The following is a 63,384-nucleotide window of genomic DNA, read 5'->3' as shown; positions in this document are numbered from 1 at the left end:
TTATAATTAAAATATTGAGGATAATTTGCATGTCCTGAGTCATTCCTAATAATACTATTTAATATATTCCATGTTATCTAATAGTTTACTATAATAATCTTTTTTGCATTTCCTCATTATATTTGTTAGCTTGTTTTTTTATTCTTTATATTTGATTCCTGCTTCTTTAGTTTTCCATTTAATGAACTCTCTATACAAGGTATTTTTATTTTTGCGTGCGTTATGTAGACCTTTAGTGATCCACGGTTTATCTCTGTAATTATGTCTTATGGTATATCGTTTTAGTGGACAGTTCTTGTCGTATAATATTTTAAATATTCTTAAAAATGTATCATAAGCAGAATCCATAACGTTTTCTATATATAAAGACCCCCAGTCCTGAGTTAGTAGATCTAACTTAAGCGCATAAAGGGTTAAAATGACTCAACATCTCTGTCATCAATGAAATCAAAAAGTAATTATATATCGAGATAAAAGAGATAAAAGCTATTGAATGAAATGGCTAAACAAGCACAAAATAACTTGTTTGTAATACAGAGAAACGTATTTAACACAAAGATGTCGATGATTCATGTTTAATGTTTGTCTTTCATTTATTTTTATAAAATGTTCATATTGAATGTCACCTTTATTTATTTCTCTGTAAACTATGTGAAACATGTAGGGAACCGTGCTCTGATATGTTGGAGTAATTATTCCACTGAGTGATATTAGGGGATGATATTTTCATACTGTAATGGGGGAAAACAGATGTAAATACATGACTGATTTACAAACATGATTCTCTTCTAGGATCTGCTACTAAGAAGATTGTCCTGCTTGGAAAAACTGGATCTGGGAAAAGCGGCTTGGCCAACACAATATTTGAAGAAACGCTCTTTAAAGTAAATCATAGTCTTAACTCAGAAACTAAGAAATGTGAAACCAAAACCAAACTTGTTCATGGTCATGACATCTCTTTGATTGACACTCCTGGTTTCTTTGACACAGACATGTCTGAGGATGATCTGAAGTCTGCGATAGTTAAGTGTATCGTAGAGTGCGCTTCTGGGGTTCATGCTTTTCTCATTGTGCTTAAATGGGAAAGATACACAGAGCAGGAGCAGGCTGTTATTAATAAAATACACAGTTACTTCTCTGATGAAGCACTGAAATATGCTGTAGTGGTCTTCACTCATGGTGACCAGCTCCCTGAAGAGAAGAAAATAGAGGATTTTATCAGTCAGAATAAGAGTGTAAGTGATCTGGTGGAGAAATGTGGCGGCCGCTGCCACATCATCGATAATAAGTACTGGAACAAAGAATCAGCAGATGAATACAGGACCAACCAGTTCCAGGTGAAAGCGATTCTTCGCACCATAAACAGCATGGTGATTGGAAATGGTGGAAAAGGTTACACCAATGAGATGCTGAAGGAAGTGGAGAGAAGAATACAACAAGTAGAAAATACCATACGACAGTCATCACCATCTTTGCCAGAGGAAGAGATCAAATATAAGGCAAAGAATATGTTTTCTGATTGGTTTCTGATGATTAGAGAGTTTGCCAGGGATATGTTGCTGAAAGCTTGGCTTGGTGTCACAGCAGCAGTTGATGCAATTTTAGAGCAACTCACTAAACTAACAGATGCAGGAGTTTGTGCACCTTGTTTCGGATTAGGAGCAATAGCTGCAGACTAGCAAGGATATATCCAGGGCTGAAAAAGTAGACTCGGTCGAAGTGGTCTAATGAACACGGCTATACTTGTTACACAGCCCTGAGTAAAAAAAAAAACCACAAGCATGGTGGTCTGCTTTGATTTTAGACCCTCCTCCTACTGGCACCTGCAAGAAGATTGACATTTAGAACAACCAGCAAAAGCTAAATAACTTACAGGAAGGGAAATTTAAGTTTAGACAGATTTAGATATTGGTCAGGAAAATAACTACTTTATGCCCCTTTTTTCTTCTTATTTCTTTGATCCCTCAAAAGAATCTCAGTCACTCTATGAAAACTATGGAGTTTTCCAAAAACTTTATTCAATCTCTTTTTTGCAATTTTGTTGTAACATTTTATTTTGACATATTTATTGGTAATCTTTCAGTTATCATGTATGACATTATATTAATTGGGGTCAAGTTAAGTTGATAGAAATCCTAAGAACAATATTTCTGTAACACCTAAGTCTTTGTATAAATTTGTGGATTATTTTATTCTCATAATTTACTCTTTTTCTCCATACATTTATTCAGGTGTAGGTTTACTGTCATTTCTTTAATCCACAAAGGTCACTACACCAAAACATAAATGGTCAAATGTTTTCAATGAACAAATACAGAACATCTCGTAGGCTCTTATTTTTTTTTGACTCTACAAACTCACATTAACTGACCAGAAAAACAGTGGAGCAAAAGGAGCAAATACAACAGTTTTAACCTTGGAGAAGTAAGAGAAAAATTATATTTCCAAACTGTCAGGAATCCATCATTCTGTGGTGACTAAGAATATTTAAATGCGGATAATATTGAAGACAGTTGCCAGTCTTCCTGGCAAGAGAGTGGACATCACACTAAATTCACTTCAGATTGTGCAAAGTTCAGAGACACACTTTGGTGAAAACACCACATGTACAGTACATGACTACGTCATACCAGATATCAAACACAAGTGATTTATTTCCCTGGATGTAAAGAAATAAGGAAACACTTTGAATACTTTAATTACATTGGGATAGTAGTTTTGTACATTAACTTAGGTAGATAGTATTACAATATATATGTAGTATGTATTATAAAATCCTAATTTCCAATATGTTCTTTTGCTTAAATAAATCATCTGAGTACTCCCTCAATCAATGTCAATGTCATCAATCAATGTCAATGTGTTTGGTTGCTAAGTGCTGCGCAGATACGTATATGTCATAAGTATAATATTAAAGGAGCTTGAGGCTCCTTTTAAGAAATGAGACTCTCTAGCGCCACCCTTCACCACGACGGCCGTTGGGGGTACTGCAGCCAACAGTGAAGCCGGCACGGGAGAACGGGGAGAACGTGCATGCAGCGTCATGTGACGTCACATCCGCAGCCCAGCGCGGGAAATTCGGGACCGGATTGCAGCACATTTTGCAGCACACAGCCTGTTCAAGGCAACGGAGAGATACCCTAGAGGGCTCATTCTTTTTGGTTTGGAACGCTTCATCTGACATTATTACTAGAAAACTTAAAATGTATACAGATTTTTTTCATAAATCCTGCCACAATCCGGCCTCAAGCTCCTTTAAGTATAATAATATTATTATATAGTATTAATATTATAATATTCATATATAATAATATTATATAATGTCATCTTGTTTGGGCCAGGATAAAGGGGAAAAAGCAGAGCGGTGCGGCTACTGCTGCTGTGACTGGAGTTGTTACCATGGTAACAACTCCCCCTCCCAACGGCAGGAAGTGCCGTGTGGCTCTGAGTAGTACGTCCCAATTAATGCATACTATTGATATTTACTCAAAAGTTTGCCGAACTAAAGTATACTTTTTGAGAATATATTGTTTAGTATGGCATTTCGGACCGTATGTAAATAAAATACACATTCTCTTGCTCTTGCATACTCTTGCTAGAAACATTATTAAAATGCATTTAATGCCGAAACTATCTTAAAATATTGCATTTTCCAAGAAAAATAAAATGTATGTCAACTTCTTACACCATGTTACGTTACTATAAGCTTAACTATCTTAAAATAACAAGATAGAGTAAATAAAATACACATTTCTCGCTAGAAACATTATTACATTATTAAAATGCATATTACATTATTAAAATGCATTTTCTGCCTAAATTATCTTAAAATATTGCATTTTCCAACAAAAATAAAATGTATGGCAACTTCTGACCTGTTACGTTAACTATAAGCTTAACTATCTTAAATATTAACCGTTTACTTCCACGTCCATAGCAACAGTAACCAATGACCAGACATCCGGGTCCCTACATACTAACAACCGATCGGGGCACTCGTCACGTGTTCAGGGTCCCCGCTCGTCACTATGACGTAGAGGGGACGCCCAGAGGGAATTCCCCGTGTCAAACGTTCCCCATATAAATAATATTAATGTAATAATCTTAGCTGCTCCCGGTTGTCAGGCCAGGGCCGTTGTGGGGCAGCTCCGCCGACAACCGGTGTGTGAATGTGTGCGTGTGTGGGTGAATGTCTACAGTGTAAAGCGCTCTGGGGCTGTAGGAGTACAGCTGGAAAGCGCTATATAAGTGTAAGCCATTTACCATAATAATGTAATAACACGTGTATATATCACGACAACGGATCCCAATTGACTACGCATAGGTACAATATCTGTGGTGCTCACACAGAATTTACCACTTTCCGTGCTGGTGCCACGGAAAATAGTGGTGAGAGGTCGTGGGCATTTCACGGATTTTTGTGAGATCAGGTTGGTACAGGGGCGTCACTAGACTTAAGACTGTACTGGGGCACAGCTGGGGCACAGAGAATTCATGCGAGTGCGCGGAGCGCACGAGCAAAAATTTTTTTAGCACTTATTTATAATAAAAAAGCTGAAATGGTGCTTTAAATCAGTGTTTCCCAACCCTGGTCCTCGAGGCAACCCTGTCCTGCATGTTTTAGATGTTTCCCTGCTTCAGCACACCGTGATACAAGTAACTGTATCATCAACAGAAGTGTCAAGACCTTGATGACGAGCTAATTAGGACCATTAATTAGAATCAGGTGTGATGATGCAGGAAACATGTAGAACATGCAGGACAGGGTTGGAGACCCTGCTGAATACAATCATGTATTGTCCTAGTGGCGTTTCAACTTTATTCAGAGGCTGTAAATCTCCAACATTGTAGTGCATTATCAATTTGTCTACCTGTTACTGGGAAATCAGACCTCTTGGTCTTTCTGGGAACTTTTTTGATTGTCAAGGACTAGCAGATATTTTCTCCACTGGACTGATGCTTTAATTCCACATGACGTTTCAAATGTGAAGTTGACGAGGCAGACGTTCAGACTTGTTTTCTCAGACATAATCTTCACAGAAAGGTTAGTTTCCTACCGTCAGACTCTTTGGGAGACGATGTGTAAAATTCCCGCAGATTATCAGTACTCGAGTTGTAAAAAAAAATCAGGGGGGATGGTGGATTTTATCATATGGGGACAGATAATTTTTGCTCATTACAAATAATATAATATATTACAAATAATAGCACTGACCAAAACACCTGCAGGAATGACATAGCAGCAGTTAAATGCAGCCTTCTGTAAGCTTTAAATATCCACTGGGCTTACATCAAATACATCAAAACACAACAATAAAAAACACTTTTCTGAACTTATCAATATGACTCTGTCCTTCACAGGATAAGTAATAATGGAGCACTGCAAAAACTCAAAATAAGAATATGATTTGTTCTATTTCTAGTTAAAATTTCTCATTTCAGTAAAAAATCTTATTACACTTAAAACAGGACTCATCACTGGAAAAAAACAACAATTTTCACCTGTTTCAAGTAGATTTTCATTTGAAATAAGTAGAAAAATCTGCCAGGGGAACAATATTTTTTTTGCTTGTAATAAGAAGATAAATCTTGTCCCACTGGCAGATTTTTCTACTTATTTCAAGTGAAAATTTACTTGAAACAGGTGAAAATTGTCAAATAAGTTATTTTTATGGTGTTATTTTTCTGGTGATGACTCTGAATGTTGAAATAGCAGTAAAACCACATTCATTGATGAAATGACATAAGGGATGGAAAGGGGGGATGGCAGTTTTACAGGGGGGATGATTTTTACTGTTTTTATTTCAGGGGGGATGCCATCCCCCCTCATCCCCCTTCAACTCGAGTACTGCAGATAATGACAAGCAGATCATCATCTGACGGCTCGCTGACGCTGCGTCTGCAACGTCTCTCTCTTCACTGGTCAAGGCTGATTTATGGTTCCGCGTTAAATCGACGGCGCGGACTACAGCGTAAGGTACGCGGCGACGCGAACCATACGGTCCGCACGCCGCGTATCCTACGCCGTAGGCTCCGCGTTGGTCTAACGCGGAACCATAAATCAGCCTTCATTCGTAAAGACTGCACCGGGCTCGTCGAGCATTTTAAATATGCGCGCCGCCCGCTGGTGAAATGAGAAGGATTATTCGTTCATTTGAATGCGTTCATGCACAACACTGGTGTATTCTATGTGGAGTTAAAACTCCGAAATTCATTTTTTACTGGTGAAATTTTTACTGGGGCACTGCAGATCAATACTGGGGCACGTGCCCCAGTAAAATCTGTCTGGCGACGCCGATGCTTCTGACACCATGTTACGTTACTATAGGCTTGCCACCCGTCCCTTGAAATACGGAATTGTTACGTAATTGGGAATTAAAAGTTGCGTTCCGTATTGGTTCAATACGGAACGCAGTTTATTCCGTATTTCACAATTATCCCATGCACGTCTGTCACTCACACACTCGCACACACAGGAACAAAGAACTAACAATAATGAACAAAATAAAGGACAGGATATATTAAAGACAGCAACATGTGTTGGTGCGCTCTCTACCTGCCCTGCAGACGGCCCGCCCCTTTGCGCTCCGTTGCCTAGTTAAGCCTAAATTATGGTTCTGCGTTAAATCGACGCAGAGCCTACGCCGTAGGGCAGTCTTTCTTAACCATAGGGCCGCAGCCCAAACGTGGGCTGCGAGCGCCCCCTAGAGGGCCGCAAGAAAATTCAGTTTTTTACGTGTGGGCCGCAAGGGCCGCGGGACTGCATATCAACTCCCGACCATGTGGTGGCGCTAATGCATTAGTCAGTTGTTACTGACTGCCAGCCGGTGGAGGAGGGGGCCAAGAGGAAGGAGCTCCATAAAAGAGGAGAATAAGACACTCAGCTAGCTGCACGTGTAATAGTAAGGTGTGTATTTATGGAGAAGATCCTTTATTTTGCACAAAGTAGGTTTAAATCCTCCAGGATAAGGGATCGATTACTTGGTCTGCGCTCAGAGTCGGCTTGGATCCGCCAGTATCAAGGATTGATTACTTGGTGTGCGCCCACCAACGGGGGAGAGCGAGCGCGGCGTGATCATTTATCATTTATTTTCCAGGTATGTGTTAAGTTTAACCCTAGAACGGTACTCAATAATTTCTTAATATGTTTTAGCTTTGAGGAGAATATTTTTGTGATGTTTTATTAAGTTAAAAAGTATGTTTTTCTTTGTGTTCAAGAGTAAGCATGTGCGTGTGCCACCATCTTGTGGAATTACTCAATACTGACATGCGTTGTGCATGAGTGAACGTATTTTATTATATTTCGTTAAGGCAAAGACCATATTTGTTCATGTTAATTATTTAGTTAGTATGTATGTAGCAGTTTTTGTATTAAAAAGGTAAATTTCCCTGGACCCTTGTTCTTTCTTTTACAGGAATGTGATATTCTCCTCTCATTGCTTTAACAATGACATCATATGTCTCATCATCCATCACTCGATTTCCATGGCCTTGAACGTTACTAACCCAAAGGGCCAGTATGAACAGGACCAAAATTGTTATGCCCAGTCTCATTGTTCCTTTTCTGTGAATGAAACAAAATTCATTGATTCCTTTTTTTAAATTTTCAGGATCACTAAATTATTAATGTAAATGTTGATTTATTTTCAACAAATAGGATATCTGCTTATATTTTAGCATGTTATGCACCTATACAGTATGATACAGGTCCTTGATGAACCTCTACCTGTTGCTGGTTGATAGAGCCATATGACCTATTAAAAACGTGGAGCAGAGGAAACTTGCTTGATGATAAGGTGTTTGCTCAGTAGAAAACACTATAAAGAATTAAATCAACATTAATTTTTTGTGTGGTTTACTGGGGACTGTGGTAGATTAGCTACTTTTCTTTTTTTCTCCACAGGGCTTGTACATGAGAATTCAGCTGCCAGCTAAAACATAAGGTGGATGGCTTGGTTTAACGAAGATATTAATTGAACTTTGGAATTCACAAATAGCACTGTTTACCTGCAAACAATCAGACAGTGGAAGTTAGCATGGCATTCGCAAAGGGCCACAAATAACTAACATGGGTCCCACCTAATGACTCAACTTTATAAATCTTAGATAATAAAATGTGAGAATGCAATTACTATTAAATAATACTTGGTTTCACTAATTTATTTTACTAATGCACTGAAACCCATGCTGTTTGCATTATTACATTATGAGCTGTTATTACATTATGAGCGGTGCCAGTAAAGCTCATAATGTAATAAGTTATTACGTTATTACATTATGCGCAAAGCCGTTATTACGTTATGCGCTCATGATTTTATTACATTATGAGCCGATTATTACATCATGAACTTTTATTACATTTAAGTTATTACATTATGAGCTGTTATTACATTATGAGCCGTTATTACATTATGAGTTGCTACAACCCCTGCCGTAGGGTACGCAACGTACGGCGTAGGCTCTGCGTTGGTCTAACGCGAAACCATAAATCAGCCTTTACCTCTCACTGCTGCTCACTGCACCGACACGTGCGGCTTTAAATTTAAAAAAAAGTCAAGTCAAGATGTCTACAGAGGCTCCAGACACCCCACCTCGTCCTAAAAGAGGAAACAGACACCCCACCTCGTCCTAAAAGAGGAAACAGACACCAAACCTCGTCCTAAAAGAGGAAACAGACACCAAACCTCGTCCTAAAAGAGGAAACAGACACCAAACCTCGTCCTAAAAGAGGAAACAGACACCAGACCTCGTCCTAAAAGAGGAAACAGGGGTCTCCCGGAGGTGTCAGACAGCATGCTGCAGGGAACCTACACAATAACCTCCCAGAGGAGCCAGGCATATGTTGCACAGTTCCTCATACCTGAAACATCCCATGAGCTTGATATGGTATGATATGGGACATATATTATGCTCTTATTTATTGGTCATAATATACAGGTGAAGGTCGGAAAATTAGAATATATTGCTAAACTTAATTCGTTTCAGTAAATTCAACTAAAGGTGAAACAAATGTATTATTTCCAACTACATGCAAAGTGAGATATTTCAAGCCTTTATATATTATAATATATATAATATTATAATTTTGATGATTATGGCCCACAGCTGATGAAAACCCCAAATAAAAAATCTCAAAAAATTTGAATATTTAATGAAATCAATAAAGAATTAAATAATCAAAATTATAACAAATAGTTCAGTGGAGCCCACGAAGTGAGCTCCTCATCACTGAACTTTGAGCAGACCAGGGGCCTTATGTACTAAGAGTGCGGCGCACAAAAAACGTGCGTACGCCACTTTCAACGCTCACGGTCGGATGTACAAAGAATGACGTAAACGTAGAAAGCTGCGGTCCTTCACTCACACATTAGGGCTGGTTCACGCACTTTTCTGAGGTTTTGGACGTTGGCGACACTCACTGGTGATGCAGTGAAGTGCAGAATATGAAGAAACTTAACGTCAACAATAAGTTCACGACCACATGAAGGACACGACAGCCCCACATCACCAGATAAGTTACACAAGAGTGGAGCTGCAACAATCTCACAACCAACCACATGATCTGAACAAACAACTAGAGGGAGGAGCTCAACGATGGAACCTGTAAATCCTGATGGAGCTTTGGCTCCGTTAGAGGAACCTGCTGATGGCAGGATCAGGAGCGAGTCTTCAGGGACCACACTGATCTGCTGGTCCAGGACTAACACTGGACCATCAGCCGGTTCAGATACCAAGAGGATCCTCCTGGAGCTGTCCTGAACTGGACCAGCTGCTCCGGTTCAGACCAATGTTGTTGGCCTGTTCTTCACCAATTTAAGAGAGGTGGTGGTGAGATACGGGTTTCAGCCCCAGTCCATCTGGAATATGGATGAGACTGGAGTGACGACAGTACACCGGCCCAACAAGGTGGTAGCAAGGCGAGGGTTCAAACAGGTTGGATCATTGACCTCGGCAGAGAGAGGGACCCTGGTCACTCTCTCCTGTGCAGTGTCAGCTACCGGCAACACCATCCCTCCCTTTTTCATCTTTCCACGGGTGAATTTCAATGTGAATTTCATGCCCCCACCGGGAGTGCAGGTGGGGCGAATCCGAGTGGATGGATGAAGGAACACCACTTCGTTGACTTCCTCAAACACTTTGTGATGCACACGAAGTGCACCAAGGAGAGGCCATGCCTGCTCCTCCTGGACAATCACAGCTCCCACCTCTCTGTAGAGGGACTGACATACGCCAAGGAGAATGGGATCGTCATGCTGTCCTTCCCACCACATTGCTCCCATCGCCTCCAACCCCTGGATGTGTCCGTCTACGGCCCGCTGAAGGCATACGTCAACACTGCCTCCACTGCCTGGATGCAGTTCAACCCTGGGAAAACGATGGTGATCTATGACATCCCCCAAATTGTGTACACAGCCTTCCCGCTCGCGATGACCCAGAGCAACATACAGGCAGGGTTCAGGAAGAGCGGGATTTTTCCGTTCAACCCAGACGTATTCCCAGAGAGCGCATTTAGGCCAGCCTCAACAACAGACCGCCCATGTCCATTGGATTCCGGCCCAGCTACCGATCAGAATTCACCCCGGCCCAGCAGTCCATGTGCACCTCCTGCCAGCCCAGCTGACCAGCCCAGTGCACCCCAGCCCAGCTGTTCAGGTCATAAGTCTTAATATTATTGCTTACGCTGCACCCCTCCAAAATAAAACCACCACATACACTAAACGATCTGGCGACCTGTCAAGCCAGAGATAATTCATTACCAAAAAAAAGGTTTACATTGTCCAGTGTCCAATATATTCTAAGGAACGTATGGATAATTATTTATAGGTTGCATTTACGCAGCATAAAATTTATTAATTTAGTGATTGCCTTGTCAAATAAAAGGTATAATAAAAAAACAACATGCTTTTTGCGAGCAATAATTTCCGGGTTGTCTCACAAAAACACGGGGTGCTGAAATTCAAAGAAGAAATGTGTGACCCTGGGGACACTAAAAGCCGTTTTATGTTGTTCTATGTTGAAATAATATCATCTAAAGTTATACAGAATATAATATCTTAACAGTTCACACAACTACCTAATATTAAAAGTAATTAAAATAGCATATAAGCCACTTGGTTTCTGTATGGATTACTGTGTAGGAACTCCATTACCCAGCATGCCCTAGGTGCTTAGCACATGCGCAGTAGCTTCAGCAGAGCGCCAGCTGGAAGTGTCAGTTGTTGTTGTTGCCATGGCAGCCACAGGCGTTGATTATAGCGGTCTGGGAATAAACGTCTTGATGAGACCAGCTACACGCCTCGTCTGCTATATACAGTACATATATATTAAGACAGACAACACATGGTGTCAGAATGGGCCGCGCGTAATTATAAGAAGAAGTTTTTACCGCGAGAGAGCCACGGAAGTAAGTAAGTTTAAAAAAAAAAAAAAAAAAAAAGGTGCAGGTCTTGACGTGAGGTAAACAGACACACAAATATTGTGAAATTTCAATATTTCTTGCTATGAATATAATATTATATTATATAAAATCTGCTTTTAATGGCGAAACTATCTTAAAATATTGCAATTTAGACCGAGAATCAAAGAAATGGCAGCAATTTTATTTTTCCTCCACAGCTGAAAACTTGAAAGTCACGTGACAGAAACGAAACCTAAAGGCTGAATTATGCTTCTGCGTCAAAACGACGCCGTGTCTACGGCGTGTGGTTTTTGTACACGCAGAGGACACGCCGTCACATGCGCCGTCAGTGACGTGCACCTCCCGAAAATTGTAACTACGCGTCGAGGAGACGCCGTCCACACGCAGACCGAGAGGGCTGTGATTGGTTCGTTTGAAAGCGAAGCATTTCCGGTTTCCGGTTTGAAGCAGTAGTGAACTTCCAGGGCTTTTTTCTTCGTTTATGTGTGATTTTTTTTGTTTTTGTTTTTTGCACAATAGTTGTCCTTATTTCTTTGATTTACTGTGACCGGAAAAAGTCGGATAAACCATTCAGAAAAAGATCGCTAACTAGTGGCCGCGGGGGGTACTGCACCGTGACCAAATGGAGAGACGGAGAAGTCTGAACAGTTCGTGACGGTGTCACGGGTGCGCCGTGTGCTCTGCGTGTGTGTGACGCAGAACCATACTCAGCCCTTAAGAAACCATTAAAATGAATGGGCCACGGAAAACGTTCTCATCTCACGTTTTAGGAGGGCAAATCGTAAACATTGCTACGTTTTGCAATGTGGACCAACGTAGCCTGTACCACGTTTTTCTGTGAGACTGGGTTGTTATTTCACAGTAAGACAATTATCATTCTAGTTTTCAAAATGAAAATATAGATCTCACAACTAGGGTTGCCACCCGTCCCGTAAAATACGGAATTGTCCTTTATTTGAGAAAAAAATGTTAAATACGCGATTTGTCCCGTATTTTCATTAATTTTTACACCATATTCTAGTTGAATTATTGAAATAAGTTAACTTTTACACCATATTCTAGTTGAATTATTGAAATAAGTTAACTTTTACACCATATTCTAGTTGAATTATTGAAATAAATTCACTTTTACACCATATTCTAGTTGAATTATTGAAATAAATTCACTTTTACACCATATTCTACTTGAATTATTGAAATCAATTCACTTTTACACCATATTCTAGTTGAATTATTGAAATAAATTAACGTTTACACCATATTCTAGTTGAATTATTGAAGTAAATTAACTTTTACACCATATTCTAGTTGAATTATTGAAATAAGTTAACTTTTACACCATATTCTAGTTGAATTATTGAAATAAGTTAACTTTTACACCATATTCTAGTTGAATTATTGAAATAACTTAACTTTTACACCATATTCTAGTTGAATTATTGAAATAAATTAACTTTTACACCATATTCTAGTTGAATTATTGAAATAAATTAACTTTTACACCATATTCTTCACCTGTAGCTATATTATACATCTAGGCTGATGTGGACATACATAGCATAGGAGGCTATTTCAGCTGCTAGTATGGTTGGCTGTCTGTACAGTCATGCAAGTTCAATGCTATTAAAGCATTTTAAACTTTAAATCAAAGCATTTTGTTTTTCATATAAAATAAACACATTTTTATTCAGTTTAGAAGTTTTTTTTTTTGGGCTCCTGCGCTGCTGAAATCAGGGCGTCCCTTATTTCTATTTCTGAAAGGTGGCAACCCTACTCACAACATCTAAGATGATATTAGTTTAAAGTTAGAGACTGGGGGGTTTCCTCCCGCCCTCTTCTGGTCCTCCATGTGGCTGCAGGTGGCCTGGGTCCCGGGTTCTTCCTTGTCGGCTTCTGGTCTCTCGAGTGGCGGGATTGCGCCCTCCTTCCTTCACTGTAGTTACAGTTCAGGCAGAGCATCGCTTTGACTTCACACTAAACACAGGCACACAGAAAAGGACTGAAGTGTGTCCTGACTTCATGTTTTCATTCAATTGACTCAAAATCAGTGTTGGATCATAGTACCACTCTGGCTGCATGAGATACGCCTCTTGATTTTATATTTAAAATCGTTTCATACTTTTTTATACATTTTGATATTTAATATATATATATAGCTTGTTAGCTCCTAATCAACTTTAAACACAGTATCTATGCTTATATCTCACATTTCATTTTGAAAACATGAAGTCAGGAAAACACAAGTCAGGACAGCTTCAGCCCTTTTCTGTGTGCCTGTGTTTACTGTAAAGTCTGTAATACGTGTGCATTTGAAATGTTGGAGCAGCTCACTCAGTGCCGCGGAGACGCTCGCTCTGAGCCGCCCTGGACCCTGAGGGAATGAGAGGTTTACCCAGACCGTCTGTCGAATATCCCACTGAAAACTAACTTCACTGCGGTCCCCAACAGTTTCTGTAAGTAAAATCTAATGACTGAAAGAAACACTATCTTTTTTGCAACATGATGTGTTTTTATACTAAAGTGGGTGTTGAGAATGTTTCCACCTCTCAAGACCTGATTTAACAAATGCATATCTGCGAGAAACAGGAACTGGATATCTGACATCTTTGAAGCAGGGTGCAGACCTCATGGAACCAGAAGTCAGAGCTCAAGTTAATGACCTTTTTTTGTCCTTGTTATTGTATCTTGATGCAGTGATTTGATCAGACGAGTTACAACCGGAGAAGAGCAGGAGAAGACTCAGTTTCAGGGCGTTTTTACTCTGACTTCTAAAATCATGGACGGTGAGTTAAAATGACTCAACATCTCTGTCATCAATGAAATCAAAAAGTACTTATATATCGAGATAAAAGAGATAAAAGCTATTGAATGAAATGGCTAAACAAGCACAAAATAACTTGTTTGTAATACAGAGAAACGTATTTAACACAAAGATGTTGATGATTCATGTTTAATGTTTATCTTTCATTTATTTTTATAAAATGTTCATATTGAATGTCATCTTTATTTATTTCTCTGTAAATTATGTGAAACATGTAGGGAACCGTGCTCTGATATGTTTGAGTAATTATTCCACTGATTGATATTAGGGGATGATATTTTCATACTGTAATGGGGGAAAACAGATGCAAATACATGACTGATTTACAAACATGATTCTCTTCTAGGATCTGCTACTAAGAAGATTGTCCTGCTTGGAAAAACTGGATCTGGGAAAAGCAGCTTGGCCAACACAATATTTGGAGAGACGCTATTTCCAGTAAATAATGGTTTTAACTCAGAAACTAAGAAATGTGAAACCAAAACCAAACTTGTTCATGGTTATAACTTCTCTTTGATTGACACTCCTGGTTTCTTTGACACAGACATGTCTGAGAATGATCTGAAGTCTGAGATAGTTAAGTGTATCGTAGAGTGCGCTCCTGGGGTTCATGCTTTTCCCATTGTGCTTAAATGGGAAAGATACACAGAGCAGGAGCAGCATGTTATTAATAAAATACACAGTTACTTCTCTGCTGAAGCACTGAAATATGCTGTAGTGGTCTTCACTCATGGTGACCAGCTCCCTGAAGGGAAGAAAATAGAGGAGTTTATCAGTCAGAATAAGAGTGTAAGTGATCTGGTGAAGAAATGTGGCGGCCGCTGCCACGTCATCGATAATAAATACTGGAACAAAGAATCAGGAGAAGAATACAGGACAAACCAGTTCCAGGTGAAAGCGATTCTTGACACCATAAACAGGATGCTGACCGAAAATGGTGGCAAAGGTTACACCAATGAGATGCTGAAGGAAGTGGAGAGAAGAATACAACAAGCCAATCGGGAGTCATCAGAATCTTTGTCAAGGGAAGAGATCAGAAATGAGGAAAAAGAAAAAGTTTTTGAAATTCTCAAGTATGCTGCAGCTGTCCCCACAGGAATTTTGCTGGGAGCTCTGCTCGGTGTGCAGGAAATGATTGTTGAAGTTCTCAAAGTACTGAGAGAAAGAAAACCCATAGAAATAGTATCTGGAGTTGCTGCAGCAGGTGCCACTGGTATAAGAGTTGCAGCAGGTGCCACTGGTGTAGGACTTGCAGGAGGTGCCACTGGTGTAGGAGTTGCAGGAGGTGCCACTGGTGTAGGAGTTGCAGGAGGTGCCACTGGTGTAGGAGTTGCAGGAGGTGCCACTGGTGTAGGAGTTGCAGGAGGTGCCACTGGTGTAGGAGTTGCAGGAGGTGCCACTGGTGTAGGAGTTGCAGGAGGTGCCACTGGTATAGGAGTTGCAGCAGGTCCTGCCGCTGGTATAGGAGTTGCAGCGGTTACAGGATTGTTTGCTCTCAAAGGAGCAATAGATGGAGCTAAAGTTGGATATAATGAAGCTGAGAATGCAAAGACAGTGGCAGAGGCAGTAAAGAACACAGTTGACGGATGTGTTAAAAAGTTCTGTGAAAAAACGAATGAATGAACTAAAGCAAAAGGAAAGCAAAGAGGACCAGATGCCTCTGGTAAAAAAAATAGACTGAAGATCTGCTTTCACTTTTGCCAGATGTATGATGTAAGTAAATTGTAAGAGATATTGAATCATTTAAATCCTATAATTGCTTAATTTCTTTAGTGCATATATTCAGGTGTAGGCCTACTCTCTTTTCTTAATCCATAGGGGTCACTAAACCAACACAAACTGTCTGAAAAATGCTGTAATTGAACGGGTGAAACCCAGAGATGTCACAGTTTGTATTTAGATTCCTGTTTTATTTTTAAAACCCATGTCATTGTGTTTTCGTTTTGTCTTGACTTCCCTTGTTTCCATCTGCCCATCTGTAAATCTTTGTTTACAGGTTTGTTATTACATTGTAATTGTCAGCAGTAAATATTGGTTTACAACTGTGGGGTGTTCGGTGTACTTACCTGAGTACGTGGTATGTTCCAGTTGGGTGAGGAAGAGCAGGTAAAATGCTATTCAGTGGTCAATAAGTGAGAGACTAGGTGGCTGCTGGCGGTGAGGCTGCAGGTTTTATTTGTTTGATGTTATGATTCGTTTTTTGCCTTTGTTTCATTAATATTTTTGTTAATAAACATCACTTTTTGAGCACATACTCCAGCCTGCTGACCTGCTTTTTGGCCACAACCCTGTAAAGGTTTCCAGTGCCGACTATCAGCTTTAGCCCTGTGTATGGTACACAGGTATAAAAGGAGGATAGAGATATGAGTAAATGTGGCATCCATAGGTTTATAGTATATTAATCAAACCATATGTATGCGCAAATCAGTGTTTCACAATCTTCATTAAAATAAAATAATAATAAAGAAGAAAAAACAATTCCTTTAGAACTCACCAGGTCGTGGGGTCTGACATAGGGTGAACTCAAGTAGCACAGTGACTTTCAAGTTTCTTCTAAACACAAGATTTTCTACAAATGAAGGGTCAGAACAAGGCTCATCAAATACACTGATTTTACCCAGTTTTATACTTCTATGTGTGTGTCATCTATTTTAAACTACCGTATTTTCGCGACCATAAGGCGCACATTTTTTTTTTTTTTTTTTTTTTAATGTGCCGGGCGCCTTAAGAAACGGTGCGCCGTGTCTATTACCTGAATTACGGTAATGTAAGGCCGGCCACCATGAGAACGGTAAAGGGAGAAGGGGGCGGGTGAAGCCTCCGTGAGTTGCGACGTGAATGAGACTCCACTGAGCTGTTTAATGCGTAAACAGATGATAAAGACTTTTAAGGATTTGCTTGATGTGTAAAGTGAAATAAAATACAATCAAACTAAGTTTTGCTCCGCTCTATTTAAATAAGCACACGTTAAAGGTTAAAGCCTCGTGATGCGCGCTGCTGCAGTCGACTTCCTGGTTCCCAAAGCGGTCCAATGACCTGGTTCCCGGCAGCTTTGCGAGCAGAGATTTCTGGGGTCTGTCTCAGGTCAGATCAGCTTCACACTCCGAGATTTGCAGCCAAATCTGTCGGTTACAAACCCGGTACCGGATCCCGACATGCGCGGGTGTGTATTCGCGGCGCGACACACACAGATTCTCATGTATGTGGTGCTGGACTGGCGCAGCTGATGGACAGAAACCTATGGGGATTTTTAAAAGAAAAACTTTGCATAAGACGTTTCCAGCCGGAGTCATTATAAGGACGAATGAAAAGGGGGGGCTGGATGAAGGGATGATGATCAAGAAGCTGATTCCAGGTCTGGAAATTCGGACTGGCGCAGCTGAATCAGCGGAGCTCGTGTCGGATACAAACCCCGGTACCGGCTCCCCGACAGCGCGTGTGTGAGCGGGTCCAGCGCGGCGGAGCGGAGGAGGACCAGTGCGGCGGTCCCGGGACGCGGGACCCGGGACCGCCGCGGGACCAGCGCGGGGCGGGGGGGGCGGACCGGGACCGGGACCGGGACCCGGTCCAGCGCGAGGGAGCAGACGGGGAGCGGACCCGGTCCAGCGCGGGGGGGGACGGAGCGGAGCGGAGCGGAGCGGGACCGGGGACCCGGGACCCCGGTCGGGGATCCGCAGCACAACGGGGTATGAAAAGTTTATTTAGTCTTGTGCTTGGCTGCCACGCTGATGGACAGAAACTGCCGGCTATGGTGATTTTTAAAAGAAAGGCGTTGCCTAAACAGACTTTTCCAGCCAGAGTGAAATGAAAAGGGCTGGATGGATGAGGAGATGATCGGGTGGCTGAGACAGGTTTATGTACAGCCAGCGCCCCGGTGGTTTTTTTTAATTCTTTAATGCAGAAACAGAATATGAACCTTTGAAGGGTTTGATTGATGTGAAAAGTGAAATAAAATATCAAACTAAGTTTTGCTTCCGCTCTGTTTTTAGCGCGTGTGTGTTCTGCAGCGCGCGTGTGTGCAGCTCCGTCTACAGAGACGGCGCCTTTTGGGTCGGTGCGCCGTATGTGTGTTTTAAAACCAAAAATGACACACAAAACTGAGGGTGCGCCTTTCCACACAGTGCGCCATATGGTCGCGAAAATACGGTAACCTTTTTCAGTCAAAATTTGTACATAACCGAGGCCAAATGAAAAACACTTCTGAATAACACAAAAAAAGTTGGTTTCACTTTTGAATATATAGAGCCCCAGAGAATGACTATGAAGTGGGCTCAAAGTATTATTTTGTGATTTCAAATGATGTCATGGCCAGTTGTTCATGCACCACAATGTAAAGGAGACATGCCGGCTGTAGGGCGACGGTCAGCCGTATTAGAGGTTCCTGTCTGGCAGATTTTCCCTTAACTCCTGTTAGTGGGAATGCGCCTCAGTAAAACCAGACAGCAGGGACCAATAAGATAGAAGAGACAAACCTTGTGCCACAACATTTGAGAACTGTTTGAATGATTTCAGTATGGTGATTATTAATTATTAATCAATGAATAAGAGTAAATATATTTTCCCTAATACCACTGAACAACATGATATTTTGGCATGCATTTACAAAAATCTGACCTGAGGTTTATGTTCTTTTTTCTGCGATGTATTTTGATGCTGTGATTTGAATCCCTCCTTGAACCGCCACCTAACTGTGGTGGAGGGGTTTGTGTGCCCGAGTGATCCTAGGAGCTATGTTGTCGGAGGCATTACGCCCCTGGTAGGGTCTCCCATGGCAAACAGGTCCTGGGTGACGGGCCAGACTAAGAGCGGTTCACAAGCTCATCATGGTGAAGAAAAATCAAAGGACCGCTACGTCGCCCGGATCGGCGTCACAGGGGCCCCTCCCTGTAGCCAGGCCTGGGGTTGGGGCTTGTAGGCGAGCGCCTGGTGGCCGGGTCTTTGCCCGTGGGACCCGGCCGGGCTCAGCCCGAAACGGCGACGTGGGCCCGCCTTCCTGTAGGCCCACCACCCGCAGGAAGGACCATGGCAGGCCGGTGCCATGTGGGCTGGGTAGCAGTCGTGGCGGGGTGCCTCGACGACCCAATCCCTGGACCAAAACCCTCACAGTGGGGACATGGAATGTCACCTCGCTGGGGGGGAAGGAGCCGAAGCTTGTGCGTGAGGTTGAGAGATACCGGCCAAAAGTCATATCTCGATATTTTCTAGCTGAATGGCGATACTCGATATATATCTCGATATTTTTTCTGTGCCATAATTTGGGTTTCCCCCAAAGCATTATAGCATAGCATCTCTGTTAGCTTCATTTTTTTCTGAGGCAAACCCTTAAATAAAAAAATAATTTTTTTTTTTTTTTTTTTTTTTTTAAATCGATATAAACGATATTGTCTGTCTCGTACCATATCGCGTTTGAAAATATATCGATATATATTAAAATCTCGATATATCGCCCAGCCCAACCGGCTAGGGATAGTCGCGCATAGCTTGGGCTCTGGAACCCAGCTCCTTGAAAGGGGCTGGACCCTACACTACTCTGGGGTTGCCCAGGGTGAGAGGCTAGTGTGGGCTTGTTTATAGCTCCCCAGCTCAGCCGCCATGTGTTGGAGTTGGAGAATGTAGCCCAGTCAAAACACGGAGAGTTGCACTCAGTAAACATACCTTGTGTGCCACAGACTGCTCCCAAATACGAGGGGGCAAATAATACCTCTAAAACACTTACGGTAAGTTGGCTTTATTAAATGTTAGGTCTTTAGCTGAGAAAACATTTGTAATTAATGCTTACAACTACAGTGGCCAAACAAAAAGGTTAAAACTCCAAAATGTTGTTGTAAACCAATTTTTATGTCCAGTGTTAAAAAACAAAAACCAAAACAATGTTGATGTAATGCATCATCACATTAGACTTGAAAGACGTGAGTTATTTTATTATTTTTGTCGCTTTATGACGTTTTAATTGCTCTGCAGGTTCCTGTAGAGCAGGAGTTTCCAAAGTCGGTCCTCAAGAGCCGGTGTCCTGCATGTTTTAGATGTTTTCCTGCTTCATCACAACCCTGACCGACGTGGCTGAGTCAATAACAGAGCTGTTGAGACCTGGATGATGAGCTGCTGATAACCATTAGTCAGGTGTGTGGGAGAGGGAGGCATCGGAAACATGCAGGGCAGCGTTTCCTGCAGACGGACTTTGGACGTCCCCCAGAGTCTAGATTCAGGCAGTTCAACAACGACAGCAGTGTTACTGAACCAACCAAGACTGATGTCCAGTTGCTGTTTTCACATAGCAAAACAAGCATCAAAATTTGAAAATATGAGCTTTATAAAGTGTTCCAGTCAACCTTAGTTTTTTCAGCTGTTCGTGTATTCAACTACAGACACTGAGATTGTCCACATTGCTGATTATACAGTGATTTTACAGTGGACAAATGTTTTAGAAAGTCTCCGTAAGATCAGAGGAAGGAGTTATTGGATATAGGAGTATTTGTTGGAGTTAATGGGCCTTACCCACGTGCAAAAAGCTGTAGGAAGTGAGTGGTCGCTGTGAGCACGTTGAAAAATGTGTGGTTAGATTGGGCGACAGCGCCCTCTGCTGGTTGAAAAAGCTTACAGCACCTGGTATTCCCAGGGGGTCTCCTGTCCAAGTACTGACCAGATCAGACGAGATCGGGTGTATTTTATTTTTTTTTTATCTTTTATTATGAAAATTTACATTAAAAAAATATATTCTTGATTACATTTCCAAAGCAGAGTCAGTTAATTAATCTGTTACGTATTGAGTCAGTCTTCTCTCCCCAACAAATCATAATCTGCAACATTTGCCCAAAAAAGGATTCCCATTTACACACAATCATATTCAGAATTAAACATTCATTTAGCCATGTTAAAAAACACAAAACCAAAGAAAAAAAAAAAATTCCGGCTGTGAACACTCATCAGCCTATTAACCCTCAATCACTGTATCCCTTTACAAAAAGGTTGATTCAATCTCCAACAAAACAACACAACCACCCCCAAAAAAGCAAAAAAAACCCTTTGCCATTTCCACACAATCCTCCCCATCCAGTGACATAAGATTGCCATCCTTCACAAAAAGTCTACCAAAGGGGGGGGCGCTGTTCTGGTGGAAGGATGTAGACGTGTTTTGAGCAAGCTCCGTGGGTGATTTCTCAATTTCGAGTTAAACAGACCACTTCAGACTCAAACACACACTGGGTGCTACCTGTGTGTTCTTAAACGACCAAATTTCTATCTGGCAGATTTTGAGAACAAACCATGAAGCCTCCGACCAGCAAATCTACTATCTCAAAGTCGTCCTGCAGTGCTGCTCCTAATGCTACCGCTGCGGCCACTGCCCCCACTTCAGGTGATGAGACGGAGCCGGGGGAAGACATACTGACGTCCAGCGCATTCACCAGTGCCCTGGCTTCCCTGAAGAGCGATATTTGCTCCAAAATAGAAGTGGCTGTTAGTGGTATACAGGCAGATATTGCTGCTGTCAGAAAGGACTTAACTTCTTCGGTGGCGGCCCTGCAGAGATCCGTGGACGCACAAGATGACCGCTTAAAGGAGGTGGAAAGATCCGCGACGACAACGAGCGACTCGTTAACAACTCTGGAAACAGCTGTGACTTACCTCCAGTCGGATGTCAGAGACCTCCAATCTAAATGTGAGGATCTTGAGAGGAGATCTCGGAGGAAAAACATCAGGCTCGTGGGCATCCCAGAGGAGTTTGAGGGCGCATTGCCGACTGAATTTATCTCCAGCCTCCTGCAAAAAGTGCTCCGCTTGGAGGAGAAGCCTCTACTTGACAGAGCCCACAGGACACTGCAAGCTAAACCGAGGTCCGATCAACCGTCCAGGCCGTTTGTCATCAGGGTTCACTACTTCCACATCCGTGAGCTCATCCTCCGCCAAGCCCGACAGGTGAAAGCTCTCTCCCACAATGGGTGGCCGATTCACATCTTCCCCGATCTCACCGCCAGTGAGGCCAAACGACGGGGGGCTTTCGCAAACGTGAGGAGGCGGCTCCGTGACATCCAGGGTGCCCGCTTTGGCTTCCGTTACCCCGCGTGGTTCTGCATCATTCTCCCGGGGTTGTCTGAGCGGTCATTCACCGACCCTCAACTGGCCATGAACTTCGTTATTTCTGCTGGCGGAGCTACGGCTGGTGATGGAGGGACCAAAAACGGAAAATCTTAATAAACAAAGTTTAAAAAAAAAAAAAAAAAAAAAAGTCGACCGAAATCCTCATCCCCATGTATAAATCTAGACATAATTTGTTTTCTAACTATGCTATGGAAGATTGGCCAAACTTCAACAACTTTATGTTTGTGATGTGCTTTATTTCTTCGCATTCTGATCGCCCATCGGGCGCCCATAGTGCGAATGCTACACACTATGCTACACTTTGTGTAGATCAGAAATCTACACAAAGCTGCGTTCTTCACCCTGCTTCTCTCCCATTCCCCAAACAAAAAGAAAATCTCCCATGAATCCCTCCCATCCCACACCATTCCCAATTTGTTGACCAGACACTCCCAACAGTCTGAAGAACCCCGTCAACTCCGGACAAACATCAAACATGTGCAATAGAGTCTCCGGGAACAGACTACACACATTGCATTCTCTGTCCACCGTTCTATCCAGCTGATGTAGTATCACATTTGTAAATATTGTAATGAAATGTCAGGAGGGTCTCTGTGCCTGCCGGTGTGGATGCTGCAGGGAGGAGTTTCATTACCTGATTATGAATTACTTGCACCTGTGTGGAGTAGGAGAGGATGACGACGCTGGAATAAAAGAGGTCTGTGAATGGCCGGACAGTGAGTGGGGAAGACTTCAGTTTTTGGCTGATGCTGCGGCACCGGGCTGGGAGGGTGCGGACCGCAGCTTTTATTGTTGCCGCCCGCGAAGACAGTTGAGTAGGGGAGCAAGCCTTTTTTACCTGAGTGAGGAGGGGCGGCTGGACGCCTCCTTTAGGTAGCGAGGGACCGGGGAATAGTAAGTGCCGTTGTCTTTTCCTTACTGAGGCTTCCCTGCCACAAACTTAACACCCTTGCCTAACTGACCTCTGTAGCTGAAAAGCATCAGTCACCACTCCATTGCACTTCACACTGCCTGTGGCGTTCGCATACATCAGCTTCATCCATCTCAAAAGACGCTCCCCAAACCCCACCTTCTCCATAACTTTAAACATGAATTTGGGTTCCACCCTGTCAAAAGCTTTATTGAAATCTAGTGACATTAAAATACCCTCCCTGTTTGACATCTTTAAATAGTCTACAATATCTCTTATTGTATTCAAGATGTCCGACACTTCTTTCCTCGGCACACTATAAGCTTGAGTCGGCTCCACGATCGTATGAATCACTTGTTTGGCTCTATTTGCAAAAATTTTCATTAATATTTTATCCCCTTTTTTATATATCATAGTAATAATACCCCATTGATGCCGGCACAGACTTGGTTTTCTCTATCTTTATATAAGTTTAATAATATTGGCTTTAATATATCACTATAGGTTTTATAGAAATTGGCTGTTAGTCCATCGCTACCCAGACTTTTATCTAAGGCTCTATTCTCCCTCCACCGCGTTTTGTGCTTTGCTCCTCAGGACAGCCCCTTCGCATTTTATTTTTTCCAGTTCTTTCAATTCTATGGACAACATCACCAACTTGTCCTCATCCACCCATTCTTGTGTCTCAACCCTTTCAATTTCTGCTTTCAAATCCTTTTCTTTTTTTATGCTGTCAAGCCCGTAGCTTTTTAGCATATTGTATACTTTTCCGCTTTATCCTAATTTTCAGCTCCTCCCACCCTTGTACTATATTTTCTTTAAAAACCCACTGTGAGCTTATGCTCGAAATGATTTGCTTTATACATTTATTATAATTTGTATCCTTCAATAGGTATGCGTGCAGATGCCACACTGCTCCTTTCCTGTTCCCCTACCTCCATCGATAATATAGCATGGTCGCTCAGGTATATATAATTATAACGTACATTGTTAAAAAACCGTAATTGTGCTTGTTTGATTAAACATAAATCAATCCTGCTTTGTTTTAGAACCCCTTCTATTATCTGTGTTCTAGAAAATTTTCTATCACTAGGATTTTGAATCCTCCATATATGGGTCAATATCGCTGAAGGGTGCCTTTTGGTGTCCTGTACATACATATTTCATTTGCCATGTTAACGTAACATAAAAATAAGCAATAAAGGCTGTGTAATATGGGAATAAGTTTTTACATTCCTAAAAAAGCAGTACTTGGCTCTTTAGATACATTTTCTAGCTTTTCTGCAGGTTTGTATAAGAGGATGCATGCTATTTTGCTATGTCCCAAGCACTGCTCATTCAATTTCAATGTGGGTAAAATATAGTCAAATCATAAAATATTAAAACTTTTTTTTCATATTATTATTTTGTTAAATGAAATATTACTCATCTTAAGTGTATTGATCATTTGGTAATAAAAATCATATATATATTTAATAAAAAAGAAGAGTTTATGTGCGTCCCTTAAATGATTGTCCACCCTGTCGTATTGGAGGATCCGCCCCCTTGAGAAAAGGTCATCCCCTCTAGTGACATCACGAGAACAGTTTTTTTTCTCTCTTCAGTGGCGGGAAATTCAAGGCTGGGGTGAGTGAGTAGTTGACTTTCCTACTGACAAAATTTCTTTGTATAAGTTTGCTTACTTGCACAACCCAAGCTTAGGATGTCAGCCCTGTCAGCATGAAATATGCAGGAAGTGATTAGAATACAATATTGTCAAAATATGTAAGTTTAACTATATCAAATTCTCTTCGAAAACCAGGCTAGCTAGTTAGCTAGTGACCCTTTGTTCTAAGCTTTTATGCTAACTGAAGCTCAAAATGTCCACCCTGTCGTTGTACCAAAATGTCCACCCTGTCGGCCACTCAGATCCGACAGGGTGGACATGCACATGACAGGGTGGACATATAATTCATCTTGTTGATAATCGTGTATAATTTTGTGATAATTAGAAACATCTGCAATAGAAAATATTTTGTAATTTATAAAAATATATTTGCTTGTTGTCATGAAATCACTGCATTTTTCAGGACATGCCTCTGAGTGCTGCAGAATCTGCACGGCGGTATAGAGAACGCCGGAATGCAAACCCTGAAAAAAGAGAAGCATACCTTCAGAAAGAAAGGGAGAAATGGAAGAAAGATAGAGATACAGGGAAGAAGAAGGGAATTAATGAACTCACTGAGAGAGGAAAGCGAAGTCAAAGGAAGAAATGGAGTGAGGAAAAGAAAGCTTCCAGAGCTAAAGCTAAAGCTAAAGCCCAAACAATGATGGTGTTGCAGACTCCTCCCTCAACTCCAGAAAGTCCCCCACAGCCGGGGGCCTCAAGGTTAGCGTAAATGTAGTATGGAAACATATAAATGAAACATAACTCTTGGCCAAATTATTTATTAATTATAGTCACCTACAGTATTTCATATTATTAGTTATACTTACCTCTGTGTACTTACCTAGTTAGATGCTCAAATCATTCTAGAATGGCAAATTTAAATTTGAATTATTTGATTTACTGTACATACAGTTTATATCTAAGTGCATATCTGAATATGATTTTGTTGTTGTTAGGAGTGAATATATCATATAATTGGTTAGGGATGAAATAGGCGTAATCAACACTGATTACTTTAAAAATCTGACAACAATTTCTATATTCTAGGCAACGCCTTCAAGGAGAAAGGATTCGAGAAAGAAGGAGGAGGGAATTGATGAAAGAATTAGAAAAGTTGAAAGAAAAACTGGCAAAGGAAAAGAAAAAGGCAGAAAAATACAAAAAGAGATACCAGAGGAATAAGAAAGAAGCACTATCAGCGTCTCCTCATTCAAAACTCAGGGAACTGGTACGAAGCCAAAATGTTAGGTCCCCCATTAAGAGAGTCCTATTATTTCACACCACCCTGATTGAGAACATCCGAAGAAAATACAGAAACGCAAAAACTGAGAGAGAAAGACAACTGATTGCCAGGGTAACTTCTGGAAGTATATTAAAAAAGTACAAACTCCAGAAGTACACACAAACAGCTTTTGGCTACTCAAAAAAAAGAGGTGCAACTTTCAATGTGGATCTTTGCGCAACTGTGAAGAGAAAAGAAAGCTGTGCAGCTATGGAGATCAAGAGGAAAGTGAGGTCCTTTTTTCTCCGTGACGATGTTAGCCGTTGGACACCAGGCTGCAAACAAACAGTCACCCGACAAAAGAAAAAAATGCAAAAAACATTACTCACAGACACATTGAAAAATCTACACAGAAAATTTTTTTCTGAGCAAAATGGTCAGCTGTCATACAGCACATTTTGCCGGCTCAGGCCATTTTGGGTTGTTACACCCACAGACGCTGACCGCAACACATGTTTGTGCAAAACACACGATAACACGCAACTCATGGCCAATGCGCTCCACAGTTGTGGTATATTGCCGACCAAAAGCATTGAAGATATGGCCGACTCAATCATGTGTGATCCAAAGGCAAAAGCATGTGCTTACAATGAGTGTAGGGAGTGCATCTTCAATGCAAATGCAACTCTTAAGCAACCTGGGGAAGCAGAGGTTTGTGTGGCACAATGGACCACAGAAAGGATCCATAAAGAAGAAAAATCCTCAATGATTACAGTGAAGAGGGATCTCAGAACAACAGAGTCTGAGCTGGTTAGCCAATTTCAAGAAAGGCTCAGCAGATTTAAGCAACATGTCTTCAATATTAGATGGCAATATACAGCCTACAGACAGATCAGAGAGACCCTAAACATTGATGAGTGCATGCTGCACATTGATTTTAGCGAAAATTACTTGTGCAAATACAGCCAAGAAATTCAATCCGTCCACTTTGGAGGATCGCACCAACAGGCAACTCTCCACACAGGGGTACTTTACACTGCTGGTGACCAGTCACCTCTCGCCTTCTGCTCCATTTCTCCAAGTCGGCGGCATGACCCGACAGCTATTTGGGCCCACCTTGACCCAGTACTTGAGATGGTAAAGCAAAGGTGTCCTGAAGTAAAAAGACTTCACTTCTTCAGTGATGGGCCAGCCACCCAGTATCGGCAGAAAGGAAACTTCTACCTACTCTCCACAGAGCCATATAAACTAGGCTTTGAAAATGTCAACTGGAATTACTTTGAGGCAGGACATGGCAAGGGGGCACCAGATGGTGTTGGTGGAGCGCTGAAGAGATCAGCAGACAGAGCCGTCAAACATGGAGAGGACATCCCTAATGCACAGATCCTTTATGAAAAACTGAAATGTACCAACACTTCAGTGGAGTTATTCTACATCAGTGAAGATGATGTTGAATCAAAGCCAGAGGTAATAAAATAACAGAAATGTAGCCCTTACTTTTTAAAATTCCCAACCTATATAAATTACCAATACATGTACATATTTATATCTCTTTTTTCATCACACAACAGATACCTGTCATCACTCCAATAAAAGGAACAATGAGGGTGCATCAAGTGATGAGTGTGTCACCAGGCAAGGTTAAATACCGGGACATCACATGTCTCTGCAAGAGAGAGGCAGGTATGTTGGACTGTCCCTGTTATGAATTAAGGGAAGCAACTCTAAGTGAAGAGGACAACCATGCCCCTGCATCTGACAGCACAACAGACACCAAATGGCGTCCACAATTAATTGAGGCAAAACACATCGGAGAATGGTGTGTGGTCAATTATGATAACGAAGCCTATCCTGGCATTGTCATTGAAGTGGAAGAGCACAACCTAATGGTTAAGTGCATGCACCGGAACGGGATTAACAAATTCTTCTGGCCTAGTCCCAGAGAAGATGTTACCTGGTATGCAGATCAACAGATTCTCTGTCTCATTCCAGAGCCACAAGTCCTCAATAAACGCTCTGTACAGATAGACAAGGCTTCATGGCTGTATGTACAAGAGCAGTTGAGATGAGCCAGAGGGCAGGAATCCATTTGTTGCTCAGCAAGGTTCAAACTTTTCTTTCTTTTTTTTGAACCTACAGCAATTATTCATTGTTCATGAATGTAAGTTTACATTTCTTCTCAGGAGTGTTGTTTCTCTCTGTTTTTCTCTTGAATTCACATGATCGTTAAATGTTTTTAAGATGTGGTTCCTCAAGAATGTGTTCAAGAATACGTTATGTGAATCATCACATGTTTTAATTACTTCAAATACCTACACATGAAATCAATAAAAAAAATATTTGTTTCAAATAGACTTATGTTTCATTTTCATATTTTGCCATGCTTTGTGTGTTCTGCTTTATGTGTCCACCCTGTCATGTGCTGGTCCACCCTGTCATCTTGATATTTTTGAATAATAATTCAATTATACTGTTAAATATCTGTTTATATAATCTAGTGTGTTCAATAGCTAAGTGGGGGGCAATAATATGCAAATAAAAAATTGCATCCAAATATCACAGTTTTCTCCAAATTAAATAAAATATATGTGCAAATTGTGTGTGTTTCTTTAAAAATCGATGGTTTGCATAAAATATTGTATTTATTTATAACTTGAAAGCAAACAAATAACCCTGTCTAAGAAAGGGACATCATATGTTCCAGAAAAGGTTATTTTTATATTTAATATTGCAATGAAAACATATTTAACAGTTATGTATATGTCCATGACAGGGTGGACATGTCTTATGGTTTATTCTCCCAATATTGGCCCATAATTATCTGAAAATATGTGTGGGAGCTCCGCTAATATATATTTCTACAACTTGGGTGTCTACTATTCATGATAGGACATAAAGAGAATCAGAAATTAAGACCAAAATTTGTGAGTATTGTGAGGGCTGAAAGGCACTCTACGGTGATATTGACCCATATAGTACCAATTATTTTCTGTCATAAAATCCTTAAGTATTTTCCTTGAGGCATCCTGTCTCCACACACACCTCTCACTCACATCCATTTTGCATAACTTTACATTAAAGTCGCCTATAATAATATTACTCAGATATTTTATATAGCTTCTTAAAAAAGGTAGACCGATCACTCTCAATATTTGGTGCATGGATATTTAACATATTATATTGCTCATTCTGAAAAATCAAAACTAATGTTCACCCATCTTCCCTCCTCATCCTCATCCAACAACGTGGCCTTAATTCCACTGGTTCTTCTGCAGAAGATACTAACCCCCCTTGCAATATTTGTCCCGTGGCTTGAAAAAAAATCACCATTCCACAGCCACCTCAGGTCCAGTTCTTTTGCGCTGTCCCAGTGCGTCTCTTATAGACATATTATGTCCGCTTTACACAGGCTCATGACTTTTTCTAATTTCCCCCTGTCTCTCAGTCCATTGGCGTTAATAGACTCAATTGAAAAAGTCATACAGACAAAAAAGCAAAGGGAAAAAAAACCCCATAGCCATATAAAATAAACTTTCCTATTTGGAAGACCGTCTTTTTTGTCCTCATCCTTTCCTCGACCCCGATCTCCTCCCCGATGTCAATACCCCCCCTCCCTCATTCTTATCCTCCGTTCCCCCCTCTCCGCATGTCTCACACCTCTCATTTTTGATGTACTCGGCTGTGCGCACGGCAGCGACTCCCCGCTGCTCTGGATTCTGCTCAACTCCCCATACCACCCGCTTCCTTCCTCCTCCTCTCTGCTGTTCTCCATCTCCATGTTCCCTCTGATCTCTCCTCCCTCAGAAACCCCCGCCGCCTCTGTTGTCTTCTCCTCTGCACCCTCGATCCTCCTCCTCCCCTCCTCTTCCATGTCCTCTGCCATGCTCTCCCCCTCCTTCCCTTCATCTTCTTCCTCTCCTCCTCCTCCTCTTGCCTCTCATCCTCCTCCTCCTCCTCCACCTCTTCCACCTCCTCCTCCTTCCTCCCCGTCTCCTCCTTCTCCTCCACAGTCTTTTCCGCCACCTCCGTTAAGTTTGTGCATTCCCTCGCGTAATGTCCCTGTTTCTTACATCTGAAGCAGCAGAACTCCGGACATTCTCTGAGAATGTGTCCCGGCTGCAGACACAACCTGCACACTCTGACCTGGTTGTCATGCAGTATTCTAAAATACTCTGGTCCCTCCAAAGTGTCAAATTTAACGCTATAAGGCAGGGCCAAGACTTAATCCGGAAACTTTACCTTAAGGTACCTGGTGCCGTCAAAGATATTTTTGTTAGGTTTGCAACTCGATCAGAGTCACTCGCTTCATCTACTCCTTTATTTCAAAAACTCCAGATTCTTACTATTTATGATATCAATATTTTTCAGATATGCGTTTTTATTTATAAGCTAAATTCAAGTGAAGGTAATATTCCTGGACAGTTCAAGATTTACTTTAAATTAAACTCAGAGATTCATTCTTATTCAACTCGACAATCCTCAGATCTTCATCCTCCTAAATTTCTCACTTGCAGAGGTCAATTTTCGGTGAGATTTAGGGGCACTAAATTGTGGAATGATTTTTCCCACTTGGCAAAGAGCTCGTCCTCTCTGAAATATTACAAAAGACGTTTGAAGGACCACTTGACTGCTGTTTTGTAACTGTTTTCCCAATGTATTGTTGTTTATGTATCCATGTTCTTTTTTTTATTTATTTATTTTTTTTTTGTGTTTCACTCATAGTGACATGTACAGTCTTATTTGCTCAGGAGTCAATATAATATAAAATGTAAAAACAATATCCCATGCACACTCACACACATTTATTTTTTGTCTTTATTCTTTATTATTTATATATTGCATTATTAGTTTGCCATCACTTTTGTATAGTTTTACTTTCTGTTTTTGTGTATGTTAATCTTGACATGAAATTTTAATATCTTCGGTGGAGGCTTCAAATAAGCCCATTGGGTTTTTTGCCTCTTCCTGCACCTATAGTGTTTATCATTGATATGTCCTGTATATTTTTTAAAATCTGTGCAAAACAATAAACTAAACTAAACTAAACTATATCCATGCACACCCACGTCTTTCTTCTGATCACGGAGACCGGCTCCACTCCCCATTGAGCCAGTTTTGCCAGGATTTGCTCATCCGTGATGTATAGTGGCAGGTTCAGGAAAGACACCACCCTCGTGTCTCTAACGACCTCTGTGGCAATCACCCGAGAGTTCCGGATCTTCAAACCGTCCAGCAGCCCAGAACACGCCCGCGCGCTACACTCACTGCTTTTAGCAGCCCCATCAGGGGGATGTCATCGTCTCCCTCAATCTCCACGTTCACCACCAGTTTTTTCTGGTCCTCCGCTCCGTCCAGCTTCTCTCCTGCTGCTGCCGACTCGCCCGATCTCCTCGCTGTCTCTTCTTCCGTCCTCCGCCTCACCGCTCCGCCCTGGTGTCCTCCCGTCCTCCACTTTCTCCACCGCGGACATCTTTCCCGATCTCCTCTCACTCTCTCCTCCTCCGAAGGCTGAACATATCCTCTTCCTTGATTCTCTCATCTCCATGCCGTCCGTGTTTTGCGTCAAACTTTTCATGGGTGTTTCCACGTTCGTCATCATGTTATCCGTCCTTAATTTTTTTAACTCGTTTAGAGTTGCCCCCTGGCAGCATCTGCTGCTGGGGGAGTTGTTATCTGTCTCCACTCTTCTGTTTCTTTTTCTTGTAAATTTTTTCTCCGTTCTCTCCTCTCCCTTCTCCACCATGTACTCAGTGCCACATCACACTCTCTGTGCACAACAGGAAGTCCAAAGGCGTATTCAGGCTGGTGTGGCCGTAAGCGGAAGCTGCAGCTTGAAATCCCCGTTATATAGTGTTGAATATCTGGCGACCTGCGATCCCCTGTTTGCGAGGCAAAGATTAAGTGCGGTGTGTTCATGAGTCACGTGGAGCTCGTTCACGAGCGGGGCCTGTGTTCTGCCAAATTATCCTACCCGTTGAGATCATAGACATATACAGTATACGTAGACGCCTCATGACGTGCTGGAACGTAATCCAGCGACGCCGCCATATTGAATGGGTCTCCTCACGCCAGTCTAGCAGAGACAGCCAAAGTGTCAACAACCGACAACCGAAGGAGAGCGAGCAACTATGCCCTTATTTTGTACAGCTTACGGTCGCAATAACCGGCGCACTATTGAAACGAGATCGCGTGGGATTACCTTTCACAAGTAAGATTGAACAATAATTTAGGCAGAGCTGTCCGGGAGATTTGTGAGGCCCTGTGCGAAATGGCTGGGGGGGGGTGCGCGAAATTTTGGGGTTTTTCGGGTCGGATCGGGTGTCTCTATGCGCAATTTTAACTCTCCAATTAGCAAAATACTGGATACCTTCCCCTGCCTCATCATCATCTGGGCTTGCCTCGACGCGGGGCCCCACAGCTGCTTGAGACCCGGTCGGATCGGTGATTTTTGTAACAAATTTATCAAACGAGCTTTTCAGAGAGGCATTAAACTCTTCCATTTTCTTTAGTTTTTTTCTTTTTTCATCCCCTGATGGAAATTTCCTGAATCTGTCTCGTTCTCTCGATATTGTGTGACAGTTTGTTCCACACTTGTGTCAATGCGCTTGGTCTGACGCAGTTGTATGGAACAACAGACACGCGCAGCGACAATCAGCAAGCACATCATTGCACATATATTTATTGATTTGCACAGACTAGTACACATTCAGGTCTGTAATGGAACGTGACTGTTGATATTTATAAGGGAAAAAACGGAAAAAAAAAGAAAAAAAAAAGAAATTGAAAAAAAAACAAAACAAAAAAAAAAACGGCCCATAGCGCGAGGCCCCTTGGGGCGCGAGGCCCCGTGCGGTTGCACAGTTCGCACACCCCTTGCGGCGGCCCCGAATTTAGGCTATTTTACCATTTATAATATTATGTCATGGTATTACAGCAGGGACTGGTACTCTCTCTCATTGTCTCTTGCTGTTTTTTTTTCTTCTCCACATTTTAAAGGTTTCCCAGTGATACAGGCTTGAGGAGGCAATGGGAAGTTGCTATTAGACGGGAGGGTTTTGTTGCAACTGAATCCTCAAAGCTCTGTAGTGAGCACTTCAACCCTAGTGATTTTGACAGGACGGGTCAGACTGTCAGTCAGATGGTGCGACCCCATCTGTCTTCAACTTCCCATCTCATCACCAAAGAGTAGGTGTATTTTCACTTTACATGCTAACAGAGATATGATTCATATCATAGACAATCTTTGTCAGAAGGGAACTTACTAACTAGTTTGTATTAACTGAATTTCAGATCTTCAGATAGATCTGTTAAAATACTTAAAACACTTCAGCCCCACATAATTGTACAAAAAACAGGGAACTGATGTAGAAGTTTTGAGCATGTATGCGCTATTTTCCTTATTTTTTGAAAGTCTTGGAAAAAAGAACAATCTTAGAAAAAATGAAAAAGTGCCCAAGATGGGGATCCAAGGGTTAAAGCACTTAAATAGATATTTATTTTCTTTTTGTAAAGGTGCGTGCAATCAGTGGATGGCAAGCCTGGGCTCAACACAATGATGTTGGACATGTTGCAGAGAAAACGTGAAGAAGACCCTGCTAAATATGGCTCTGTGGCCCTCATGTTGGATGCCATGGAGATCAAAAAACATATCCAGTACAATCTCTACACCCAGAAAATGTCTGGATATGTGGATATGGGGAATGGCATGGATGAGACTGATGTAGCCACGGAGGTGCTTGTTTTTATGGTGGTAGGCATACAGGGTCATTGGAAAGCTCCAATTGCCTACTACCTCACAAAGTCTCTGTCACCAGACACGCAGAAGGTCCTGGTTGTCCATGCTCTGGAGGAATTGCATGCGCGTGGCATAAGAGTGGTCTGCATGAGAATGTATGGGCATGCCTCCAATGTCAGTATGTGCAACCAGCTCGGATGTCAACTAAAGGGAAACCCTCATGAGCCGTTAAAAACCTTCTTTGAATATCCAGTGACTTCTGACAGGGTGTTTGTGTTGATGGACACCTTTCACATGTTAAAACTGGCACGCAACATGTTGCAGGCTTACAGCCCGATAACCAGCGCCACTGGAGAAATCAGCTGGTCATACATTGTTGAGTTCAATAATGTCCAAACAAAAGATGGACTACATGCGGCCAACAAGATAACAAACAAGCATGTCCACTTTGATGGCCAGAAGATGAAGGTGTCCCTGGCTGCACAAACACTCATCATTCTGTAGCGGTAGCACTGCTCACACTGAGTGACCTTGGTTATTCACAGTTTAAAAACTGTGAAGCAACAGTTGAATTGAAATTCAACTCTCTTTATACTTACCTGTAGAGGGAAATCCAAGTTAACAGAGCCTACTGCTTTTTTGAGATGATTGACAGGTTGTTTGACGTCCTGAACAGCCGCAATCCGCGGGCCAAAGGATCCAAAGCTCCCCTGGGTGCTTCGAAATTGGACAGAGAGAGATTTGAGCTATTGTTGAGAGGCAGGGAATACTTGCTCAGTTTGGTGATGAAAGATGGCACACCCCTCCACCAAACAAAGAGGTTTTTTAAAATAGTGAATGGTTTCCATGAAAGGTTCACGTCATCATAAGTTAATATGATGCTCTGTTCTCTTGTTTGGATCTTTTTGCTGTCTGCAGTTTTGTTTCTGTTGACTCTTCTGTTCAGTATTTTTCAAGTCATACAGGACAGGTGTTAAAAATGGTATGTATGTTCATATGATGTTGCTGTGTGCACAACCAGAGGCAAGAGGCAATGTGAGTCCCTCCTGCTTTAAGGAGCATATCTTGTATTGCACCTTTTCTTCTTGTTTATGTTTGTTTCTGCATTTCGGAATCTTCTTGTGTTCAGTGTTTTTCAGGTCATAGAGGTGTGAAATGGTATGTCTGACATGTTCTTGTTTTTAAGTTCTCCCAGTTTTAATATACTTCCTCGTTGCTGCCGCTATCTCTGTCACCATGTGTTGTGTTATATGTTATGAATATTTGTAGAAAAGTCAATTAACGTCTTTCAATAACTACAATTACTAGGTGCTCTCGAGGTGTTGTGTTTTCTTTTGAAGGTATCTGTCAATCATCGGCTTTGTCATCAACATGGACACATTGTTGATGATGATTCCTGACCTTCTCCAAGTTCAGCGTTATATCTGCACATACCGCTTCAGTCAGGATCACTTGGAGCTTTTGTTCAATTCGGTCAGGGCATCTGGTAGAATTTTCACATTTATAATTAGTCTTTTTAGTCCTTTGTAATCTGTGTAATCTAAGTGTGTAAATGTTTTTGATTTTTTTTTTAGGAGGCTGGAATAACAATCCGACTTCAGGGCAGTTCCAGAGTATTTTCCAGCGTCTTATGGTCCGTTGTGGTGTCTCACCAAGTGGATCAGGCAACATGGCAGCACAAGATGAAACTGTGTCCCTATCAGCTGCAGACATGCACTCTGCTTTAAATGCAGAGGAAGAGCTCCTGTCCCCATTTGCTAACATTGCTGCAGTCATATGTCACCACAGTTACCTGTCCACCCGCTTTGGTGGTCTTGTGGACAATGCTCTGGTCTACATTTCAGGGTTTGTTGTTAGAAACATTTTGAAAAAAACTGTCCTGTGAGGTGTGCGGTGCAAGCCTTGTCACAGCTGCTGTACCCTCATCCTTTGACCAGAGCTACCACCTGCTTGAACTCAAAAACAATGGTGGGCTGATGATCCCCTCAGAGGGAACAGTGAAGGTGGTCAGAGCAGCAGAGTGCGTGATTTGCCAAAAGTCAAAAGAACAAGGTGTCAGTGTGTCCTTCATCAACCATTTCGTTCGGGCGGAGATTGGTTCAGAGGATGTGTTCTTACTCGGGGAGCAAATTGCAGAAACCCAATTTGGAATTGAGAACCATCATTTCATGCTTGTGTCATTTGTGGTGTCTGTATTTCACAAAGTAAGGCTGCACCACATCGCAAAACTAACTACACTGGACTTACAGAGTGCCAGCACACGCAAGAAGCTGTGCAAAACTGTTCTGTTTCAAGGGTTTTAGCTCCAAATGACATGTATAAAAATAAATAAATTCAAATGAACAGTCAAACTTGTTTCTTTATTAAAATATAAAAAATATTTTATACATTTATCAATATGCCATACCATATGTCTTTGTTAAAGAGCATAATACAAAGTCTTTTAGCATAAAAGTACATATTTTTAATGTGTGACAGCATCCTGTATCATAACTAAATCTCTGCCGTTTGTAACAAACCAAACCGTGTGAAAATCTGGTAAAAATTCGGGGAGTTATGGATGATTGTAGTCGGGGATACACCTTCCTCAGTAGAAGTAAATGCACTGGGGCCGCATTGGAGACCCATCCAAGATGGTGGCCACGCTGAATGTCAGCGCCAATAGGTCCACGTCTACGTATATATGTCTATGGTCGAGATGTCCTACTTTGCGTCACTGCGCATGCGCACGAGTCAACAGCATCGCCTTGACAAAAACAACACAGAATCGTCCAACCATCAGCTGTATATGAAGAAATGCCCCAATCACAATTCCAGCTTCCTTTACCAAGGTTGCTGATCTTCTACTGCATCTTCATTTTACCCCACCCCTCATATCCTATGATATCCACTTTTTATGGGCAGCACGGTGGCTTAGTGGTTAGCACTGTTGCCTCACAGCAAGAAGGTTCCCGGTTCGACTCCCAGGCCCAGCAGGACCTTTCTGTGTGGAATTTGCGTGTTCTCCCCGTGCTTGCGTGGGTTCCTCCCATAGTCCAAAAACATGCATGCTAGGTAAATTGATCATTCTAAATTGCCCGTAGGTGTGAGTGTGAGTGTGCCTGGTTGTTTGTGGGGATTGCGGGTGGAAACTAGCAATTCTGCTAAAACCTGGTGTATTTACACTGCTTAATGTAGTGTTCATGAATATGCATTGTCCCGTCTAAATAAACTTTGAAACTTTATGCACAAGTTGATTTCTCACATCGAGACTACTGCTGCATTCAGATGAATATGAAACTTTGTATAAACCTTTTCTTTATGATACTTCCTGGGAATGTGCATTTTACTTCTTTTCAAAAAGAAATTACTGATAAAAAATAGATATATGTAGTTTGAAAATGTATTGAAACACAACAAGGTGAGATACAGGCAGTTCTATCCGCATGCGTGTATTTGACAGCATGATTTGACGAATTACTTTTCTCAGTCAAAAGTGTTACCGTGGCGACGCTAGAAGCCAAAAAGTCTAGCGTTCCTACTTTCTGCCATAACTTTTGAATGGTTTGACATAAAGAGTCATGGGTGGTGTCATCGACTCGGTTTTGATTATAATTGAACATAATTGGTGCAAATTAGCCCCGCCCCTTCTTCTGATTGGTCAATATTTGATAGTCCCTATTTTCTGCTATAACCTTTGAATGGTTTGACATACAGAGTCGTGGGTGGTGTCACCAGACTCCGTTTTGACTCCTTCACCTTAATTGGTGCAAATTAGCCCCGCCCCTTCTTCTGATTGGTCGATATTTGATAGTTCCTATTTTCTGCCATATTTTTTGAATGGTTTGAAATAATGAGTCATGGGTGGTGTCATCGGGCTTAGTTTTGAGTCCTTGATCTTTATGGGTGAAAACTATACATGCATGCTATGATTCTTTCTCATTTATCATACTGCATCACATCATGGTCACAGGCTTCCACAACCACTATGAAACCTTTAGTCTCTATATACAAGCAAGCAATAAAAATCATGGACCAAAAACCAATGAAATGGCATCACTGCTGCATCTTAAGGAAACACAACCTCCTCACTTTTGAAAATTTTATTAACCTCAGTATTTAAAAATGTTTCTTTAAATGTTTAAATAATCATGTGTCAACACTGTCCTCTGATGTGGCCATTTGGCGTCACAGCACTCACAGATCGACCACACGAGCATCAACTAGTGGCATTGTGGTCTCATCCCACAATGCAACACTTCTTTCTGCCAGTCTGCTCTCTCTGTAAAGGGGGCAAAACTTTGGAACTCTCTACCCACTGAGTTAAAATTAGAGACCAATAAAAAAGCTTTTAACAAAGGACTCAAACAGTGGTTAAAATCTAATCAGCAGTGTACTCATGAATAGTTCTTAAAGGGGACCTATTATGAAAAACACGTTTTTTCTTGTTTTAACATATATAAAGTGGTCTCCCCTCACCCTGCCAGCACAGGGGAGACAAAATACCATGAATTTCTGCAAGGTCTCTGACCCCCGCCGGACAGAGTCCCCCAGTGTCACGTGGTTTTTTTTGAGCCGATTAGAATTCAATTCAATTCAATTCAATTCAATTTTATTTATATAGCGTCTAATACAACAGATGTTGTCTCTAGACGCTTTCCAGAGATCCAGAACATGAACATAAACATAAACATAAACATAAACATAAACATAAACCCCCGAGCAATTATTATATAAACAATGGCAGGTAAAAACTCCCTTAGTGGGAGAAAAGCCTTAAGCCAAACAGTGGCAAGGAAAAACTCCCCTTTAGGAGGGAAGAAACCTTGAGCAGGACCAGGCTCATAAGGGGGGACCCTCCTGCCGAAGGCCAGACTGCGGGAGTCAGGGACGTCGACAGCACACAGCAGGCAGGTGGAAGCAGCAGCGGGATGACCAGAGGTGGGGGGGGGGGGGCTCAGCAGAATCTGCTCCCGTCGTTACGTAACGACAGGAGCAGATTTCCATAGGTTCAGCCTCCGCTGCTGAAACCACGCCCACAACCAGCTCTCTCCGCCGGCTGGAGCGGTCCATCCTTCAGCCAGTCGGACGCTGCGCCGCGGCGGAGCGGATCCGGGTTAAATCATCCAGGTTCCCGGGTGGTTTGGGAGCTGGGTACTCGGGGGTCTGTCCCAGGCTGGACCAGCTTCACCCTCCGAGATTTTCAGGCAAATCTGTCCGTTTGATCACCGATAACGGGCGATGCGCCGCGGATGCGCTCCGGAGCCGATCTGTGCGCCCGCCGTGCGGTTGCGGCGCCCGTCGCGCAGAATCCGCCGGGCAGATCCGGCTGAAATTCCGCTGGTCGGTCCCCGGGAGTCCCTGCTACCAGTCCAGGCCGGTTCCTGCGGTCCCGGCCGGTCGGAACCGGTCAGATTCCCCGGTTAAAGCCGCGGTGAAGCGCGCTGTTCCAGCAGCGCTGCTCCCGGGCGCCCGGCGTGGCTCCGGGGCCAGCGTTCAGCATCCGCCGGGTAGATCCGGCTTAAATAGTGCATAAATGTTATTTATATACAACTCATATTTTATTTTTTTAACAATAAAGTTTCCATTTGTGAAAATTCAGTGTTGTGATAATTTACAGGCTTGGGCTGCTCTGGCGGAGCGAGGTTTATGCTCCTCCCCTGCTACACGTCATTCAGGGAGCCAATCAGCACAGAGCCTCATTATCATACCCCCCCCTTCCCTAAAAATGAGGCGCAGAAAAAGAAAAAAGAAGCGGTAAAACTAGTGACAGGGCCCACAGGCTGGATTTATGATTTATGTAGAAAAAACAAGCTTTAGATTGTTTTTAAGACATTCAAGGCCTGTTTAAAATATACATTAAATGCCATAATAGGTCACCTTTAACTTGTTGACTGCTTGCTTTGTTCTCTTTTTATGTTTCCAATTGAAAATTGTTTGTATTTCTTTGATTTCCTTTCCAATTGTGTTTTGTTTTTGTTAGTTTTTTTCATTTTCATTTATTTATTTTATTATTTTTATTTTTTCCCATTCTTGTTATCTTAATATTTTATTGCCCTCTATTCTTTTGAAAAGCTGCCTATGGACAAGTGTTGCGAATTAGCACTTGTGCTAAAACGCTTAAACAACGCATCTGGTTTGTCCAATGTAACGGCTATGTCCATATCAAATAAACATAAAATGAAAATAAATTAATTGCACGTGCAAGGGCCCGTTCATCGCTGCTTGCAGATTTGATATGTATTACAATTTGATATAGGTCTTTTGTTCATTGTTTTGGTTTAAATGTTGAGACAGGAGGAAGCCTTAAAAAAATCTGTCAAGTTGTTGATGAGAAACAGGGGTGGGATTAAATACATTTTCTTCTTCCCGCTCCCTTTCGAGTGTTAATTAATTTGTATACTGAACCTGCACATCTACTGTTAAAGGTATTTGTTTTATTTTCTGTTGCACGCAGGTCACTTATGTTATGTTGTATTGCTCGAAATAAATATGAATTGAACTGAACTGAAGATTGCGAAGAATATTGGAGTAATCAGACGTATACGGCATCTATTATCAAGAAAAATCTGTATTAATTTATATTATACTATGATTTATCCTTATATTTCATACTGCAATGTAATTTTGGGCAAGTACCTTCAAGAGCAACCTCAACTGTATCTTTATCCTGCAAAAACGATCAAAATAATTACACTTTCCAATAGATTTAGTAGATCCACCCCATTGTTCCAATCCCTAAGTATTCTCCCTATTTTTGCTGTAAATGTTTTTCAGATTTGTCTTTTTGTCTATCAATCCATTCACAAGCTACTTCCAACCTGTTTTCATTCTTTATTTCAATTCAATTCCCAAATTCATCACTTCAATACTAGGTCTGCAAATAATCTCCATCCCACCTTTTTTCAGGACTACTTTTACCCAATTTTTAATTAGATTCAGAGGTTCCTCTTTATTGGAACACCTTACCACATCATATTAGAGAATGCTCGAGTACAAATACTTTCAAAAAACAAATCACAACATTTTTATTAGCCCAAGTTAGCAAAGCTTAACCATTCATTTCCAGTACTTCTCTGCACATCCTCATTAGATTCCTGTTTTTATTTTCTAGCAATTTAGCTTATTTTCCTTAATTGTCCTATGTCTTACATATTTCCGTAGATATTGTTTGTTTCACTATAGGAGGACCACACGACAAGCCCTTATAGGTTTTTTTGGTTCCTCCGCACATTTTCTGATATATTGTATTTCTTTTTTTATTTCTTTTTCTCTACATACTGTTCGTCTGTACTTTTTAAAACTGTTTTATATTTTTATGTGCAAATAAACTAAAACAAACAAAAAAAAAATTATATTTTACATTGAAACTCAGTTTCTATTTCGTCCCTACTGACCGCTAGGCGGTGCTGTAAGCACTGGATATCTCCCCTCGCGCATGTCGAGTACAATACCAACAATGTCACGTCACCCGTGACCCCTGCATGACCCCCGGAAGGGGTATATCTTCCGGCGTCAAGCATGGGATCAACTCCTTTTATCTTCTCGCTCCGCGCGTTTGAAGTACACCCATATGGAAAAGATATATAAAAAACTTATAAGAAGTTTACATCACCTACAGTAGTAAATCTTTAGGCTTTACATATATTGTGTGTCTTATAAGACTTATAAGTCCCATACTATGATAAACTCATGAAAGTGGCCTCTTTTGCATTCTTTTCATACAAGATAATAAAAAGAATTATGTATGAATCAAGTAAAAATAATGTATGTGGTCTATAAGGAAATTGAACAGCAAATTATGTTTTCCATACATGTTTCATATAATCTTTGTAGTTTTTAATTATATGTCAGTTTTCAAGACATATGCTTTTCTTATATGGAAACATAACATTATATGCAGGTTTTCTGTATGTAAAGTGTACAAAATTTGCAAGGGAATTATGCTTTTTTTAAATGTTTTATATAAGTTTGTTATATGTCATCTAATTAAAATGACTAAAACCAGTATAAAAAACCTATATGAGTATGTAGCATTACATATAAGTTTTTTGTATGTTATGGGATATAATGTCATCGTAAACTATATTTTATTTATATTTTTTCTACAATAATTCTTATATATTAGTCTATGAAACTTACAATAGCAGTATATAAAATACATACTTTTTATGTATGAATTCATACTAAATCATACATGTGTCCATAGCCAAAAACATATAAATCACATGTTGAAGTGACATGACTTCATTTGACACTATACTGACACTGAAATAGGATCAAACTAAATTACAAACTAGCAGACTGCCTGGTCAGAATCTATAACAACTCATTTATACCATTACAATTCCCTTCCAGTTACATAAATGCAATCTGTAAATTCAGTCTTTCAATATCTGTAATACTGAAAACATGGCTGTTAGACAAACTTTTGAATTTAACAGACTTTATTAGCAGCGAACAATCATTACAGTGCAAACAATCTCCCCGTAATGGGTAACACCTGACTACAAATCAGTGTAACATAATAACAACAAATAACTTAACTTCCAGGGGGATAGTATTGATTGAACAAGCAGATTAAGAACAATTTAAGATGATGCTGTGGACACAGCAACATTTCTACTTTTGGTCCGGAGCTCTGTGATCTTGCCATTGATTGTGGTTCCGATGCTGGAGAGCTGGGTCCCAGGCCACCTCTCAAGAGTTGCACCTACATATGAACATACACACACACAAATACCATCTTAGTGCAATTGGTAGTCTGAGGAAGGAAGGAAGGATCATTATATAATATTAATATAATAATATTAATGTTAAATGGTGCCAGACTCTCTTGGTAGCAGTTCTATAGTAGCGTATGAAAGATAAATGGAGAGGCTCACTGAAAAGCAAGATATCACACTATATGACCTTTGATGAAGAAATGCCTTTATCACATGAAAGAATATACTTCAGACTAGAAAATGCTTATTGATTTATCTATACATGTTAATTTGTTTATTTGCTTTTGGACATCGAAGATACTCCAAAGGCACTTAAAACAGCAGAGAAAGGGGTAGCTTGCAATGGCATTTCATGATTAGATCAATATTACACTTATATATGATCTATAATAAAAGGAAGATCAGACAATATTCTATGAATTATGTTCTTCCATTTGGTAGCGGCATTTCTTCATTAACGGTTATACGACAGATATGTTGGATAGATATGTTCTCTATGCATCTCCCATAGAATTCAACTCAACTGTTACTAAAGTCTGGCACTGCAGAATGTTGGTATGATGACACTGCTTTTAGGTTCCTTGTTTGAAATCATGAGATACAAAAAAGCATGGACTACTGGCAAAACACATAACATAAAAAGCTGAAAACGTACTGTAAATGGCATCCAATTTTTTTTTGTCCAGTGGTAGACGAGCATCTCCTCCGCCTCGTTTGCCCCCTCGAAGATTGCTCAACAGCAGTATCTCCAGTGGGAAGACTGCTGTGAGCAGATGCCTCACAAATACTGTAGCTGAATTTGCATTGAAGGCATAGGTCCACGCCAGTTTCTCAACCATGACTCCAGTCCCAGGATGGATCTCCACCTGTTTAAACAAGGAGACAAGGTGAGCATTTAGGGATCAAATACGAATGTTTTGTTCCGCCCAAGACACTTTAGACATAAAAGCAAATTAGATCAGTCATACTCATTAAAGATATTCTGACAAGCAGTAGACCTAATTTATGCACTGTATTTATTTATTCTTAAGAAAAAAAAAAAAAAATCACCTTAGAAGACTGGGAGTCCGTCAGGGATGGAGTAACAGACTCAGACATGGAACTGGGCGGGGTAGATCTGGGGAGGGATGGCGATGAATTTGCTGATGAAGAATAGGAACTTTGGGGGGGCAGCGGTGGTGTGGTAAGGTCCAACCTGGATCTCTTAGGAGGCACAGCCGAATCAAGGATATTCTTCATGGTCCGTAGGATTTCTGGCACATCTGTACACAGTACATCAGAAACAAACAAAACAAACAAACAAAAAGGCTATCATTATTCTTCTTCAATACAAAGTACACTATAATACAGTAAATACAGTGTGAAGTGATTTAGAAAAAAATGTATTAGTTAACAAATGGTTTAATGAGTGATATGAACCAATACCTTGAACAACCATCTCCTTCAATTTAGCATTCTCTTCTTTCAGGTCTTTGATCTCCTGCTTTAATACAAATATTGTCTTTCTCGGACTTCTATCATCTGAAGTAGGCTCTGAACGACAGTACTTCTCAAGGAAATCTTCTGCAGGGTCCTTCCTTGTGAGAGCCTTTGACTTCTGGGTGTCCAGAGAAAGGAAAATAGAATAATTACATAGAAAATAAAAACCAAGCTGATAGTGGCGTTTAGCAGCTTAACTGTACAGACAGCAGATTCAGTATCAAGAATCCTGTGCATTTTTTAAAGCTAGATAGTAATGGTTATTATCTAGTAGTGCAAACCACTTACACAATATGCTGACATGATTTCACTGAGAAATATGGTAATCACAAAAGAGTTCAAAGTAAATGGATATCACCTTGACGTGCAATGACTGAGTCAGAATCTGAGTCTCGGTGTCAGTTGAGTTATCAGAATCATCCTGATATTTTTGAGGGGGGACTGATACCCTCTTGGTCAGCTCTAGAGGTTCATCTTCCTTCAGCAGTGACTTAAATTTACGGGTTGCCTCAAAACGAGTAGCTAGAGAACAATATAGTATCAATAACACTGCAAACTAAGTAATCATCATATGTACTGCACAACAAATGTGGCAAAGACTCAGCAGGCAATTTAGCACACAATTTAAAACAGGGTGAATCTTGCCCTATTTATGTTTGGACACTAAAAACGTATTCTGAAATAGCTAGAAGTTACAATACAGTAGACCAGGGGTGTCAAAATGATTCCTGAAAGGGCCGTGTGGCTGCAGGTTTTTGCTCCAACCATGCAGAAACACAGCTGACTGGTTTCATTCAATCAACTGAACTGGTTCAGACCTTTAATGAAAATAACTAGTTGATTGACTAAAACAAGTCAGTTGTGCTGCTGCACAGTTGGAACAAAAACCTGCAGCCATACCGGCCCTTTCAGGAATCAGTGCAGTAGACAATCTAATAACCATTTAATAACAATTTCATCAGTAACTTACCACTGACAAAAACAACAGTGCCTCTGTAGTGAGGCCACCCTCCTCGTGGTTTCTTCCCATGGCGCCATTCGATAACGGCTGAGTAGGTGGATATGGGATTCCCATGCTGGTCCATCTTTGAATCATCATATCCCCGAATGGTATCAGTTTTTACTTCACTGAGCTTCCCAGAATCCTCCCCTTCACTCCACTGCACCACAGCAAACTTCCTCTCCATGTGCTCTGACGTGATCAAATAAATAGAATCATTGGTTAGCTTAGCAATCAATAAATGGCTGACAGACCACCAGACAGATAATGTTATAAATGCTAACTATTGTTTCTGAAAAAAAAAAAAAAAATTCTATATATTCTCAGTGTTTCCCCTAGAATTTTTTTCAGGCCCGGTGGTACCCACCGAAAAAACCCTAAACAGACGAGGCGCGTGGGACGGCATATTGGACATGTGATATGCAGCAATAAAACAAAGTTTTACATTAAAAATCATTGTAGGCCTATATTGGTGAATGATATCACTTCAATGAAATCATTAGACTTCATCTAACCTTTAACCAAAGTGTCATGGGCCTGAAAGGCTGCAGTGTGCTGGTCTGACCCCATATGAGCATTGAGCACATCTCTCTATATATTTCAGAGGGGATCTCTATGAAAAGCTTGTGCTGACGGCATATGCGACAAAACATCCCTATTCACAATTGAGATTATATCAGTTATAAATAATTTAAACATTGTAGAAGATTTTTTTCCCCGTTTTGTTATAACAGAGTTACATGCATTAGACTGGGGAAAAAATGAACCTTTAGTGGTCCTAGTGGAAAGACAATCTATTGTCTGTGTTATTTTCATCATTATTGCTGCTTACCAAAAAAAGAAGCTCAATCAGAACAAAAATGTAAGCTAAACCACAAGCAGAACCTACGGCGTAGGGTACGCGGCGACGCGCAACGTACGGTGCGTGTCGCCGCGTACCCTACGTCGTATGTTCTGCGTCGGTGTAACGCGGAACCATAAATCAGCCTTGACGCATACATGTCCTGGCACTAGGACCCCGCGGACGCCTGGTGAGTCGTCGGGCTGTTTTTTCCTTCATTCCCTGCAGCGTCTCATGCAAACACACGGACCTGGCAGAAACATTTCTTTATATCATGTTGTCTGTCGCCCGCCATATTTTTTCTTTTTTTGGCCGGCGCCATAGTTGGCTAGCTACAAACTCTATACATCCCATAATATAATAATATGCCCGCGCCCGCGCTCTCTGAGAGCGGTACTCGCGTCGTTAAGGCTGATTTATGGTTCCGCGTTACACCGACGCAGAGCCTACGGCGTAGCGTACGCGGCCAGCGGCCGTACGGTGCACGTCGCCGCGATTAAAGATTTTCTAACGCCATATAGAATGAAATAACAATTTCATATACTGATATGCACAAGTTTGTCATTGATAAAATCCACATTTCTTACAAATGTTGATGTGTTCAACACTCAGCTAACAGTCAATGCTAACATTATCAAAAAAGAAAATCAAGTGCAGGTCAAATTTAAACTAAAACGGTCCGTGTACTTCGCGGCCATCCGATTTTTTTTTAAATGACAAAATAAAAATAGAGAAATAATCCAAAATAATCCGTTTCCCATCTTTTGTTTCGAAAATAAAAAACGGAAAACACACGGAGCTTACAATATATACATTATATTAACATATTTATCTCTCTACATAACGTTAAATAAGTAAATGTACTTACCGCCAACGATAGATTCACTCTGTGTGGTATCCATAACGGTTGAATCTCTGACTTGCCGCTCTGCTTTATTCAAATGATACATACGTTACTCCCCCCTACTCGCCCTCTGATTGGCTTATCCTAATATTCAAACCTACTCTTAACCAATCATCGCTCTCATGGCTAAAAAAAAAAATATATAGTTTTCTAGCGGTCAAATAAGCGGTTCACAACATGGATGGATTATAGACGAGACAACTATGCCGAAGAGGAAAGTCGTTACTTCTGACACAACTGAAAGAGACTGGTTGAGGAAAAACATTCCTGCACGTATTCTAACAAGATGGAAAAGAAGGTATGACATGTCTCCTAACGCAGCTCATAAGTAACGGTAACGTTACAGTAATGGGTAACTAGTTACTGTCCATTGTTTCGTCAGGAAAATCAACAGAATTTTGAAAGACATCGGAGAGCACACAACACGACAACATGTAGGTGCAACCAGTTTCTTTACTCTCCGACTTATCAGCTAATATTGTAATACTTAATATATGATACATAGCGAACTATAATAGCTCAGCAGTCCAGTTGATATGTGCCAAATGTGAGAGATACTGTACAGTAGGCCTATACAGCATTGTACATTGATGTGTGTACGTGAATAAGAAATGTATTGTTGTTGTGAGAGAGAAATCCCAGGCTAGCCTAGACTTCCTAGTTTCTGTTGCATTCATGTTGTATGATTTTTAAAAGCTTAATCAATTTGTTCATTAACTGGAGATAGTAATGGTAGCAAATGTAATCTACAAGGTAGTAGAAGAGGTACAGTTTTCAACATATCAACAAAACATACAGTTTTATGTTACAGTGTAGTTCAATACCAACCAGTCATCAATAAAGGAAAGGAAAAAATGCATTGTAATGTTTTTCTGGGGAAGTGTGTGGAATCTGTCTCTAAGAAGTTTGTGTTGTTTTAAGGAAAGTCATGAAGATGCCAGTCAGAGAGAAGATCGGAGAGCAGAACCTCTCTCACAGGCTCAGGTGAGACAAAACTACAATATTATACATCTCACTCTCTCTTTCTCTCTCTCAGACTCTCACCCTCACTGTCAAACTACAACTATTATTTCTCAATCTCACTTCCTCATTATTTTATCTTTTTAATAAATAATGGACTTGTGTTCCCTTCAGGATAATGAAGATGCCACACAGAGAGCGGAGCATTTCACATTAACACAGGTCAGAAGAAAGTTCTTTTATACATCACTCTGTCCCTCACTCTTACTGTTAAACTACAGCTACTACATCTGTTGTTCATTTGTGTCATTCTTAGGAAAGTGATGAAGATGCCAGCCAGAGAGAAGAGCAGAGAGGAGAACCTGTCCCACTGGCACAGGTGAGACAAAACTACAGTATTTTACATCTCACTCTCTCTTTCTCTCTCTCAGACTCTCACCCTCACTGTCAAACTACAACTATTATTTCTCAATCTCACTTCCTCATTATTTTATCTTTTTAATAAATAATGGACTTGTGTTCCCTTCAGGATAATGAAGATGCCACACAGAGAGCGGAGCATTTCACATTAACACAGGTCAGAAGAAAGTTCTTTTATACATCACTCTGTCCCTCACTCTTACTGTTAAACTACAGCTACTACATCTGTTGTTCATTTGTGTCATTCTTAGGAAAGTGATGAAGATGCCAGCCAGAGAGAAGAGCAGAGAGGAGAACCTGTCACACTGGCACAGGTGAGACAAAACTATAGTGTTAGATAGTCTTCTACCTCTCTCTCCCTCTCTCCCTCTGTAATGAGCTGGTGATTTGTATCCTTCTCAGGAAAACAATGATGATACCAGCCAAAGTCAAGAGCAAAGAGCAGGATCTTTCACAATGGTACAGGTGAGGCAAAGTACAGTATGAGATTAATTACATTTTTGAACATTAAATGTCAGTTGACAAACCGTAACAAAATGCACCCTTTTTTTCCTCATGTCTTGTTACTTGTGTTTATTTTTTATGCTAGCACAGTCAACCCAAATAAGATTAAGGTTTAATACAGTTCTGCTTTTGTCAATCATTTTAGGACAGTGTCCCTCAAGCAGATGTCCACTTCCATGGACTAACGGAAGGACAAAGCATCATCTCGATTCTCTCCTTTGCACTGAGACACAACACTACAGGTGTATTGATGGAAGACCTGCTGAAACTACTTAAGTTACATTCCGCTGGGACTAGTGCAGTTCCAACGAGCAAGTATTTTTTGGAGAAACCGTTAGCTGGTATTGCTGATCAGTTTGAACGGCATCATTACTGCAGAGTTTGTACTAAATACATTGGTTCTTCACAATCTCAAGAGGAAATTCTTAAATGTGTACCATGTTCCTCATCCACAACAGTAGAAGCCAGTTTACAGGAAGGACATTTTTTTATTAGGATTCCATTAAAGGATCAGCTGAAAGATATTCTCGAGAACCAGGGCATGCACGATCTCTGTTTTCGTGCTGATGACAATAGAAGGGATTTAATAAAGGACATATGTGATGGCACTTTATATCAGACCTTAAAGTCAAACAGTGAAGATGATTTCCTATCCCTTACATTCAACTGTGATGGTGTACCAGTCTTTCAGTCCTCTAAATTCAGTATTTGGCCAATACTGTGTTGTGTTAATGAGATACCCCCTGAGAGTAGAGATAACCATGTACTTTTATGTGGTTTATGGTTTGGATCCAAAAAGCCAGACATGTTGTGCTTCTTCAAACCATTTGTTGAGGAGTGTATCAGTCTTTCGGAAGTTGGTTTTGAGTGGCAGCATCCTAGTGATCAGTCAGTCAGACACATTAAAGTGCACACATTGTGCTGTGTGTGTGATGCAGTAGCAAGGCCATTGCTACAGAACTTTAAGCAGTTTAATGGTGAATATGGGTGTGGAGTCTGCCTTCACCCTGGGGTGCAAACAAGGAAAGGAAGAGGAAACACAAGGGTTTACACATGTCTTGATGAAAAGCCAAGTGACAGAAATCATAAAACCACAGTAAAAATAGGACAAATTGCTGAAAAAGAAGGGAAAACTGTATTGGGCATAAAGGGCCCATCTGCCCTTACCGATTTACCAATGTTTGATCTAATCAACGGGATGGTCCCTGATTACATGCACTGTGTGTTGCTTGGTGTGTGCAGATACATGGCAACTTTATGGATGGATTCAAAGAGCATTTCTGAACCATGGTATATTGGTGCACAAACAGCAGTCATGGACAGACATCTCTTGTCAATAAAACCTCCAGGTATTGTTGCTCGAGTTCCAAGATCTCTAACAGAACGCAAATTCTGGAAAGCCCACGAGTGGCAACACTGGCTTTTGTACTATAGTTTGCCAGTTCTGAAACGCATACTTCCACAGAAGTATCACTCTCATTGCGCATTGTTGATAGAAGGCATAAGCATTCTGTTGGGGTCTGCATTAAATGCTGAACTGATAAGTCACGCACATGAGGCATTAGTGTACTTCGTTGGAGGTGTGCAGTCCCTGTATGGTAAAGAGCACATGACATTCAATGTTCATTCACTTCTGCATTTGAGCAAAAGTGTTGTGCGCTGGGGTCCTTTGTGGGCTCACTCAGCCTTCATGTTTGAAGATTTCAATGGGTACCTCTTGAAACAAGTCAAAAGTAGTCAAGCTGTACCACAACAAATATGCAAACGAGTGGCGTTAACCCGTGCTTTTCCACGTTTAGCAAAGCAGTTCTTAACAAATGCACCTGCAGAAGTTAAAGATTTCTGCAATGAAATGAGAAATGGAAAGCAGCGTGTCAAGTTTAAAAACTTTACTGAGGTGACTGGTCTTGGTTCACCAAGTGTAAGCTTACTCTCTCTGGGTGATCAAGCTGCTCTCCACTCAGTGAGAGAGGTTCCCACAAATGCTGTGGTGAGGTACTACAAGAGAATTGCTGTAAATGGCGAAGTCGTTCATGGTCATACCTACAGCAAAACGAAACAGAGAAACAACTCTGTTGTGCTTTTGAAGGATGGGAGTATTTTTAGAGTCTCACAACTCATTGACATGGGTGACCAGTGTTTATATGCCATAGGAAACTATGGTAATTGCACAGTGCAGAAGTTAGCCAGAGGTTCTCATATCAAAACTCAACTGAGCTACATGTCAGCTGTCCACTTTCCCACAGGCTTTCACAAAGCCATAAATACTACTCAGGTAGTTAGACCATGTATGTATATTCAGTGTCCACAGTCCAGCCCGATTGTATGCCAGCTCCTGAACACATATTACTGTAAGTGAATCAATGTTAACTAAATGTGAAGATCGTCACTTATTCATCTTGAGTTTCTGAGCTGAAAAGGAAACGTTTCTGTCAAAACTATTACCAATGTAACTAAAATGAAGTTTTAGTTACAAGACAAAATTCACATGTATTCTTATGTGAGACATTTTGTACTGCATGTTATTCTAATCTTGTGCAAAAATAAAAGTCTTTCTATAGCAAGAAAGGAAAGAATGAGTCTTTTTTTTCTATATCTTTGCCTCATATTGAATACTTTCCATGGGGATTTTAAATATTTTCTGTGTGAATACAAAATAATTTTGCAGTTGGTCCGAAAATCTTAAATAAGAAATATTACCCATGTAATAATTTTAGGAAAATGCATTAGTTGAGAAAGAATGAGATAGCTGGTTTTGAGAAGATGCTAACATTTGCAAAATTTTAACCTCCCAGTGTCAAACCCCTGTTTTTTTAGTCATCTTGTGCTTTTCCATGAAATTGTATTGTAAGATTATACTGTTTTTTAATGTGTATGTCTTATATATGTGGCACCTCGCGTAAGTCTTGTAGGTGTTTTCTATGATAATTATAAGACTTTAGTTTTCACTGATAGTTGTCCAGGTCATATAAGTTGATATTACGCATATCTACCAAGGATATTGTATGTAGAATTACTATTATATACTGTTCTTATAAGTCCCCAAATCATACAAGTTTCATATTGTACAACTTTACTAAGGATCTTATATCTGGTTTGACTGTCTTATGTCTAACTTACAAGTTTCAGATAAAACAGACAAAAACTTTATAAAATTTATATATATCTTTTCCATATGGGCAGGACGGAAATAGGAGCTTTGTGAAGCTTCTTCCTTTCCTCCCTAAAACCGCCGGCCCCGGTGCAGCTTCGTGCCATTCAGGTAGGAGTAACGATTTTTTCCGTCCTCCGAGAGGCTGTGGCCGGCGCGGTATTGATGGTGTCGGGTTGCGGCGGCGTCTCCCCGCCCCGCCCCCCAGGGCGGCTGACAGAAGGTAAGCTGTCGGCTGCGCCTGACGCCTGAACAATCTGTGCAGGGAGACAGCGTTTCGCTTCCTCTCCCACTTTATTAATGTGACAACATTATTTTTTCCTTGCAGATTATTTTTTTCTTTTGAAAAAAAAAAAAAAAGGAAAAAAAGAAGACAGAAAAGGATTATTTTTTTCTTTTGAAAAAAAAACAACACAAACACCTTTTTTGGTCTTTCTTACAGCCGTGGTGAAGGCAGCGTGTCCGCTCCCTCTCCCACCGGCAGATTTGTGGTGACGGCAGCGTTTCGCTTCCTCTCCCACTTTATTAAGGTGACAACATTATTTTTTCCTTGCAGATTATTTTTTTCTTTTGAAAAAAAAAAAAAGGAAAAAAAGAAGACAGAAAAGGATTATTTTTTTCTTTTGAAAAAACAACACTTTCGTGGGGGACGGGTGCGCCTGCCTGCGTCGGCGGCCGGGGCGGCTCTGTCTCTCCGGGCAGGCTGGCCCCCTGCCGGGTGGGGGTCGTTGGCCTGAAGGGTGAGGGCCTCCTGGCCGCGTGTCCGGCCCGGACCGGGTGGCTGGGGATTGCCTGGGTCGCGGTCCGCCGCCGCGGGATCCCTGGCTGCTTCTTCCCGCGCCGTGGGGGCCCCGCCCGCGGGCCCCCTCGGCCGCCGCCGGGGGGGGGGGGGCCTCGCAGGCGGTGGGTTGCCTCCCTCCTACTTCTCCCCTCTGTGGGGTTGCCGGTGGCCTGGGTTCCGGGCTCTTCCGTGTCGGCCTCTGGTCTCGCGGGTGGTGGGGTTGCTCCCCCCCTCCCCCACTATAGATACACTTCAGGTGGAGCTTTGTTTGGTTTATTACACACACACACACACACACACACACACACACACACACACACACACACACACACATACACACACACACAGATATAGTCACTTAGTCACATGCATTTACACACACACACACACACACACACACACACACACACACACACACACACACGCATGATCATATACATACACACACACACACACATAGACATACACACTGGCTTGTTCACCTGCATGCTGGCTGTCTAGTTTTTGGGTTTAGGTAGCGGTAGCGATAGCTTAGCTCAGACTGCGATCAGATCTCAAAATTTAGGTCGATTGCTGTTATTGTTTTGGTTGGCTCCGTGCCGGTTTCGTGCTTTGTTTGTGGTTTTTTGTTGCAGATTTCCAGTGCTTGACGTGTGTCTCAGTGTGTTCCTGCTTCCTGGATTGGCAGTGGAGGTCGTCACCCCCCCCCCCCCCCCCCCCAAAAAAAAAAAAAAAAAAAAAAACACTGGGTTTGTATGTGTATATTTATGTATGTGTACGCATATGTGTGCGTATATATATGTATATATATTAAATATAGTAATAATGCACACATATACACTTTTGGTTTCTACCGTCATGGTATCAATCAATAATATGTGTGCAGACAAGGTAGAAAAAAAAAAAAAAAAAACAACACAAACACCTTTTTTGGTCTTTCTTACAGCCGTGGTGAAGGCAGCGTGTCCGCTCCCTCTCCCACTGGCACATTTGTGGTGACGGCAGCGTTTCGCTCCCTCTCCCACTTTATTAATGTGACAACATTATTTCTTTCCTTGCAGATTATTTTTTCTTTAAAAATATATATATATATATAAGAAAGGAAAAGAAGAGCGCCTTTTTGGCCTGTTTTGCGGCCGTGGTGACGGCAGCGTGTCCGCTCCCTCTCCCACCGGCTCGTTCATGGTGACGGCAGCATTCGCTCCCTCTCCCACTTATTGATGTGACATTATTTTTCCTTGCAGTTATTTTTTTCTTTGAAAAAAAAAAAAGAAAAAAGGAAAGAAACAAGAGAGGATTGTTCTCTTCTTTTGAGTAAAGATGCCTTTTTTTTGCCTTTTCTCATAGCCGTGGTGACGGCAGCGTGGCCCTCCCCTCTCCCGCCGGCATATTGGCGGTGACGGCAGCGTGCTCGCTGTGGTGACGGCAGCGTTTCTGCTCCCCTCTCCCACTGACACATCCATGCTGACGGTAGCGTGGCCGCTCCCCTCTCCCCTCTCCCGCCAGCATATTGGTGGTGACGGCAGCGTGCTCGCTGTGGTGACGGCAGCGTTTCCGCTCCCCTCTCCCACCGACACCTACGTGGTGACTGCAGCGCGTCCGCTCCCCTCTCCCACCGGCACATCCGTGTGAACGGCAGCGTGTCCGCTCCTCTCTCCTGCCAGCACATCCGTGTGAACAGCAGCGTGTCCGCTCCTCTCTCCTGCCAGCACATCCGTGGCGACGGCAGCGTGTCCGCTCCCTCTCCCACCGGTCGCTGTGATGGAGCGTTCATGCCCAGGGTGCATGGCCGCCCTGGACCCTGCGGATGACCAGGACCTCTGCGTGTCGTGCCTGGGCCCTGAGCAGCCGGGGCCGTCGGCCAGCCTCCCCTCATCTCAGCCGGGGTCTTCTCTGAAGCGATCGGCAAAGAGAGTGGTGGGGGCCCCCAAACGACGGCGGATGACGAGCCAGCTATCCTCGAAGGTAGATCGCTTGGCTGCCGACATGGAGCAGATGAAGGCGCTCCTCCTCAATCTGCAACCTGGTACTGGCCAGGTGGAACCTGCCATGCCAGAGTTTGCTCTGGGGTCGCCACCGCCGCTGCCGGAGGACGCCATCTCCATTGCAGCCTCGGCGAGCCACTTCAACGTGTCATCAGGGGACCCAGCCTCACAGCACTCTGGGTTCTCCTCGCACTCATCTGCCCAGAGCTCTCGGGAGGGGACGGTTTGTTCCTCCGTGCAGAGCATTATCCGCACTGCCCTGGCACACTTGCAGCTGGATGCACCGCGTGCGGAGGTGGACTGATAGTGGCTCCTGATGAGGCTCTGAAGCCAGATCCCAAGTGCCCCTCTACCCAGTGTAGGGTTACTGATGGGCATATTTGTAAGGCTTATGAAACAGCGGCACGCATCGGCCGGTTGGGGAACACCCTTTCTCATCTGCTACTGGCTCTCTCCACCTCCCTGCAGGATGCACAGGTGGATGATTCCACACGGGACTTGTGTGATGTGTCCCTACAGGCTTTTGCCTCCCAAACGAGGGAACTGGGACGGCTGATGTCCACCCTGGTGCACACGCGCCGTCATGTCTGGCTGGCGCAGTCACCCCTGACGGAGACTGCTCGTAGGGTTCTTCGTCAGGCACCGGCAGAACCGGGGGAGCTGTTTGGGGCAACTGCCCTGGAAGCTCTGAACCGCACCGCCCTGGCCGATGAGACCAGGCAGCGGCTGGTGTACCTTCACAGGGGTGCGGCCGCTTCCTGTACACCGGGAGGCCCTTTACCGGCCCCCGGGCCTCGCCCCCAGCCGCCTGCCCACGGCGGCCGGCGCGGCTTTCAGCGGTCTGTGAGTCGGCCTGCTGGTGACTTTCGCCCCCCTGTGCGCGGACCGTCCCACCAGCGTTGGGGCGTTGATCCCGACCATCGCCCCCCCGGGATGTCCAGAGCCCGGGGGAGACGGCGCTAAGGCCACGGAGCCGGTCGTCAGCTACTTTTCCGGCAGCAGCTCGGTTACTGGGCTGCCTGCTCATTGGGGCCCGGGTGGTTTCCACCCTAGCCCAGGGGTATGTATTGCAGTTCCGACACCGGCCTCCTACCTCCGGCCGGGTTGAGATGACCATCGTCAGAGACCCGGCAAACTTTCCGGCTCGGGCTCAGGTGTTGCCCGCCCTACTGGCCAAGAGCGCCATCATGCCGGTGGACCCCCCGCCGCGGTTTGGGGGTTCTACTTGAGCTACTTTCTCATCAGCAAGAGAGACGACGGACGTCGTCCCATCTTGGACCTGAGGGACCTCGACGAATACGTGAAGGTCCTGCCCTTCCGGAGGCCTGACCACAGCGGATGCTCTGCGTTGGTCAGGAGGAAGTGGTTTGCAACTGTGGACCTACAGGGCGCTTGTTTCACGTGCCGGTCGCAGCACGTCACCGGTAGTTCCGGGGGTTCGCCTACCGGGGCCACCGTTGTCGGTTCAGGGTGCTCCTGTGCGGGCTCTCCCTGTCACCAAGGATTTTTTTCACCAAGTGCATGGTGGCTACCCTTGCCCCTCTTATACCTTTGGGCCTGCTGTCGCTACGCCCCTGCAATGTGGCTGGACAGCCTCGCCTGGATGCCAAGAGGCACGGGCGCAGGCTGGTCAGGGTTTCGCGGGTGTGTGTCTCGGGGCCTCCTAGCGGGACAGCTCCTCGCCTGCCCGGCCTTCGGGCGATGTCCCTACCTGGAGACAGGAACCGGGTGACGGACTTCCTCTCCCGGCACAAGCCGACTTTGCAGAGGGTCCTCCAGAGGGCTCACGGGCTCCTCTTGGTGGCCCCCTTCCGACCGGGGAAACATAGTTTCCACTGCTGCGGAGGCTCTGCTGCGACACAACATGACGCCCCCCAGAGGGACCGTCTTTCCCAGCCGGGGATTCAGGTTTTGCACCCCGACCCCGTCGTCTTCAGCTCTGGGTCTGGCCGCTGCGGCGCCCGACCCATTGTTGTCAAGCTGTCCTGAACCCGTCAGGGCTGGCATCTCAAATGCCCGTGTGCCTCCCACCTGCCTCTGGTATGAGTGCGAGTGGGGGAGATTCTCTGCCTGGTGTGCAGACAGGGCAGAGGACCCTGTTCTTTGCCCCGTGGCCACGATCCTGGGGTTCCTTTCGGTCCCTCCTGGATGGTGGCCGTGCTCAGTCCACTCTAAGGGTGTATATGGCGGTCATTTCGTCGCAACTTGCCCTGGTTGAGAATGCCACCGTGGGGTGCCACCGGCTGATTTCTCTTTCTCGGGGGGCTCTGAGGCTGCGCCCCCCCGAGGAGCCCAAAGGCCCCAGTTTTCAATTCAATTTTATTTATATAGCGTCTACTACAACAGATGTTGTCTCTAGACGCTTTCCAGAGAACCAGAACATAAATAGAAACCCCCGAGCAGTGTGGGACCTGCCCATGGTGCTAGGTGCCCTCTCTTCTCCACCCTTTGGGCCCTTGGCCCGGGTGGGCCTGAAGTGGCTCTCTATGGAGATAGCTTTTCTCCTCGCTATGACATCGGCGAGTCGATGAGTTACATGCCCTGTCAGTCAGCTCAGGGGCTACGTTGTGGCCGAACGTGGCGTTCCTGCCCTAGGTCCTGCAGAGAGTGGGCTGAGCCCTTTGTGCCCCGTACGGGCCCTCGCTGCTTATGCTACCGCGCCTGTGCGACGGTCGGAGCAGCTAGTTCTCTGCCATGGTGGCCCCAACAGGGGGCGTGGTGTTTTCTGGACAGCGCCGTCCCACTGGGTGGTGGACACCGTCGAGCATGCCTACAGGGCCAGTGGCCGCCCCTTACCAGTGGGGGTGAGGTGCCACTCGACCAGAAGCGTCGCAGCTTCTTGGCTGCCCTGAAGGGGGTGCCTCTGGAGGACATCTGCACAGCGGCTTTGTGGACGTCGCCAGAAACGTTCTCCAGATTTTACCGGATAAATGTCGCCACTCCCCAACCATTGGGCGTGGTTCTACTCCCGGGTCCTTCTGCCCCTGGTCAGTGAGGTAAGTGACCGGGATCCTACGTGACATTGTTGGTATTCGTCATCCAGTGCTTACAGCACCGCCTGGCGGTCAGTAGGGACGAAATAGAACGAAAGTTACGCCTGTAACTACGGTTCTATGAGTCCCGGATGACCGCCAGGCCTGCCGGTCACTCCGAATCCTCGTGCTCTCGCGAGAAGATTCTAGGAGTCGATCCCATGCTTGACGCCGGAAGATATACCCCTTCCGGGGGTCATGCAGGGGTCACGGGTGACGTGACATTGTTGGTATTGTACTCGACATGCGCGAGGGGAGATATCCAGTGCTTACAGCACCGCCTGGCGGTCATCCAGGACTCATAGAACCGTAGTTACAGGCGTAACTTTCGATTCATTGACATACAAAATCACCTTTTAGAAAACTTTAAAATCAAATTTTTTATTTTATTTTAATTGACCAGTATTTAAAACCAATTTTCAGTCACCCAAGATCCGGTGACAGAGCAGCAGGGTATAAATAGAGCAGGAGGAGCTTACATTAATATATTATATTAATATATATAATATTTTTCATTCTGCTCTTGCTCCTCGGACAGCGCAGACGTGCTTCACAGCTCTGAGCCAGTGTTTCTTTGTGCTTTTGCCTGAAGAAGACTCTTAAAAGAGTTGAAACGTTGCGTCGAGGCACACATTTACTTGTGTTAGGATTTCATGAAATTATTGAAGCTCAAAACTGTCTGGGCTCTCTCTTCAAAGTAATCTCATTCTGATTAAGAGCCAAGGGTACACAAAAATTAGATTAGAAGTTAAATACAATACACATTGTTGGAGAGGAAACGGGGGAAAGGTGACACCTTAAGGTGATTTCCCCTTGATCTGCCTCTCCCAATTAAATTAATTAGCAATACACATACAATTTGTTGAGAGAAACAGATGTTTAGCATTGGGGGGTCTGGTCTGCGGTCTGGTTTGACACCTCAGATGGGAGACAGTTAAAGGAAATGTAGAGCTGGAAGTGACAAAGTTCGGGGGTCTTTTCCCGTTCCCTCCACCAATGAAATTCACTTGCAAAGAACACCCCCTTTAGAGTATAAAATCAACTGGACTCATGAAAACGTTGTGCATTTCTCTCATACCTACGTGGTCTAAGAGAAGTGTTACCATCCGGCCGGAAAAAACCTTGTGCTTGACATGATTAAAAGTTGTATTAACCTGTGATTTTATTCCACTAGTCTTTCTTGGTTCTCCAGACAAACGAACACGTGAAATCTTTCACTTGAGTTGGCACACATTTGTTTTATTGATTTTTAATCACATCTTTCATTTTCCTAATGATTTTTCCATTATATAAAAAAATCCTAATGGTGATGAATGACTGGACAACCGTCATTCGGAGCTGCCCGGACAAACCGTACACCTCCTGTCTATGGGGGACAGGTTCCTTGTCCTAACCCTAACCTTAATCCCATTCGTCTAAAATTCAAGTCTTAGATTTATTTAATTTAAAAACAGGGTTAAAAAAATTTGAATCTTAAAATAAGTGTGGCATTATTTTAATAATTTATAAGTCTTTATAAACAAGGTTAAAAGTTCTTTATTTTGAAATAATTCAAATAAACATTACATTAATTTTATTAAATACAAGGTTAAAAGGTTTAAAATAATAGAATAACTATTATATTCCATTCAGTATTGAAGGGGTTAAGACACTAAATCATTTATGTGTAAAGTTCCTGGTAAAACAGCCGGTAAAGACAGAGGGTATAAAAGGCGGAGCCAACAGGAGGCTCATTCTGCTTCTGGCATTCGGAGCGACATCTCTTAGCAACCTGTCCACAGTTTTACTGTTTCAAGCCTGAGGAAGACCCAGAGACGGTCCAAACCTTTTCATTTGGCACACCTTCCTTAGTTGTTTTCGATTTAAAACCCCCTTTATGTTTATTTTATTTAATACACATTTTTATTTTTTATTTTTCATTAAAATGATTAGATTTTTTTCAAAACATCGAATAGAGTATTTCTTTCCTTCTTTTTGGAAAGCATTTTTGTTATATTTATTTTTTTATTCATTGGTGATTTCATTTGAACATTTATTATTTAAAACCAATTGTAACCCAAGATCCGGTGACAGAGCAGCAGGAGGGTATAAATAGAGCAGGAGGAGCTTACATTAAAGGAGCTGTATGTAAGAGCAATAATAAAACGAATCATAAAATGACCCTGATATGTCAACAGACATTTAAAAATCATGTTCATTTCAAATACTTATGTCACTGACAACAGCACTCAAGCCAGGATATTCCAGTTTAAAAAGAGGAGTTGCAGCCCTCAACTGATGTTTATGTTGTCATTTTTTGTTTTGGCCTGAAGCTCCACCCTCCACCTATCTCCCAATAACCAAGTCAGTATTGTTTCTGAAGCTCCACCCTCCACCTATCTCCCAATCACCAAGTCAGTATTGTTTCTGAAGCTCCACCCTCCACCTATCTCCCAATCACCAAGTCAGTATTGTTTCTGAAGTTCCAACCTCCACCTATCTCCCAATCACCAAGTCAGTATTGTTTCGGCATCCGGGTTGCCAGCTCGGCTCTAATTATCGCAGCCATGGCAGCCTACGTTCCTGCTGCATTCTGCAGCCTACCTGGCAACCTCTGGTCGGGGGGAGGAGGGGGAGGGTACACGCCGCTCAACAATATTTTGAAAGTGACTGCAGTACCAGTTTTGGCCATTTCTTACAGACGGCTCCTTTAATATATTATTATATTCATATATATTATATTCAGTGTGCTCTCGCTCCTCGGATAGTGCAGACGTGCTTCACAGCTTTGAGCCAGTGTTTCTTTGTGGCTTTGCCTGAAGAAGACTGTACGAGTTGAAACGTATTTATTTATTTTTAATCACATTTTTCAATTTCCTCATTTTATTTTTCATTCTGTAAAACAAATAATGGTGATAAATGACGGCTGGACAACCGCCTGTTACCGGAGGGACGTCTGGATCGTCGTCAGCATCCCCCCTATAAAGGGACTGGTACCGGGAACTAGAGCAGTTAGGCCATGAGAAAAAAGTTTGAGAACCACTGCGCTAGAGGGACGGACCGGAGACCTCCTGTCCTCTATGGGGGGCAGGTTCCCTTCCCTCAGACTAACCCCAAATTTATTTATTTTTTTAAATTATAGTCCCAGTTTTATTTTCTAACCCTAACCCCAATTTTATTTTTTATAGGGGTGAAATTCATTCAAATTCATGGATTTAGATTAAACATTTTATGGGACATTATGGGAAATTAATAAAACATAATTTTACATAATTTTTTTAAGTTCCGAATGATTAAACATTAAAAATGAAAATCACATTTTTTTAAGATAAAATTTGGTGGTGCAATAAGGTTTTGGAAGTTACAAATATAAAATAGGACCAGAGGTTATATAAGGAGAGGCGACCTTCTCTCCTTCATTTGTGCTCATAGCCAGGCACATTAGTGAAACGATCGTTCACTTTGTGAGACAAGCGCCAAATTTTGCACAAAGTATGTTCTAGGTCTACTTTTTCAAAAAAGCCCGTTAGCCACACAAAAAAAACAATATGGCTGCCGTTTTCCAAAATGGCTGCCACAAAAGCTGTTTTTATATGTTTTTTGACCTGGAATGTGATTATATAATTAGATTTCGATTGTTTTGGCATGAAATTATAGTCTCCCCCCCTCCCCTCCTCCCATTTCTGTATCACATTTTTTCTATTCATCACAATTGCAGGCACACAGCTGTGTGCACTTGAGGCCAAAACGGCAGGCCAGCGCGCAGCTCCCGAAGCTATGGCCTGCAAACATGCACAAAAGAGAAAAAAGGGGGGCCAGCACAAGAAACTACAGGAACGATGGACAAAAATGATAGCTATGAGATACTTATAATAAATAAAAATGGAAATGGACAAGCTGCAACTTGGTGAGCTTGGCGTGTTCTTTTCACATGTGAAGCAGAAAGAAAGGACTCTGCTGTTCCAGAAGAAGCCACACCCTCTACAAGAGCTCCTATCCACCCACTGTCCTGGAGCATGGTACCAAGGCCGCGTTCAGACTGCAGGCAAATCTGATTCATATCTGATTCCTTCTCATATCCGATTTTCAGGGCTGACTGTCCACACTGTTTTTAGCAAGTGTCCAAATCGGATCTGGCTCTGTTCAGACTGGGCCACATCATTGACTGATCTCACGGGTTGCCATAGCAACGACGTCGGAGCGGAGGCGTCACCCACCGCATGTATTGTGTGAAGTCATGTAATTGCGACATCAAAAACAATAACAATATGGAGCCAGCTCACATGCTGTTCCATACCTGTAAAGCTGGGCATACACTGTGCAATATTTTTAATCGTTTGAGACTGCCCCATCTCACTCTAATCCTCCCGTCGGACCTCTGTTACTGGAACTTGTGAGGTAAATCAACCTTTGAACTTGTTTTGTCATTGTGAAACTGTCACATGCGTGGCTAACAGAAGCCACATCAGCCACTTCCTGATCTACTAGGTTTTGAATTGACCTGGTGACAACTGACTACTGTCCTGTGACAGTTGACCACTGTAATGTCAGGACTCAATCAAACGTTATCACTTCCACTCATTGTCCACTACCCAATGTCTACTGTCTACTGTTTACTATGCATTGTCCTTATATGATCAATTCCTGTCAAAGTTTCTTAATAAAAGCATCTTCTAGAGGGAGGATCTTGGGGAAGCTCAGGAGTTCTCAATGAGGGCCACACGTTGCCCTGCACTCCTGTTGCTCTCCCCCCTCCTGCAGGAGTGCGCTAAAAACCCATTCCAAGGTAGTCTTTGTGTCTTTTCTCATTATGAATTTATGTAATGCTGTGTTAAACCTAACAAACTCGAGGCTGGTTTTGGGGCAGGAGGAGTTATGGGGATCCTTTATTTTTTTTATAATTTTATTTTTTTATATATATAAAAAAATCCCAAAATATCTGTACCGTTTCTGATTGGGTCGGCACTGCGCATCATTTTTAGACATAACAATGAATGCATACCGCAAAAGTTGTGTCTCGGCGGAGGGACCCGGTGTCCCAGCAAAATGAGAAACAGAGAAAAGTGTTCAGAACAAAACCACCAGCAAACTAACAAACCAACCAACAAAGCTCAGAGTTAACAAAACGAACCAGCAATGAACAACTGGCAGCCCCGCTCTTCAACCTCCTGATGAGCTGACGGGCTGCAGGTTCAGGCTCACAGCGCGACTGAAGGCTGATTTATGGTTCCGCGTTACACCAACGCAGAGCCTACGGCGTAGGGGATGCGGCGACGCGCACCGTACGTGGAAATGCTGTCTTTTTTCTGCTATTAAAACATGCTCTCTGTGAAAGGATGAGTAGCTCCACAACTGGAAATGGGCGGGTGATTTGGAGCATGGGTCTGGGACAGTCATATCCGATCTGAGTGTTTGGAGCTGTTCAGACTGAGACGCATCTGCCCAAATGCGATAATGATCGGATATGAAACCACCTCCCAGAGGTGGTTTCGATCTGGTTTGCAAAAATCGGATCTCATGCGGTTTGGGACTGTTCAGACTTCAAAAGAGTCATCCAGTTTCAATCTGGATGGGCTAAAAATCGGATATTGGCTGGCAGTCTGAGCGCGGCCCAAGAGATCTCAAGGCAGCCATCTCTATGTGGAGACCCCAAACATAACAATAAATTCGCCACACAGTTCGGGCCGTTGCCACTGCACTTGTTTTGGAAGTGCATAGATTGGTTCGTCTGCAGTTATGACAGGGACCTGATCTGGATTCAGGTATTTAATAGTATCTCTGATGTTGTCCA

The 63,384-nt window shown here is 42.6% G+C and overlaps 2 protein-coding genes and 1 long non-coding RNA gene across 4 annotated transcripts in view; 2 read left to right on the top strand and 1 right to left on the bottom strand.

Annotated features, from left to right (window-relative positions):
• LOC133457497 (GTPase IMAP family member 9-like) overlaps nucleotides 1-16,492 on the top strand; it is a 17,450-nt gene extending 958 nt beyond the window's left edge. Inside the window, exons 1-3 of one of the 2 annotated variants that reach the window (XM_061736836.1) lie at nucleotides 13,761-13,872; nucleotides 14,114-14,202; nucleotides 14,587-16,492. In XM_061736836.1, coding sequence (XP_061592820.1) covers nucleotides 14,196-14,202; nucleotides 14,587-15,863 — 1,284 coding nt within the window. In that variant the 5' untranslated portion in view covers nucleotides 13,761-13,872; nucleotides 14,114-14,195 and the 3' untranslated portion in view covers nucleotides 15,864-16,492. Of the gene's footprint in view, nucleotides 1-13,760; nucleotides 13,873-14,113; nucleotides 14,203-14,586 lie in introns of those variants that run through there. The other variant, XM_061736846.1, reaches the window with a different exon arrangement.
• Nucleotides 16,493-42,422: 25,930 nt separating this feature from the next.
• LOC133418981 (uncharacterized) lies at nucleotides 42,423-44,355 on the bottom strand. The gene is made up of 5 exons (XM_061707959.1): nucleotides 44,325-44,355; nucleotides 43,983-44,154; nucleotides 43,608-43,819; nucleotides 43,213-43,423; nucleotides 42,423-42,544 (listed from the first exon to the last, which is right to left on the bottom strand). The coding sequence occupies exons 1-5, from the start codon at nucleotides 44,337-44,339 to the stop codon at nucleotides 42,423-42,425; spliced, it is 732 nt and encodes a 243-aa protein (XP_061563943.1). The 5' UTR covers nucleotides 44,340-44,355.
• Nucleotides 44,356-48,055: 3,700 nt separating this feature from the next.
• Nucleotides 48,056-48,456, top strand: LOC133419327 (uncharacterized). The gene is made up of 3 exons (XR_009770507.1): nucleotides 48,056-48,120; nucleotides 48,271-48,318; nucleotides 48,413-48,456. It is a non-coding gene; the product is annotated as an uncharacterized LOC133419327 (long non-coding RNA).
• The last annotated feature ends 14,928 nt before the right edge of the window (nucleotides 48,457-63,384 follow it).

Source organism: Cololabis saira, chromosome 2, assembly GCF_033807715.1.
Source record: "Cololabis saira isolate AMF1-May2022 chromosome 2, fColSai1.1, whole genome shotgun sequence".
Lineage (NCBI taxonomy): Eukaryota > Metazoa > Chordata > Actinopteri > Beloniformes > Belonidae > Cololabis > Cololabis saira.
The sequence above is the reverse complement of the archived record's forward strand: the minus strand, read 5'-3'. Positions and strand labels throughout refer to the sequence as shown.

What these genes read in the sequence shown, in the direction of transcription:
- LOC133418981 (XM_061707959.1), bottom strand. An exon ending in GAAGGAGATGGTTGTTCAAG is followed by an intron (nt 43,820 to 43,982) that starts GTATTGGTTCAT and finishes TACTGTGTACAG; the next exon opens with ATGTGCCAGAAATCCTACGG. An exon ending in AAAATTGGATGCCATTTACA is followed by an intron (nt 42,545 to 43,212) that starts GTACGTTTTCAG and finishes GTTCATATGTAG; the next exon opens with GTGCAACTCTTGAGAGGTGG.